The following is a 68,656-nucleotide window of genomic DNA, read 5'->3' on the forward strand; positions in this document are numbered from 1 at the left end:
ATGAAAGCTGCTGTCGCATGTTTATCTCTATTGCCGCACAAATGAGTTAATTAATTCTTTTTATTAAAGCTTTCTTGTGGGCGTTTTCAAACTGATAAGTCGGCTAGATTACAAGACAACAATAAAACATTGACATACGAAGTAATTATCTAATGCTAGAATGTACTTCAGGATCAATAATTGATCTGACTTTTAACATCTTGCTGATGAATCTTATTTATCAGTCTTTGTGGCTTGTTTACTTATCGATGCCTATCACTGTGTCTTTCATTTCTGATAATTTGTAATTTTTCTGACCTATGTTCTTCTATCCGATTTATTCTATATTCATGTGAAAGTTATTAGCTTAATTATCATGAAACATATTTTTGTATTGTTCCATAATGTTTAGAAAATTAATAAAAAGGCAAATTAATGTTGCCTTTATATTGTTATAGTATATATTATACCGTGTATCTGCTGTTGAATCTGAAACAAATGAGATACTTAGATACAGTGCACGTGATGTAAATTGTAATATTTTTTTATCTTTGTCCATGTTCATCTTAAGTAGTGATACAAACAATGGATTTTATTCTTACAAAAAATAAACTAAATTCAACAGCTTGATAGTAATAATAGGTTTTTATTAATTTTAATTAAAATGTATCAAACATGATTGTGTTCTCTGTCTTGAGTACGTATGTGTTAGGGTACTTCAATTTACGTTTAATATTTACCACAAGATCAGTGATTGTGCGTACTTATTACGCTTAAATCATTATTTGTAATTAATCGGCCTTTATGATTATATTACTGCACATCGGAACTCCATATTGTGCCTTATTATAACAAGAAAACTCAAACTTACGATCTATTTCCTTATCTTAAATTTGTATAAATGCGTATATTTTACTTTATTGTACACTGTTATTTGAATATCGAGATAGAAAAAAGATTGTTATTGCTTAATGATACATATTCCACTTAATGTACCTGTAATTAAAAAAAAAGACTACAAAACAATAAAAAGAAAGGGTAAAATCAGAGTGATTGCAAGTTTACATAATACCCCGGTAACTGCCATTGTACCTACATGAATACAGCTCAAATCAGTTAGTTTCCTAGAAACTTCCTAGAAATTAGCATGGTGTACAGACGAACGAATTTCAGACAAATTACCAATTATGGAAAGTGATATTCCTTGTAAAGAAAAAGAAGCCATTGAGTCTACACATAAGATTTATCAGCATGCTATTTAAAAGAAAAAAATACAGATCAATTTGTTTAGATTTATAAACCCAAATAACCCTAACATCAGACAAATGCTTTGAACATCAATGAGATGTTTTTTTTTTCCGGTCATGATAATGAATTCGTCTAGAACTTCCTCTGCAATGTTTTAGGTTTGCTGCACATATACCTACATTGACTTAATTATCAGAGGGTTGGTTATATGTAATGCCAAGAATTGTTTTTGTCGTATTAATTGTAAGAAAAAAATGATTACCACGCGTATACTTTATAATGATTAATAAGATAAGCAAATCCGGTACATAACGTATATAAACGGTTGTTGATCATATGAGTATTTCAGTATGAATTATTTATTGTTTTATTTTATTAACCTGTCAATTCCATACTGATTATACGGTCAATGCACAGAATATATTGATATTCGATAAATGTTCGGTAAATTCCGTGAGATTATGATAAAATTAATCTTGTTTCTATGAATTAGTTACACTGATTAGTTACACTGACCGTTATAGCGAAACAACGGGTATATTATATCTTAATGCCATACGTGTTGTAAGATCGAGACAGCGTATGTGCAGTTTTTTTCTTTTACATAACTATTTTCAACATTTTTGAAGTTACCTTTAATATGTTTTGCAATTTTTTGGTAAATACTATACTTGTTTAAGAATTAATATTCAAAATTCATTCAGATAAAAATCAATAAATGTCATTGCATTGTGCTGTAAAATAAAATACAATACAAAACGTGACAATTCAATGTTTCTTAGTTGTTTTATATCCGTGTAGACAATTTTGCAAACGCTTGACAATTTTCATTAAAATATACTTAAATATAAAGAAAGAATAAGCCTAAAAAAATGTCAAAAAAAGGGTTCGAACCTCGGACCTCTGATACATTAGGTTATCACTTTACCGACTGTGCTATTGCGGATGTTTAGAGAACCTAAATAAAGCTAGTAGGAGTTTTCCAAATGTTAGTTATATACTCCATATTAATTCTCGTAAAATAAACGGACAAACCCGAAGTGGGATCGAATATTTAAATGATTGCATAATGTATTCATAATTGACAGGTCAATAAAATCAGACTATAAATGCTGTGATATTTCATAAAATTTAATGTTTTTGCATAAAAATTCCGTGTGGAAAACAATTGCTTGTAAAAGACCACAAACATACGTTCAGCTTAAACAAAGAATTAATTGTACCTTGACGATAAGTAATTGAGAAAGTCCCTAGAGGTTACTAAATTGCTGTTTTATCTAAACCCAAGTGTTGAGAATTGACTGGTTTCCGACTTAATTACAATTACTGTCTGTCTCTTCTTTCTGTTTTATACAATTACAGCTATATGGTAGTTCGTCTGTAACTAAATATCAAAGAGAAATACCTCTATATATACAACTATTACATACACTGATAGTAGGACGCGCTGTTATATCTAAACAATTCAGGAAATAATTTGAAAGTATCAGACACGTATATTGTGCCCTGATGTAATGCAAAATTGACAGGATAAATGTCCTGATGTTGGTGTTGAATACTAGATATTGTTGCCTGAGATATTGGTGATGAGTGACTTATAAATTAAATAATCTTTAATATTAAACTAAAAACTGTGTGAAAGACAATTCCCTCTCTATTCTCGAATGTTAAATTCATTGCTTTTGACTTCCCTCATTTGAATATTAATACGACAACAAGATATAACTGCTTTTTTGGTCGGTGTAAAAATGTATCATTTTCTTTCATACAGTAGTTTGATATTTAAAATTCTTTACTTGTACTATATAGATACACCGGAAGATGTTGCAACTACTACAGTAGATGTAAGAGATTTTGCAAATTTAAGAATGTATCATTAACAGAATAAAATAAATCAATTATGAGATCTTTCCCTATTATATCTTGTTACTCACGGGATTTTCATTTTTTAAGACTTAGACAATATTATTTTAATACATTGTAATACATTTGTATTTTTTCCAGGTTTATTTTAGACACGCACAACTCAAAATGATTATTAACTGGAATAGTAGATACTAAAGTAAACATCTCATTACCATTTTATAATTAAAGTACAATTCTTAAAGATGTGCTTTGATAATTTATATCATTTTTTGTCACTTACATATAAAAACCAATCATCGATCTTAATGTCATGATAACCTAGACAGTCCATCAATAATAAATGTTGATTATCTTTACGGACGTAGAATAAAATTGACAATTTTTCGAGTTAATCATAATTACCACTGGCCATTGAGCAGGTTTCCTGAAACACTATAAGTTGTTGCACTTTTGATTTGTTATTTCATGTCAATGTCAGCTTTAAGGAAAAGTAAAATATTTTTGAACATGGAAGTAATTTAAAACTTTTACATATTGGAATTGATGATGCTCAATACGTTATCGTTCTTTCATGTCTTGAAAAAGCTACAATGTAAGCAGTTATATGATAAAGAGATTATGATTTACATATTCTTAAACAGCTGTTTATAATGCATAATGCAAAGACAAACGCGTCCAAATTCACATTTTGTAAACGCTTTTGGCTCAAGTTCATCTCTAATACCAAATCAGCATGTTAATAAATTTTGTAATTAAAGACATTTTTTTCACATAATTATGCAAGCTGATGAATCGGCTAAATTACGTAAAACATGAACCAATTGGTATAAGAAGTAAATGCCCAATAATAGAATGTACTCACTTTCATAGGAACTCGAGAACGGGACCGCAGATTGCGACGCATATTTTCGATCGTGTAACGGTTTTTAAAAACCTTACTGTTACATCTAAATATCTTTTAGTATTATCCGAGTATATGGCCTCATAAAATATATTATCAATTGAACCCAATCTGTCTCACAAGGAGTGACATCCGCCATTTGCCGCAACGTTTTCGGCATGAGTTTTTCCCCTTTGGCTACAATTGATTACTATATTTTCAGAATTTTTATTTTTGTCAACTATCAGGTATCGTCCGGTGTTTATTGTTTACACGTGTTGACATGTATAGGCGGCATTATAACGGGCGTATTTGTGTTTTGATTTGTTAACACGGAGAAAACTTTTGCCTAACTGAAAAAAGGAATACTAAAACATGATTCATAGATAAATATTTTAGGCACTCATCTGGTTTTCATTACTAGGAAATGTAAAAGTTTTCCATGTATTGAGTGACATAAAGAGAGTATAAGAAAAATTAAAACAAAAATCAAGCATATCAAGGGGGATAACTTAAGCTGAACGTTGCTGTAAATGGCGGATGTCACTCCTTTTCTTTTTTCAATATACCGTAAATTTAACTGATTTTTAAATTAGAAGATTATATTAAATTGAGATTAGATAATTAAAGACCACCCGCTCGCATAATATGAAAAGATATTCAAAGGTCACACAAACAATATGTAAAGCCTGTACGGATTCGGATTTATGCGCCGCAATATGCGGTCCTTTTCCAGAGTTCCTATGCTCACTTTAGAATGTTATTGATCTGGCTTTTAACAACTTGCTGATCAATCTAATTTTTTTAGTAAATATGGCTTCTTTTTAAGTCCTTGTCTATCGCTGTGTTTATCACTTCTGATAATTGTATTTTGTCTTCTTTGACTTCTTTGTCATTTGACTTATTTTCTTCCATCCGCTTTCTTCTTTATTCACATGAAAGCTATTGTTTTAATTATCATAAAACATCTTTTTGTATGGTCCCATAATGTTTAAAAATCAATAACAAAAACAAATTGTTAACGCTTTTATTTTCTGATAGTATATTTCTATGTTAAATCTGTAAATAATGAGATTCACATAAAGTTAGACCCTTCCCTTTTGTAATAACTGCTGGCTATTATGAAATAAAAATATATGACATACATACATACTTGTAGCCATATCAAATTTTTTTTTCAATTCAAATGTTTGAAATTATACACTTATCATGAAATATTACCTTGTAGTTAATATGCTAATTTTATTGTTATATTGATTATCCAACAAGCGCAAAAGGATACTTAGTACATAGTAAATATTGATAAACATTTCGATGATCAAATAGTAAAACTAAAAGTATTCAGAAATTAAACGGTATTGGGTATTTAGGAAAAAGTTTATTTTGTATAAAATTGAATTGCCTACATTTGAGATTTTCTTATTATACAATATCATTTGGATATTGGCATAACGAAAAGATTAGGTAAAAAATGATTACTATATTTAGATGATGCATCATATATTTTAGGTTCGCGTAATCGATGAAAACACTTAAAAAAGTTCAGAATAAGTCTGAGTCTGTAAACCTTCATGAATAGTTAAGCCCAGGCAAAGAAGCTAGAATCAATTAGTTTCCTAGAAACAAGGTGTACACACGAACGAATTTCAGACAAATTACCAATTACCGAAAGTGATAACCATAGTCGGGAAAAGGAAGTCATTGAGTCTACACATACGATTTATCAGCGTGCTATCTAAAAGCCTGATCACTTGTTTAGATTTATAAACCCAATGATCCTAGCATTAGACAATTGCTTTGATTGAGATATTTGTTCTTTTTCAGTCACGATAATGAATGAATGTATAGCAGAAGTAAGTCTGCAATGTTTTAGGTTTAAATTAAAGAGTCACATAAAAGCAAATTGACTTAATTATTATATTCAGTTTATTTGTATTGCCAAAAACCGTTTTTATGATATTATATATGCCTTTTGTAGTAAAAAAAATGATTGGCACGCGTCTATTTATAAAAGTTTTATCAGAAACACAACTCCTGTACAAAACATATTTAATACTGTCATATGTAAACGGTTAATTGTCAATGTTTCTTATACATAATTTGTAGTATGTCCATTACTTAAACTCTAGGGACATTTGCTATAGAATCCCTTGTGGAAAAAAGTAGTGCTTGTTTAAACCACAAACATATATTCAGTTTAAACAAAACAAAAAGGTGATTGTACTATGACGATAAGTAATTGAGAAAGTTCTAATGTGGTGTTTTATCTAAACCGAAGTGTTGGAAATTGACTGGTTTCCGACTTAATTACAATTACTGTCTGTCCTACTCTGTCTCCTCTATACAATTACAGCTGTATGATAGTTTGTATGTAATTACAAACTAAAGCAGGCTTCTCGAGAAGAAATATCTCAGAATTAAGGACAATTAACTATTTAATGCATTGGCATTTCAGAGGCTATGTTAAATCTTAACCAAGCAAGAATTAATTCGGAAGTGTCAGACATGGTTTCTTTGGTTTGTTGTAATGCTTAATTGACAGGATAAATGTCTTGATGCTAGTGTTTAATATTGGATATTGTTGCAAGAGATAAGAGAGAACACTTTCTTATATGTATCTTTAATTTTTATAATATTAAACTGTCTGTAATTTTTGTCAGCGTCTAAACCCTCCCTTACTTTATACTGTTATTCTCATTGCACTCGACCTCACTTGTTTACGTTTGTGTACCTCTAAGAGTTCTTTGGTCGTTATAAAATGTGGCATTTTGTTTCATTCAGTGGTTAAATATTTTTAAAAATAAACTGTTATAATCGGTGCACATTTTATTATGTATCATTAACAGACTATACTGTGAATGTGGGCATTACCCTTTTATTATTGTTGCTGTTGTCGATTTCTCAGTTTTGACTTGGTTATTATTTGCCAGATATTTTTGTATTTGTTTTCCCATTTCTTTGAGACACAAACAACTTAAAATCCATTTCAATAAATGATTATCATATTGAATGATTGTCTATATAGAAAACAAGTTGTTAAATCTCATTTGTTTGTTCATAATCAAAATACTGCTTTTAAAAGATGTACTTTAATATTTTATTTCGTTAAATGTCAACTTCAATTAAAAAATCGATCACTGATGTTAATGCCATGATAACTTAGTAAGTACCTAATTTGTTATAATCAATTGATGTTTATTTATACGGGCAAAATTAAATGTACAAAGTTCCGGGTAAATTGCAATCACCCTCTTACTATTTAGTAGGTTTCCAGAAACACTATAACTTTAATATCTTTGATTTTTATTTCAGGCCAATGTCCCCTTCAATGAAAAGTGAAATGAGTTTGATATAGAAAACAGAAATAATATACCACTGTAATACTTTTAAATTGATGATGTTCAATTACTTATTGTTTTACTATGTCTGGTAAAAAAAGTTAAAGTATACAGTAGTATAATAAAGAGGTTATGATTGACATACAACATACAGACATTTTGTCTAAACTCGGGGGAGCAATTACACATACAAAGTGCATTAAAGAAAAAAAAGGGAAGAGTAAAAGAAAAAAAAAGAATAGTTTAAAGGCATTGATTAAAGACTAAAATGAAATAATTTCTTCTTCTTCAGTAAAAGTTATTATGCTTTTTTGCATTGTACGTATGTTATGCGTTTAAATGTGCTAGAAAAACATAAACTGATACTGTTGCAAAGCATATTGCTAATAGGTATCAAAAAGGTTATATTTTTGAACGTCACAAATAAAATAACAAAATTTAAAGTCAAATGGCTTGCAACATGTATATTGTAGAGCCACCTAAATGATTTAAAATAATGTGTAAAGTAATCGCAAATATCCATATGAAATAAAAAATATACGTGTTGTATTGTGCAAGTATGTAAAGCAGCCATATTTAGTAATACCCCCTGCACTTTCTTTCGTTCTCTATAATATCAAGCAGGATAGACCATTTGTACAAACGTAACGCGGCTATCATGCATATACAATGGTGAAATAGTATATTGAGACTGTATAAATCGAAGAACCTTATTAATAAAGTAAGTCATTAGGCCATCGTCCATCACTCCATTCACATATATCAATTGCAAAATAACTAATATTTGCATTTTGCAACTTTATCGTACTTGATCTTATAATAAATTGCATTAAAAGAAATAAACTATATGTTCTTAATTTTATTTACAGCTATAGAATAAATGAACAGAAATCCTATCATTTATTGATATGGGACATCGTTTAATATATAAATATTTTTTTATAACCAAATTTGTAGATATAAATTTGTTGTTTACAAAATTATAAGATATCTTTAACATCTCACTTACTCGTTATTGTCTCTCCTTTGTTTAAATAAGTTTGTTGATTCTGTTTAAGGTCGTGCAAGTGTGAAAAATGATATTTGACTTTTGTTTATAGACTAATGTCATTACATTCATACAACATGGTCAATAAATATAGGTATCTTGAGTTAATTCTTATATTTTCAAAATTCAATTGTTTTTTAATGTTAACAACAGTCAACAGATATGTATATATAGATATATAAAGTAATTAAATAATATCAATGCGTATTATCTTTTCTTCTGTTTATTTACCCGAACTAATTTTTCTTCTTTTATTATGTGTTGCTTTGCATTAGAAATCTATCAATGCACATTTTCATTCAAGCCTATGGGAATTTGTCTGCCTTTAATGTGATATACGTCGTGTTAAATAAAACATAGCTTTAGCAAAAGTTGCACGATCATATGTCAAGCTTACGCCTTCATTTCCAATTAATTGTCTGATACTAGGGTTTTCAGCTGATTTCTTCTGAAATTGTTACTTATCGTTTGTAATTTAGTGAGCTTAATGTTTTCTTCATACAATTGTCATTGTATTTTTTTTCTGTAAGAAAAAACTTGTCTAGAACATTCTGATACATCTAATATTCGTTCAGTGTAGTTTGCCATCAAATCGTTTTCAAAGTAAAATATGTGTTTAAGGAAACGATGACAATCAAAACTGTTTTCATGTTCACACAATTGTCAAATCTCTACAACACGGATTTCAATTATTATTATTTATATCTGCTAATATACAGACTCTACAAGAAAACTTTTAGAACAATAGTAAATGTTACATTTAAGAGCTTATTTTCTCTCAAATGTCATAATTTGAATACAATATACCGAGCAAGCAATAAAGAATTGTAATTTTTAACAATGAAAACAATCTGATTTATCTGAAAATAGATATTTCCACCATGTAAATTACTTTTTTTTTTATCTAATTCACCGAGCAATATGCCTTTTTGTCGACCGAATGCCGTCTTTAACCAGTTTGACTGAATATAACAGAATATAAGTAGAATTTTCATTGGTTTTATTAAACCTTTGTTTAACGCTGGTATGCGCCACTTTGTGCATCAATAACTTTGAATGGTATGTTTAATTACAATAATAATTAATTTGTCATATATTGTCTGCTGGCCAGTTACATGTTAAATGGTCATTAAATAGAATGAGGATGATATGTGCTCTATTGGTCACTTAAATTGGTAATAAATTAATGTTATTAATACTAAGCATCTAAAGGTGACTTTAATTTCAATTAAATTAACACTTAACTATGATCAGAACATATATTTTCAGGAACACGCAGACAAATAATAATTGATTTTTTTTTATAAATTACCACCAGGTCATATTTCTGTTTAAAATAAGGACACTAACGTTTTATAGGCTGTACATTTACATAATAAATATCAGACTACTATTGACTGTCACATCATGTACTATAGTAGAAGGAAGTATCATTCTATTGATTTGTATAATTGTTCGGATAATGTGATGTGATGTTTTGATCCGGTTTTTTTGCATACATTAAACTTGATCTTACTGGTAGTCAAGACGATCTAAATCTCATAAATAATTTGTCCGCATTTAAATACCACTAGAGGTATATACGAGGGCTGTTCGATATGTATTGTCTTTGCACGTGATTCTCGCTTTTAGCGCTTCCCACGTGGGTAATTTGTATTCTGACCGATAGAGCGAAGCATAACGAAAAAATCAATACCAAATTGTACATGAGCTACAGCGGATTAACACAAATACATCGATTAAAACGCATCGACTCATTGACCACTGTGTGAAAAATGGTGGGCGCAAGCATTGCAAATTGCACTGAAATCCGGGGGTACATCAAAGGTCGCGCTGTATTAGGAAAGTCTGCGACTAAAATTTTCAAGGACGTTGTGGACATTTATGGTAAAGGTCGGATGTCTTATAGGACTGTTTGTAGATGGGCTAAGAAGTTTGCTTCAGGCAGAGTGTCCATTGAAAATGACACAAAAAGTGGAAGAAAAGTCAGCATCAGCACCAAACTTGCTGAAGCCAGAATTCAAGAACTGTTGCTTGAAGATGCGCGGTATACAATGCGTGAGCTAGCGAAACTAACGGGTGTTTCATCATCAACAGTTCACTTCATTCTTAAAAAGCAGCTTAAAGTTAGGAAGATTACAGCACGCTGGATTCCACATCTCCTGACTGTTGAACAAAAGAGGTCACGTGTCCAATGTGCTCGTAAAATACTGAAAATGGCACAAAAGATGGAGAAAAACAACTTTTCTGACTTGGTTACGGGTGATGAGACCTGGATATACTTCTACGAGCCCCACAGGAAAATGAGTAACAAAGTTTGGGCTACAAAAGCTGCAAAGAGGCCTTGTATTGCCAAACGAACAATGAGTGTGCGTAAGATGTTGTACGCCATTTTCTTTACAGCACGTGGTCCAGCCATACAGGTACCTGTACCAAAGGGAAGAGGTATCACAGGCAAATTCTACCGTGATGTTGTCTTGAAAAAGCTGGACAAATACTTCGGGAAAATTCGGCCGAAAAGTGGCATGAGACACATTAAATTGCTCCATGACAACGCCCCTGCCCACAAGGCTGCTATAGTGACAGACTTTTTGGCGGGAAAACATGTGACTGTACTCCAGCATCCCCCGTACTCGCCAGATTTGTCCCCCTGTGATTTCTTCCTGTTCCCCAGACTCAAGAAAATGCTCGCTGGAAGAAAATATTCCAAGAGACCTTCAGTTGGTTCTGCCATATACCAGTGCCTCATCAGTATACCCACAAAAGACTACATCCGGGCGTTTCAGATGTGGCTGAAGAGACTTGAAATTTGCATACAAGTGCAGGGGGAATACTTTGAAGGGATGCACCAAAAATAAGTAGTTTGTTTTTCGTTTTCATGGAAATATAACCTTAGTGACAATACATATCGAACAGCCCTCGTATGTCGGCGACACGTAGCATAAAAATAATTGGTATTATTACAGACATAAGACGCTGTAATTGTCTGATCTTTAGATTCAGTCAGATATAAAGTACTGGGAGTAATGTCAATTATATTTCTTAATCACCCTGCTGCAGCTTATCATGCGACTGCTATTTAGCATTACGACTAATATTTAAATTTCATTTTACTACTTTATCCTAGAAATAAGTAGACATTTGAGGTGATATGCATTTTTGAGTTGGCATCGTTTACTATTAGTGGAAATAATAACCATAGTGATTCAACGACGTTTTGACTTATGGGACTTCATTACTTTTTGAACATTATAAAAGTGTCATAAAATGATATTATGCAAAATGATGCATTTCTAATCTGAGTATGACATTTCAAATATTGTGTTTGGTCCAACTTGTATTGGTACAAAATGTAGAACAAAAATAGTCGCTGTATCAAAAGTTTCGTTTACTATGACATTAGGTTACATAAATAAATTTAAAAAAGAAGAAAGTGTACTCCCAAATGTAGTCATTTTACTCTCTCACCAATTCGAGCAACATTGCATCAATATGATAAAAAAAAGTGTGTCATTCGTCAAGTTAAAGAGCTCAGTAAGAATTTACGTAAAATTGTACATAAACATATATGAGAAGCGTCATGTTCTCAATAAATTGTGTTACACGTTCTTTTTGTCTGTCCTTAAACTAATTTATAGTGCCACAAATTGACAGCCACATTTCGTTCCAGTCAGAAGGCATTAAGAATGAAAACATGAAGTTAACATGTGGAACACAAAGAAATCTTTCTTTTAAGAAAAACAAATATCGTTTTATTAAATATATGTCTTTTTGTAAACAAATATGCTAGCATTTGATTTAAAATCTAAAAATATTTACATTTGTCATTCAAAAGTTGCATGCCTCCAGATAAGCCAAAAAATTTCCAGAAAATCAAGTTTGTAGAAATATTACGAAGAATAATTAATAAGAATTTGAAAAATGTAAAAAGATTAAAGATTGTAGTAATTATTTACATGCTATATGCAATTATTGACTGATTTATTAATATTATCACCATTTCTACTGCGTTAGTAACGCAGTAAGGCCTATTTTTTGCATACTTTAACATTTTTTTGGTAATTTTTATGCATTGTAAGCACCGTTTGCAATGAGTGAATTTATATCTTTGTCACTTTATTATAATCTACTTTAAAATACATTAATTTGATAAAACTTTCGTGAAAAGTAGCATGGATCTGGATGCATGCTGGTTTAAAGTATTGTGTGCGTGTTCCCTTCAGTAGTTTTAGTTTCGCTGGATATTATTTGTCTGTGAACGTCAATCTCCTCTGTAGATCATTCTAATAATATTTCATTAAATATCATAATATTTATTGTGTATTAAACAATATGTTCCTTCTCCCTCTAGAACATTCAATATCGACATGCCTTTTGTCAAAATTGAAGTCAGTACTTTATACTCAGTGGAATAAATAGTAAGAACTTCAGAAAAATGTTTTTATGCTTTGAAACAATCACTGTACTCTAGCCACATATGACGTTTGACGTGTATATATCATTATCAAAAGATTGAAAATGCGACTTATTAGGATATTTAATCTGTAACATTTTAGATTTCGATAACAATAAGTCAGAATTACAACCCAAATGTGTTTCATATTTGTACCAAATATCTAGTATAGAAAAAATACGTTACTTTATTAATTTTGTTCTTTCCTGTGCATGCCTTGTGGCATTTTATTCCTTTGTACTTTATTCAAAATGACCTTTTTATCAACCCTATTTGTGAATTTAGACGGTTGATTGGTTATTTACAATTTATCATTATTGTTTTTATTTCAGATATGTTCAGAAAATCCACAGCCATCAATTAAATCTGTTTTATGTTAAAAAAATATTTCTCGATATTATATTTGAAGACATAATCATTCGTTGTTTATAATATCTATTGTGAAAGGACACATTCACAGTAAAAACTATGATCATGTAAATAGAATAGAATTATTTGTGTACACGGAATTTTTGAATGATTCTCATTGTAACTTAACAATAATACATCAACCATTGCATGCAATGAAATGATACAATTAAATGTTTTTAAGAAAACTAGGGACAAGTGTTTCAAGATACATTACAAAAGATGAAAACGATATCGTTTTTTATTATATACTTATAAATGAAATATTGAGAAATATTGATGAAATAAAATGCGTATTTTCATTTTCCGTATTTTCACTGTAAAAATTTATTTTTCACTGCAGTGAAACATATTTTCCGTATTTTCACTGGTGTCCTGCCGGACTACTTTCTTTTAAATTCTGCCAGTACACAAAATTTAAGGGAAAGTCTTTCAAATTTTATCGCAAAAAAAGAAAAAGATGTAATTATAATAAACAGAAAATTCAAGTTTTTTCTATAAATACATGATTTATTTTCATCTTGTGGTATGAAAATTACCATATTTCACTCGTGGCTTCGCCACTCATGAAATATTTATTTTCATACCACTCAATGAAAATAAATCATGTATTTATAGAAAAAACTTGAATATCCTCTATATATTTTTGTTTGATTCTATATATACTTATAAATTGTAAAGAGTTTTTGTTAAAATTTGTGGAATGTTTAAGGTATGTAGTATTCAATTTTCAGCCCAATCTTCCGATGATAAATCAAATCACGACACAATCACTGGTCCAATATTTTCTAATAAATAAGATAATAAAAGTTCAGAACAATTCCATTAACAAAGTATTTTAAACTATTTTTATTACTTTAAAACACAAACATTAATGGAATTTTGCTACGCTTGTACACTTTTGGGAAAGGTTAAAACAAATACTTTGTTCAAAACTGATAGCTGAATAACGTTGATAACGTCAAACTCGGTATATTTGACTTAATGTCTTTTAAGTAGGACTTATTTATAGCATATCAGCTACAAATATATGTCCATGATGTAATTAACCGATCTACTTAAATGTTATGAGCATATAATAGATTTAATTCGATATATATCGTGTTATTCCGAGATATCATTTCATAAAGTCTGTTTCCAGACGCTTATCTAATAAACCACTTCCTAATACTCAATCATGATATAAGCATACAGCTGTAGTAAAGTTATATCTACCGTATTTGATCTGCACAATGTTTGAAAACTATATTTTTCTGAATAAAACATAAGAAAGTGGATTCAATTATTGAAATATTTCCATTTAGTAATTAGATGTATTGTCTCAAGGCAACATCAATATTGCAAGATATATATTTTGTTAGATTAATAAAAATAACAGACATTTTTATCTTGATTTTCCATAGAAATTATAACCAATATATGAAGACTGAAAGCTTTATTTATATATTATTTGCTGAATAATATGACAATTGATGTTTAATTTTCGATTGAATCATAATAAACAGACCGTATGTCAAAATCGATGTATGATAATCTAATATATCTAAAACAATATAAAAATTACAAAAAATATATAATCTAGGTCATGTCAAAATGGGGATGAAAACCCAATAAATATTCAGATATATTCAGTCATGATACTTATTCTGACAAACCTGTTAGTTTCATTTAAAAAAAAATGTTTTAAGTTAACTATTAAACATTTGACAAGACATTTGTCTTTTGAAATATTTTTTAAGATTTAAATGATGAAAAGGGTTTTTAATTTATCTTCTAAGAATTTCTCCGGCAAATGTATTCGTAGATCGGGAAAGATAGCATTCGAGAACCATTTTAGTTCTTTAAATTGTAATTTTAGCCTGAAACAAGAAAAGGTTCATTTTAAAACTGACTCGGAGAGGAAATTTCAAGAATAAATTTAGAGTAAAGATCTCTTTTGTTATGCATTTTCTTAGCTTCTTGTGAGGCCTCGTTATCTTGCATGGATCTTTTTGTAAAGGAAAGGTTTAATCTTCTTAATGTTTATGTCTTTAAATCGTTAACAGTACACACTTTTCTGACGGGGTTAATGTAGCATTTTCTTGATTTCTTTCTTGTCATTTTTATTTTATCATTGTGATGTTAGTGTTAAATTCGCTTCTAGACAACTTGCAAAAAGTAACGTTTCTTTGAAACAGAAATAAACAGAACATTGTAGTTAACATTAAGGACCTACGAGAACAATCTAGGTGATGTCAAAATGGGAATTTTTGAAATTAAAGTAAGCAGTTTCATTCGGCTGCAACTTATCGAATGCACCAGTGTATCAGAAAATGTTTTAACGTAGTACTACATGTTAATCTTTATTTATCTGTATCTTTATTAACTTAAGAATAATTAGAACTAAAATGAGAGTGTATATGGTCGTAGCGGTTCTTATACTCTTCTGTACTAACTTGATTATTTATTTTTATATTTACAGTTTTAGTTAAGTTTAAACAATATTTTATTTATAAACATTACATTTACATGATAATTGACAAATGATAAATTGTACTGATTGAGTAAGAAGCTTGAAAAGCTTTTTTTAGAAACTCTCTCCGTAAGCACTATCTCAAAGAGTATGTAAAAAGTGGTAACAATTATATATGCATTTTGTGTTAAATAAACATATTATTTTCACTATAAACTTGCTTCTTTACATGTACAAGAAAGTAAGCAATTTGCAAACTGGTTGTCCTAATCAAACCGATCTTAATAATAAAGTATAGACATAAAAAAGAAAAGGAAAACCAAATAGCTCTGTAGCATGTTTAAACTAATCAAGAAAAATAATATAACTTTTAAAGATGTTTGAAAAATTAAAGAAAAAAATATTGAAATGTAAGTGAATTGTTGAAATTGTTGGGTAATAGACAGTAAGAAGTAGGAGAAAGAAGAAAAACAACAGAAAATGGACACTATAATACTATGGGGTTGATGGAACGAGTATATATATACTTTTAAGAATAAATTATGCTTCTTTATCTCTTTGATATTAGTCTAGAAAATCACTGTTCTATTACAGTTCAAATCGTTTTGATCTGTGTAAAAATGAGTGTATATGGAGAAATATTGCTTCATTAAAATCGTCAGCAATTAAATTATCACCATAGAGTAAAACGTTAAGTATACCAGCTGTTATTTTGCGTAAATTGTCAAGGAGGACAGTTTATCTTGGTACCTTGCGCACGAGAAGAAATAATGAGATGTGTTTTCCATGTTGCCACATTCACATTATCATTCTGTTATGTTTGTTTTGAAAACAAATGTTCTTTGAGAGTACTACAATTTGTTCTTAGTCTTATGTGTATTATCTGGTATTTTCTATCACCTACATAGTAATAAGACGGCACACTTTGGACATCTTCATTAAGTCTTCTTTTGAAAATTAAAATGGTTGGTGAATTTCTGTAATTAACAGGAAGATTGTTCCAGTCATTAATTGCTGATGGCAAAAATGAATGACAATAAAGTTGTGTATGACAATATTTTTCTATTGTTGCCTATTCACCTACTGTATCGGGAACCAATGAAGAGAGGTAATAAGGAGAAAGATTATTGAACAGTTTATAAAGAAGAATTTATTTGTGTTTGTAGCGTCCTACTATAAGGGGTTGGATGCAAGTATCTTCATACAGATGAGCGATGGAAACTAGTTTTGTTGTACCGGTTATTATTCTGCAGGCTTGAAGTTGGATTTTTTAAAGTTCAAATTCATCTTGTTGAGTTATGTTGTCCCAAACAACATCTGCATATTCCAGAAGGGCCCGAATGAAAAGAGATATAATATAGATTCAAGTGAACTACGATCAAGAATGAATTTCAGAATTCTCATAATATAAATTCTTTGCCAGGCTTTTTTTGTAATATTCTGTATGTGGCGATGCCAGTTTCCATCATTGGAAAATGTAACTCCAAGATGTTTCTGAGAGGTCACTTCATTTATTTGCACTCCGTTTACAGTCAGTGAGAGATGAACGGGTTTGTTTACTTTACGAGATCACGACTGATTCTGTTTTACTTGGATGGAAATCTACAAGCCAACCATTTGCCCATTCTGTATTTTTTTCAGATCAGAATTAAGAGTCTCCGCAGCATGAAGTGGATTATCAACAATGATATATAAATTTGTATCGTCTGCAAAGAGTCTGAAATATGAGTTTATGTCAAGAACAATGTCATTTATATAGATTAGAAAGAGAAGATGGCCTAGAATGGACCCTTTGGGAACTCCGGCTGTAATAAAAACGATTTGAGAAGAACCGCCTGGAAGAACCACCTTTTCTTTTCTATCACTGAGGTAGTCGCTAAACCAATGTAAAAACGCACCATTTCTTCCAGCAGAGTGACGCTTGAAAATGAGACTTTTGTGCCAGACATCGCAAATATCGAAAAAAAAACAGCTCTCATTTCTTTTCCATCATCAAGGGCTTTGCAAAATGTATTATATATAGAAACAAGTTGATTGATTGTTGAATCATTTGGAACAAACCCAGATTGTAATGAAGTTATTTAATATATCCTTATATATATTTTACCTAAAGATTTACTGATCGTGCTAAGAAGTGATAAAGGTCTTTAAGTAGAAACAATTGAAGTGTCGCCTTTCTGGTAGACTGCACACACATTGGCAAGCTTCCATTGTGAAGGGACTTTAAAAGTTCTTAATAATTTTCCGAAAAGATGGCAGAGAGGAACAGAGAGTTCATCTGACAATTCCTTCAGTACCCTGTTGTTGATAGTTTTAATTTGAAAATGAGGTTCCAAATTTGTCAAACCTATGTTAAGAACATGATATTTGAATCATTGTCTTTTCCAAGAACTTTTACGGTCATCTCTGTGTACACTCGTTGTTAACTTTCCAATCGTTTGCTTCAAGTTTGATACTAAATATAGACATTTGGAAAATAGAATAACAGTTAAAAGGTGATCTGTTTAAACATTGAAATAGGATTATATTTTTTATCTTGTCCCCAGACATTGATCTACTTTCTGAGTTTTTTCTGCTTGTTAAGAGTATCTGTAAAACAGCTGTTTACAATAAAATGACTAACGTTGGTTATGTGACTTATATGTCGTGAATTTTTTATGTCATATTTATATGATCTAAAAGTGATATACCTTTCATACAGCTGTTAAAAATAAAAAAAGGCAAACGAGTCCGAAATCGTGTTTTATGAAAGCTGCCTCTTATGCCGCACAAATGAGTTAATTAATTCTTTTTATAAAAGCTTCCTTGTGGGCGTTTTTAAAGATACAAGTCGGCTATATTACAAGACAACAATAAAACATTGACAAACGAAGTAATCATCTAATGCTACAATGTACTTCAGGATCAGTAATTGATTTGGCTTGTAACATCTTGCTGATAAATCTTATTTATAAGTATTTGTAGCTTGTTTCCCTTGCTATGTCTATCACTGTGTTTTTCACTTGTGATAATTTGGAATTTGTCTGACCTTTGTTATTCCGTCCGATTTATTCTTTATTCCTGTGAAAGCTATTATTTCAGTATGAAATATTTTGAATGTTGTGGTATTTTATAAATGTCTTTGCGTGGAAAGCAATTTCTTATAAACTACCACAAATATACGCTCAGTTTAAACAAAGTGTGTATTGTACTATGACGATAAGTAATTGAGAAAGTCCCTAGAGAGTACTAAAGTGCTGTTTTATCTAAGTGTTGGGATTTGACTGGTTTCCGACTAAATTACAATAACTGTCTGTCTCTTTTTTCTGTTCAATTACAGTTGTATGATAGTTCGTATGTAATTACAAAGCAAAGCAGGCTCCTTGACAAGAAATATGAACAGGCTCAACAAACCTAGCCGGCAACATTTTCAATTTAGTCATGTTGGGCTTTCTTTAGGAATTCTTTATCTCACTCTATTTTAACGTATATTACAAAACTAGTGCATACACTGACCTTTAAGACGCGCTGTTATATCTTTACAATATAGGAAATAAATTGAAAGTATCAGACCTACTTTTTGTGGTTTGATGTCATGTTAAATTGACAGAGTAAATGTCCTGATGCTATTGTTGAAGATTGAATATTGTCGCCAGAGAAATTAAACATGACTGAATTATACAATTATTTTAACATCTGAAATACATCTGATATATTATTTTTTAATGTTTGTCAACCTCTTATAATATGTAAGGGCTATTTTGTCGTTATAAGATTTGAAATTTTATTTAATTTAGTGCTGTAAGATCCAAACGCTTGAAAGATTAATTATTAAATACTTCGGAAATAGGAGAGATGTTGCACATTTTATTATGTATCCTTAACAGACTTTGCAAAACCAATTATGTGATATTTTCCTATTCATTCGTGTTGCTCTCGAGGATTTCTCATTTTAAGACTTTGATTGTATTAATAATATATAATTAATTATAATATATCTTTGTATATACCTCTTTTCAAGCCATTTAGATACCTTCTTAAAATCCATTGCAATAACTGATATTTTTTTAATAGTAAAACATAAAGAAAATAAAACTTGTTTGTCTGTTCATAGTCAAATATTTGTTAAAAGATTTACTTTTATATTTCATTGCGTTTAATGTAACTTACATTTAGAACCTATTGCAAATGTCATTATCATGTAATTTAATGAGACAACCCTCGTTATCTATACGGACTTTTAAGGAAATTGACTAAATTACGACTTAATTATAATTGCCATCTTGCCCTTCAGAATGTTTTTGAATCATTAATAATAGGTCTTTCTTTTCAGGTCCGCTTCTAAAAATGATAAGGCATAGAAAACGGAAATATATAAAATTTTCATGCATTCCAATTATAATGATGTATCATACATTTTCGCTGTTCAATGTCTTGAAATAGCTTTGTAAAAAACAAAATATGATTAACATACATGACATACGATAAAATATTGTTTTATCTTCAGGGGAGTAATTTAACACAGAAATAATGTCATCTAGAACTCGGAAAATTTGCGTTCTTAATATACAAACATGAAAATCTAGAATGAAAGCTTCACATTACACAACCACTTTTTAAAAATAATCAATGTTTTGCGCTTGTAAAGATATATTTACCAAATTTTAATTGTAAAAGTTTGTTTGTTCCCGGGGAAATCAATACTTGTAAGCATTCAACGAGATTTTAATGAAATATATACGGAGAAAATTTAAAAAAGAAATGCAATTATTAAAATTACTTTTTTAAGGGCATATTATAAATATTTTTGCATTGATTATTTTTTGCGTTTTAACATGTTTGAGAAAGAAAGTTTGATACTTTACGAAGTAAAACTGCAGACTGGTGTAATAAGTTTATTGTGTGAAGAGACTTCTATTAATGACTTAAGATGAATATGAAAGAATAAAACGGTGTGGAAATGTAATATTCCATCTATGTTCTGTAGTTTGCTTGTTTGCAAAGAAGGAATATTTTGGTAATACCTATAGATATTGTCATTTCTTCAAATATGAAGGAAAATGGAACAGTTTTAAATGTTATAGAGATAAGATGATTACCATGCCAATTCAACAATATAATGGTACATTTGGACGGAATATGTTGAAAAATTTTCTTAATAATATAAAAATTTAGACGAGTGTCAATCAAGCCTTTCACATTAATCACTTATAAGATGATAAAAAGATGTTAACAGTGTGGCGACATTTTTGCTTTTGATCTTGAAGTAAGTTCTATCTATTATGAATGATATAATAATGCAATGGAATAATTCTATAAAACAACGCTTAATATGGATTTGCTATACTCGTATGTCATTGCACTAAATAAATAATTCAATTCAAACAAAGAAATAAACATAGCTTGAAGCAGATGTTAATGGTATTTTAGTAAATATATAACGCTATCTGTCTATAAGTCTTGTTATGAATAAATTACTTTATGTAATCAATTACTGGTATCATTAACTAATGGGCTTTCATTTCGTTTACTTGACAGAATACGGTATATAGACTAAAACATTTATAATTACATTTTTTGCAGTAGATTATTATATGAAATAAGCCGTATTGTTTATACGTCTGCTTCCGATTTCGTTCGATATTATCTTAAATTAATTTTGTTTGTCTTTTATGCATTAATAGTCAATTATAAACAATGTCCAAAGTTGTAAAAGAATTTTAAACAGTATTATGGAAGTTGATGATTAAATTAAATGTAAAGAAACATTTTTGGGTGAGAAAACATTAATAAGAACATTACTTTAAAGGAAATAACTATAATTTTAAAGCTTTGCTATTTTAATTAGAGCAAAGGAAGTAAAGGGTATAAAATATATAACGCAGTTGAATAATAAAACATTTTCTTATAAAATTTGTCAACAGTAAAACTAATACATGTTGTTTACATTATTTTTATGGTCGCCTATGTTTTTATATTTACTTTTTGTGTTATTTCAAACACATGAAAATTGTATGTGAACAGAATAAAATACACTGGACCAGGATATCTTACGCTGTTATTGTAAGTAGGATTTTTGCCGTTTAGCAAGCAGTGATTTCATGCATACACATTTCCCTCTTAAGGACATTCATTTTACAAGTATTTTGAAATATTTCGGTTTCAAAATTTAAACAATAATTTTATGAACTACATACTAGGATATAACGGCTTTATACACTTAAACTTAATTTAAAGCGCACTTCTTGTTCTGCACAGTTGATACCTTGGATATCTTACTTTCCTTCTTTGATTATGTTATGTTTTGCATTAAAAAATGAGCCGCGTCACGACAAAACCAACATAATGGGTTTGCGACCAGCATGGATCCAGACCAGCCATGCTGTTCGCTTACAAACGCTATAGCAAGTAGAGAAACTGATAGCGAACAGCATGGATCCTGATCAGACTGCGCGGATTCGCAGGCTGATTTGGATCCATGCTTGTCGCAAACGCACTATGTTGGTTTTGTCATGACGCGGCTCAAATGATTAATGCACCTCTTCTGCAAACGTATGGTAATGTGTCTGCTTTTGATGTAATATGTGTTAAATAAAACATACCTCTGGCTAAAGTTGCAAGATCATTTGTCAAGTTTACTTCTTTATTTTCAATTAATTGTCTGATACTAAGATTTGCAGCTGCATGCTTTCTATGGGAATTGTTTTCTTATTATCTGTAATGTGGTCAGCTCAATATTTTAGTCATTTAATTGTCAGTGTGTATTTTTTTATACGAAAAAACAACAACAAAACAACAAAAACGTTAGAATAGAGCGTTATTTAAATGTCATGTTAGGTTAAAACCGATGCATTAGAGAGAAAAAACATACATGTAATGAAACCAAGTACCATCAAATAAATTTACTCTCTCTTATGTCGAGAGTAAATCAATTATTCTCTAATCTACTATAGCAAGAAACAACAAAAAACATGGGAATACATGTAACCCTTAATATTTGGTAGTACATGTTACAAATCAATAAAGTTAATCGGTATTTATCTGTATCTGTTATGTTCTTGTATAAGGGACTCTTCAGATCTATAGCATTGTTGCTGTATCCGAAACTCTGAAACGAAACTAAAACAGATCTGAATACGTGGTTACAAAATATTACAAACAGAATAACAGAATAATATTGTGTAATCTGTAAAATATTTGATAACAAGTTATGCTCATTAAAACGAAGAAAAATCATTAAGTTATGCAACTTTAAAAAGATTCTTGTGTTATGTGAAGGATAATGTAAAACGCCTAAATATTCAGCAAGAATGTGTATTAAAATATTTAATTACAAATACGTTTGTTGTAAGAAGGGATGGGGTCTGGTGGGGCGTATTTAAACAAGTTCTTGAAGCACTACCAAATGCAAGCGTCGAGTGAAGAAAACCCGCGAAATCACTATATATATACACCCCACTTAACCACGAAATACACTTGCACCGTTAAGGTGTCACTGCATATCTAACTTAAGGTACAGAAACCATACATAAACGCACATTCAAGCTATATCCGATACGAGAATAATTTCATTTAGATTAATCTAGACAATACTATGACACATTTATGCATTAAATTATTTAAGTCAAACAAACATTACAAATTGCAATGTCTAATGTGCATTTTAGTTCAGACAATATGTCATATTACTAAATTAAATATTATTTAAGACGTTTAATTTGTTTTTAAAAGATTTTAATCCGGCACTTACAATGTATTTTAAAGTGTAAACAATTGAGTGTTTTGAACATATTTTATCTGGTAAGGATGTAATTATAAATCTGCCAGTTGGATATGGGATCCTTGGCGTTCTGAAAGTGGCCGCCATGTTTTTGTCACATGACACAACTATCGTCACGTGATTTCAGTGGTTGCAGTGGTTAAATTGCAAAGCGTGACGTAACCGCTGTGAGGAGTTTGCTACAGTTTATTTTCTTTTGTCACTTATAATTAACTAATTTATATTGCCACAAAATGACAGACAGACTTCTTTCCAGTCAGAAGACATTAAGAATGCGCACAAATATTTAATATGGAAACAGTAAGAAACCGTTTCAAGAGGAAAATCAAATATCGTTGTTATTAAAAAATATGACAAAATTTATTAAACAGATAGTTTTAAATGTAATATGACTTTATGAATAATCTTTTGTCATGTTAAAGTCCTTTGTGTAAAGTCTTTGTTTTGCTACGTTGCTCTCTCCTACAGATTTTTTCAACTGTGTTTGAACTGTTACAGATATTTTATCACAATAGTTATTGTCTATTGGACAATAAAGGTATTAATTTTACAATAAAGATATTATTGTACATAGATGTGTTGTAGCGCCGATATATGTCCAAACGTCGAAAAATGTCCAAACGACGATAAATGTCCAAAAATTGACGATAAATGTCTCAATCGCCGATAAATGTCCAAAACTCCTTTAACGATAAATGTCCAAAAATTAACGAAAAATGTCGCAACAAATTAGGTGCTCATAAATGTCCAAATCGGTTAACGATAAATGTCTCAACTTTTCATATGTTAATTTGTAATTTATTGTATTGGATACTGTAACAGTCTATCCAACTAACCCGTGATTTTACCCTCTGGTTTATCCCCGACGTAAAATGTATCATACATTATTGTGCATGGCCAGTTGCAGAACCGGATGGGGATCGGGGGGCATGTGCCTTCTTAACTCACCGAAGCAATATGTTTTAGCATTGTTTGTGTAGTGCCCCATATAGCGTTGCCATTGTCCGTCCGAGTGTCAAAGTGTCCGTCCCGAAAATTTGTGAACGGTATAGGGGCGTGGACAGAGTTGCATATTCCTTTACTGTTAAGTGGTCAAAAGTTAAGAAAAATATACAACTCTATCTGGCAAACAAAGCAGTTAACCTGTATAAACCATGTGAGCTAATCAAGGGGTTAACTGCTTTAACCTACTGATCAACAGCGAACAGTGCAGACCTTGACAGGATGACGCATTTGCTTGTCGGGGGATATGGTTCGACAATGGTCGTTATAAGCATATACGCAACACGTGTTAAGTAGGTTTTGTGACTTTTCTCTTAAGTGCTGCGAAGACGATCCTTCTCATGCTACATTGATTTAAGACATTTGTATTTGATTATTACTCATTCGCGCGTGGTGGACTGAACGCCACTGCGGGGCCAACGCCTTATAAATACAGAGTTTTGAAAGGCTACGTAATAGATATACCATTGCTGCGTTGACGATTTCTGGGTTTGCGTAAATTATACCATAATCACGTGACCTTTCTTATGCCTTAACCTCACGAGACGAAGTCGAGTGAGGTTGCATAAGAAAGGTCACGTGATTATGGTATAATTTACGCAAACCCAGAAATCGTCAACGCACCAATGGTGTATCTGTTTTAACCTATAGCTCCGCCCAGAAACACTTACTCCTTCGATCTTCAAAACTGAAAATTATACCATAGTCTGGGTATGGTATAATTTACGGTTATTGGAAATTATACTTGGAAGAATTTTACATAAGAAGCACTGAAGAGCTATAGGTTAATTACATGTATCCCAGATCAGTTTGCACGCAAATGCGTCACCAGATGAGGGTATGCGCTATTAAACACCAGTAATTGGTAGTTAAGGTTTTGTATGTCCCTACAGTGTGGCACTTTCAAGATCAACCTACATGGTTATACATGAATATAATGTATATATAATCAAGTAAATGTTCAACTAAATAAGGGAAAGTAACTGCGATATTACCATTTTACAGCTTCTGATTGGCTATAATTATGTCGTGGGAACAAGATAATTATTTCGTGGGAACAAGGTATTATCTCGTGGGAACAAGATAATTATTTCGTAGGAACAAGATAATATCTCGTGGGAACAAGATAATATCTTGTGGGAACAAGATAATATCTCGTGTGAACAAGATAAATAAAGACACCCATGTGTCACATCTGTGCCACCGTAATAGACACTTGACGTAATAGTATGTTTTCTTGCTGTGCTGGTTGGATACAAACATGTACATTTAAAAATTACTTATATGTCACATATTAACTTAACAATATTATATAAATAACACATGGCTGTCATTTTGCATTATGCTAACTGGTTACTAAAGCATTATCGTTTTTATCAATACAGAGTTATGTAAGAGTTATGTACCCCAGGGTGATATAAGAAATATTCCCCGGGAAATATATTCTATGAGGGTGATATTCGATCAGAACACATTGTAGGCATATGGGAGTTTTACATTGAAGGATATATTGAGGTATAATAATATATAAATAACATATTGCTGTCGGAGTGATAGAGGATATTGTCAACCCGAGAAGTTGTATATTACCCCGAGGCGCAGCCGAGGGTAATATGCCAGTTCAAGGGTTGGCAATATCCTCTATCACCCCGACAGCCATATGTTATTTATTTTAATATACCGAAAAAAACCTTAGGTTCCAAAACATTCATAAGAGAAAATACAGATCAACACTTCAAAATTACAGCGATTTTGATCTGTAAACACAAAAATGTATTGATAACAAGAGCTGTCCGTAAGACAGCGCGCTCGACTTTTTTATTGCTTGCCAATAAAAAAAGTTTTTGCAGTGAAAGGCAATACAAGAATCTCTGTATTTTTAAAGTGAACAATGGCCATGAGCATTAAGATATTTAGTGAAGAATTATTTTACTGAATTGTGTGATACCCTTGAACACTGCAGCAAAGTTTGAAATGTTTAAGTCAAAAGAGGGCTGGTAAGAAAGAAAAAAAAACTGAGTTGAGCCTTAAATAAATTTAATAGTATTAAACCCACTTTGAGAGAATAAGGTATTTTTACGTCACTCAGAACACCTTGGTAAATGACATAATAACATAATTTTTCAAGAAATCTATGCCAAGGAAGCAGTATATTTTTGTACAATCAGCATAATATATAGATTTGACTTTGTATGTGAAAGTATTATAGTTACCTTATAATACAAGTAATAGATAAATTTTTATCAAGCTTTTTAGATGTTGTCAGTTGGTCACAAGTGGATCTCTTTCACACAGGCTGTGGGTGACTGGTTACTTTTCGTGGGTCCACTATGTAGATAATGCGTTGTAAACTGATATTTGAATTACATGAAGGAAGTTCAATTCATTATTTAATGTCATGCTAAATGTTCATGAAATCGTGACATTGAGTATATTTTTACCAATTGGGGCATCTCGTTGAACACATTCATTCTCACTATCTTCAAATGCTCCTAATTTCTGTATGTAAGCACAGTGTAGAAAAATAACTAGTTGTTTGATACCCTTGAATATTACAGCAATGTTTATATGACATAATTTATGGTAAAGTGAACAAGTGGATAGGAATGAATTTTTTTAGATTTTTTAAGTTTTTTAGTGCTTGCCTATAATACAAAACATTGACAGTTAAGGGCCATAATTCAAATAAAATCTTTGACAGAATTACCTTCTCCTGGACATGTTTGGGAATCATGATTGTAAACAAGTATTCCAACTTTCAAATTAATATCTCAAACAGTTCAGTCAAAAAGTGGACTGGTACTAAAAACTTAACCAAGATTCTAAGTCGATAAAAGGCCTTAATTTTTAAAACAAATCCTTGACAGAGTTACCTTCTCTTGCGTACAGATGGGGGTAATGATGTGAAATAGCATTAAAAGTTTCAAAGCAATATCTCAAAGGGTTAAGGCAATAAGTGGATTTTACCCATATTCAATGTATTTTCTAAGTCAAAAAGGGGCATAATTCTGTCAAAAACCTTGACAGAGTTATGTCCTCTTGTCTGTTGATGAAGGTCGTGATGGTAAACAAGTATGGTCAGTTTCAAAGCAATACCTCCAATGGTTTTGAAATAAAGTGAGGTGGTACAAAAAACTTAACCAAGCTCAATACACTTTCTAAGTCAAAAAAGGGCCATAATTCTGTCAAAAACCTTGACAGAGTTATGTACTCTTGTCTGTAGATGGAGGTTATGATGGTGAACAAGTATGGTAAGTTTCAAAGCCATACTTGTAATACTTCTGAAATAAAGTGGGGTGGTACGAAAAACTTAACCAAGGTGTGACGCCAACGCCGACGCCGACGCCGACGCCGGGGCGAGTAGGATAGCTCCCCTTTTCATAGAAAAGTCGAGCTAAAAACAAGACAAACAGACAGACAGACATATCGTTATTTCTTCATTAGAAAATAAATAACAACAACAAATTCAAATTATTATAATTATTATTAATGGATGCAAAATTACAATTATTTTTAATCATCTATCTATAAAATGTTCATATGTAGTAATTTTTATACACGTGAACATGTACAAGCTTGTAACGGTTTCGCACGAACTTTTCGCTTTCCACGTGGGATTCTTTGCTAAATAATGATTTTTTTATAAACTATTTAAATTGTATTAGTATGTATATTTGTGCCCCCACTTTAGTGGCGGGCATTTAGATTTACCCTTGTCCGTCCGTCCATCCATCCATCCGTCCGTCCGTCCTTCCGCCCGTCCGTTCTCTTTTGTGTCGCACGTAACTCAAAAAGTATTTGACCTAGAGTCATGAAACTTTACAGGAATATTGATCAGCATGTGTAGTTGTGCACCTGGGTATTTTCGTCTGGATATTTTTAGTATTTTTAGAGTTATTGCCATTGGCTTAGTAAAATTTTGCAATTTTCAACTTGAGTCGCATGTAACTCAAAAAGTATTTGACCTAGAGTCATGAAATTTTACAGGAATATTGATCAGCATATGTAGTTGTGCACCTGGGGATATTCTTCTGGATTTATTTAGTATATTTAGAGTTATTGCCCTTGACATAGTAAAATTTTGCAATTTTTAACATGTGTCGCATGTAACTCAAAAACGATTTAACATAGAGTCATTAAACCTTATGGGAAGGTTGCTCAGCATATTAAGTTTTGCACCTGGGGTTTCGCTTGTGGATTTATCCAGTATTTGTAGAGTTATTTCCCTTGACTTAGTAAAAACCGTTTCATTATATTGTTATTTGTTCCTTGAGTGCTTTAGTTAGAATCATCCAACTTTACAGGAATAATGATCAACATCACTAAATTACAGGGAAAATGATTCACATCACTGTGAAGCTATGGACCTGGGACTTTGTATGTGGATTTTTTTTAGTTTTGCTAGAGTTATTGCCCTTGACTTACAGTAGTATAAATTTACAATTTTCAACTTGTTCATGCATAGCTCAAAAAGTATTTCACTTGTAGGCCTGAAAGTTTACAAGAATGTTGGTCAGCATGTGTACTTATGCACCTTGGGGTTTGCTTGTGAATTTATTCAGTATTTGTAGAGTTCTTGCCCGTTACTTAGTAAAAGATTTTTAGTTTTCAAAAAATATTTGACCTAGAGTCATAAGATTGACAGAACAGTGGCGCGGTGGGGGCACCCATGTCCTATGGACACATTTCTAGTTTTGCATTATGTTAACTGGTTACTAAGGCATTATCGCTATAATGAATACAGAGTTATGTAAGAGTTATGTGCCCCAGGGTGATATAAGAAATTTTCCCCGGGGAATATATTCTAGGAGGGTGATATTCGATCAGAACACATTGTAGGCCTATGGGAGTTTTACATTGAAGGATATATTGAGGTATAATAATATAAAATTAACACATGACTGTCGGGGTGATAGAGGATATTGTCAACACGAGAACTGGTATATTACACCGAGGCGCAGCCGAGGGTAATATGCCAGTTCAAGGGTTGGCAATATCCTCTATCACCCCGACAGCCATGTGTTATTTATTTTATTATACCGAAAAAAAAACCCTTAGGTCAGCAGTCTTTGCCTGAAAGAAAATACAGATCATCACTTCACAATTATAGCGATTTTGATCTGTAAATGTTCGATATACACAAAAATAGTATAATGTATATAGATAAAAACAAGAGACAGACAGACAGACAGACTAGGAAATAAATAATATTATGCTAACTGGGTACTAAGGCATTATCGCTTTATGAATGAGTTATGTAAGAGTTTTGTGCTCCAAGGTGATATAAGAAATATTCCCCGGGGAATATATTCTATGAGGGTGATATTCGATCAGAACACATTGTTCCTTTCCATTCGACAAACGTTATTTTGAAATTATCACAATTTGTCAATGAATATTTTCATCTTTAAACTGTTTTTACACATATATTAACTGGTCTACACTTGGTTATGTCTTGGTTGCAACTTCGGTAATGTATTGATGCCATTTCTTACGGTCTTATGTACACTTGAGTTCACCTTGACCAAGGCGTCCTCAATTCGTCCTTAAGGAAGCCTTTCCCGAGTTTGAGTGGAGGTTGAGTTCGAGTGATGACACTGAATATAGCTATAAGTGTAGAGTAGCACAATGCAGATGTTAACAAGATATGTTTGTAAAACATGTATGCCCCCCTAAACACAGCCAATTTAATATTATAACATTAAATTTTTAAATGTGTATAAAAATGCATAGTAAATTTGTTATGGAATACATGTATATCATTGCCATGGCAGAACCAATATGACCCATGGGTCCATGAATTGAGTAAACCCTGTAGTTGTCAATGAGACAATGTTACACACGAATTATCTCCTAAAAACAAGCTTTTCATGGTGAGGTCACTGTGACATTTACCTTTGATCTACTGACCCCAAAATCAATAGGGGTCATCTACTAGTCATGACCAACCTCCACACCAAATATGAGGACCATCAGCCAAAGCATTGTCTAGTTATTGAGCGGAAATGGCATGGTCTACGGACGGACGGACCGACCGACCGACATGGGCAAAGCAATATACCCCCACTTCTTCGAAGGGGGGCATAATAACTTATTTTATTTGACTTTTTTATCGTTGGTACCGGTTGCCCATATGACCAACGTCCCCTGACGATTGTTAGTATATTATTTTTCGGGGGATAGTGCATGATACAGAAGACGCCCCGTTCCAGAGGCGACCCTGGTTCTTTTAAGTGCCCGGTGTAAAGCACCAGTACAATGCACCTCGGTTTAACTTATTTTTTTCCCCTTTTAATAGTAAGGGAGATAGACTGTATCCAACAATCAACTTATTTTCAAATACATTTTTGAACTTTTTTTCACAATCTCACAAGCATCCCGCTAGCGTCCCGGTGGTCGGTCGGGTGATCCAGGAACGACCGGGGTACGTCCGTAACTCTGTCGGCAACGTCCGGGATGATCAAGGGCTCTGCCGGGGCTCTACCGATGATTGTCGGCACTCTATCTGACCGTACCGGGGCTCTGCCGGGATCATCCGGGACTCTGCCGACATCATCCGGGGCTGTGCTAGCATGGATCTCAGCTTTTATGATCTCTTTGATCGAAGACTTAACAGCGTTTGAATATCGTGTTAGGTCATCCGTTGTCCACTTACTATCTGCATTATCCGTAGTTTCAACTGGACTCTGCATGGATGGCCCGGAGTTCATCCTGGTTGTTATAAGTATGGAAATTGGGTATCGCCGTAGTGCTACCGGGGTTATTGAGACTGCAACAATATTTTCATCCCGGATCGTCTGGGGTGGTCCTGGGCTTTGCCGGGATGTTGGTGAGAACGCTACTTAAATCGGTACTTTTAATTCCTATGGACACCTTTATAACTGGCTGATGCATTACTGTTGATCATAGAAATAAGTCCAATTAACATATGAAAAGTTGAGACATTTATCGTTAACCGATTTGGACATTGATGAGCACCTAATTTGTTGCGACATTTTTCGTTAATTTTTGGACATTTATCGTTAAAGGAGTTTTGGACATTTATCGGCGATTGAGACATTTATCGTCAATTTTTGGACATTTATCGTCGTTTGGACATTTTTCGACGTTTGGACATATATCGGCGCTACATGTGTTATGTTGTCTTGTATGGCATGTTAAGCGTTGCAATATTCGATAAATTATTTTTTTGTTCTATATCCAATATTTATATTATATAACTCTAATTTTATATTCTATACCATAATATTTATTCAATCCTGCTGAATATTTGTTCATCATAAAGAATATTTGTGTGCGATAATTTTCTATATATATATGTTCTATATTTGAAAATATATGTTATATAATTAAAATATTTATTGAATAGTATCGATCTACTGAAACATATTTATTCAATAATTTGAACCATGGGATAGAACACTTGGCATACTGAGCCCCGCCTATAAAGTAAGCACGAATGTCTGATAAAGCGTTATCATCTTGATTACACTAGACTATAGTGTAGTGGAAATGATCAGCGTCCCTGTGAATGTCACTTGTAAATAGTGCATATGCTTAATCCTCCTAATAAAATGTATATGTAATATTAGAAGTAGATCTAGATTTTGAAGTCTTCAGGGCATGCAATCGTATAAATAGAAGATATTGAATGAGTGTAGGTTTAATACTAAATTTATTGAACTCGTTGAATAAAACATTATCACATAAAACGAGGCGCAGGAGTGTAATAAAGCCATTTAATAAAAACGATCTTACACTAGTGTAATAACACTTGACGTCATTTGCGCTTTATAGAAACATAGCGTTAAAGCGCGCTAATGTTAGCGTTACAATATAGGCGCGTCATTGAAAAATTACTCATTTTAACAGTTTACTATTCTTATTTTATACATGTGATAAAAAGAATATTATATTCGTGCAGATTCAATATTAAATTTATTGAACGAGTTGAATAAAACAAAATTATGCTCTCATTCAATATACTCTATATATTATGCGAGCCTTGACGCGCTAACATTAGCGCGCTTTAGCGCTATGTTTATACATAACGCGTTAAAGTGTTATTACACTATAGTCTGTCCCATCAAATTTTAACTTTCCATTTTTATTAAATATAATAGTAAAATAATTTAAATTAATGTCATGTTAACCCTGACGTCAATATCTCTAGGCATGTTTTTCATTTTTTTCATAAAGTCAGTAATATGTTCAAAATGTTTATATTTCTTTCCCGTTGTTAATTGTTGTCAATAATTTGTCGTGACGTTTATAAAGATCTATTTCGAAATTCATAGAGATTCTATTCAGCTTAAACGTAAGTGCAATTTCTAGATCTATTCCATGTGACTCGGTGTTCTTGTTGCTTATTTTTCATTTTTTAAAGTTTTTAAACAACAGCGATTTACCATAGAGAAATCAAAATTTGCTTTCACAAGAAAAGTAGACACTTTAGAGTAAAATCCTGAAAAATCTCGAGGGTGACTATTTTTAGTTTACAAAAATAGTTAAATTTTTATTCAACCTCGTTTTGTTAATTCACACCAGGCAAAGGTTCATTTCCATTTTTAATGGGACAGACTAGTGTTATATCGTTTTTATTAAATAGAGGATATTGAACGAGTGTATGTTTTATAAAGAGTTGAATAAAATCATATTATGCGAGCCCGGGCTTTGGCTTGCCCGGCTATAGACTTCAAGTGAAAATCAAATAAAAACAATTAGAAAATATATAGGCCTAGAATTCTATACCTATCGATGAAATTTTCAGTGACAGTTCTAGCTAGGAGCCACCATTTACAATGTAACTCAATAGCTCTGACTTTCCGCGTATGAATATTTTTTATTTTCTACTTTTGCAATCTGTTTTCATTTTCAATTTTGTTATTTTAGTCTGATGCTGATTTTTTTAAAAAATAAGTCAGTGTTCATGTAATTTACTTTTTTGTTCACATTTGTTACAATGTCACGAGTGTGTTTCCTATTCTAATTAAAATCTGGGACCAAAAATATTATTGTTCCAGTTAAAATATACAAACCAGGGTATGAATCTTTTACAACTAACGCAGAGATTTTGATAAATCTACATCACTGATAAACGTTATTGCTATGACGAAACTGGCAATATCTTTTTCGAGATTTATATACTATTTGATGCACTCTGGACCATAGGCCTAACTTGTGTGCAAGATTTCAGATTATTCGCTCACTCCATTTTTCCAGTATAAGTGCAAAATGACCCAAAAATGAAAAGTGGTTAAATGCTTTTAACCCAAATCGGACAAGAATTACACAAAATCGCGGATTTATATATTACATTGTTATTAAAATCCGTCACAAAATAGAATTTATATCTAAATCAAATCTGAGTATATATATTCATTATATAACTATAAATGAAATGTTGAGAAATATTAATGAAATAAAATGCTTATTTTCATTTTCGTATTTTCACTGTAAAAAATATTTTAGTGAAACATGTTTTCCGTGTTTTCACTTGTGTCTTGCCGGACTACTTTCTTTTAAATTCTGCCAGTACACACAATTTAAGGAATAGTCTTAGAAATAGAGACAAATGTACATAATAAACAGAAAATTCAAGTTAAGTTTTTTTCTATAAATACATGATTTATTTTCATCTTGTGACATGAAAATTATCACATTTCACTCGTGACTACCGCCACTCATGAAATATTTATTTCATACCACTTGATGAAAATAGATCCTGTATTTACAGAAAAAAACTTGAATATCCTCTATATATTTTTAACATCTTTTTCATATTTGTCCGTGCAGTTTATCTATGTAAGAATGTATTTTTTATGTGTTTAGGTTTTAGGACCTCAGTGGAGCTCCTTTAATTAAATACCTTAACAAACTTATATATTATAAACCGTTTTTAACTTTTAGGTCCCAGCTTCTTTCAATATTTCATTTTGATACCACTTCCAATTGTTCCTGCGCCTTAATGCTCGAATGACGAATAAAAACTGTTTCGCGCATGTCACGTGATGGTGTGCCAACCATGTTAACCTTTTGGTCTTTCCGAATAATCCGGGCGAGGACCGATAGTTTTATAGCAAATTGAATCGTGTGACTAAAAAGAGATCGGACAATGTTTTGCTGGGGTCTTTAACGGATTAGTGTAGTAAAGTTTTTTTGGTGAGAATCAATCAGTGGTTAAACACACAAGATTGTCCCCGAGCGCTCAAGATTCATGGTCGAGTGATTTTACATACACTTTACTGTTAGAAGTTTGTGAGAGGGAAGTGACGGAAACGAAAGTATGGAAGGTTTGGAATTGTTTCTTTTATTTTAAGGACGTAGAAGAACTAAGTATCAATCAAAGATGTAAGTTATTATATTTTTTATTATAACTATATAGCCGAAACGTAATATTATTACACATGAAAATCGAGAAAGCGTTACTGTTTTTTTTAAGGAAAAAATGTAAATATTTCATAGAAAATCCGGGAAATGTTATTGTGTCACATAAAATTTGTAAATTATCAAATGTTTTTCGTAGGTACAATTTGTTTGACACAAAGTTAAATTTTCCATGAATAAGGACTTTAATTACAAATTAGCGTGTATCATAAGAAGTATACATGTTAAACTTTTAATTTTTCATGTGACGTTTCGATCATAGTTAACGGTATTTTTGACCATTATGATAATTATTCATATTTACTTACCATTGTAGCCATCTATACGAAGTTAAAGTGGTAGCTAATGGCAGATTACTGGTTTCAGCAATGTAGGAGTTATATATAAATCGTAATGCATAATTACAACAGTGTTACAATATGTTGTGTATGTTTTTTTTAACTGTGATACTATATTATTTATTACTGTCAATAATTAGTTTTTAAAGGAATGGTTATAACAATAATTTTATTTATTTCCTTCTATACTCAAAAGTCAAATGTTGAAAAACCAGATAATACAATAGCTAACATATGATTTTTTAAACATAAATTGTCATAGATAATTGGCTTATGATAAAAACCAAAATACAGAATGATATGAATAATTGATAGTTGGCATATGAGGTCTAACAAAGTATTGACACGGATGATTGACGTGTGATATGTAAAAAGGATGGCCATGTTGATGACAATGTTGTTGTTTATGGTAATGTTGATGAGGACGTCCATGGGTGTAACAGTGATGATGATATGACGTTGTTTAAGGAAGTGAGCAATCATCAGGTAAATCTAGTTATTTATAGAAGCTAGCTTTTTTAGAAACTAGTTATTTTTAGACAAGTGAGTTTTAATTTTTCTTCGTAAGTTTTATCAGTTTCAGAAAATGAAATTTCAAAAGGAACCAATGAACTTGCAAGTAATCATACTATATCGAGCCATGCTTGTGGAACAAGGACAGCACACATTATTTAACGTAAAAACAGCATACTTATTTAATTCAATTTACATTTGGAAAATTTGACATTATAAGAAATTTGATATACATATATACATGTAAATGGTATTATGTCAGTAACTGAAATTGCGTAGAATTACAAAATTTTATTTCAGAAATGAAGATTTTTTTTGGTCAAAATTGAAAGCTATGTTTTATGTTTATGTATATTGACGATATTTTGTGCGCATTGTTTATATCGATTTTGGTTGTTTTGGTTTCTTTCTCAAATTTTTGGAGTTGATGTGTGATTGGGGTTATTCGATTTGGGTTCTGTGTTTTAGTTTGTCTCTTTGTGGGAGTTGTTTGTGTGTTATGGTAGTTTTTCTTTGTCTTTGTTGGAGTTGTTAATGTCATATGTGTGTTATGGTTGTTTTTCTTTGTCTTTGTTGGAGTTGTTGTTATGGTAGTTTTTCTTTGTCGAAAATTCAGGCCTTATTTCTGAAGTGGCCGATAAGACAGTTGATTCTTTGCTGATACATTGTGATTGATTCGAACATTTTGGATTTTGTTATACTAGTCGAATTATTATTATTATTCATTTCAAATAGTTATATCAATTTTATTAGAAATGGGAGACACATTTATAGTTATATTGAATTTTCAGCTGAACAATTCCCAATTTTGTATAATTATATTGATGTTTAATATGAGTAATGTGATATTTTTGATTGTATTAATATATAGGCGGAGAATGCGACAATATATTAAAAAAAGATTGATTATTTTAGATTTAGAATGTGCATGACATTTCTTATAATGATATTTGTGTGTTGAATGCGACATTTTTAACAATTATATATACTGATTATTTTAGATGCAGAATGTGACATTTTAGACTAGTACTAGTACTCGTATATTATTGTTCTTTGGTTTTTCGTTTGTTTTCAGATGGCGTAAGAAAACATCACTGGATTACTTTTGAAAGACAACCAGATAAAATTGTATATTTCTAAATATTACCACTATATATTTCAGACTATTGTTCGATTGATGGTAAAACTAATGTTTATTGATCATTGAGCAGACGTAAAGCAGGAAATGGCGGGAAGAATCCTAGCAGACGACAGCTGTCGCGCAGATGCAATCATGCACCATATCTGACTGCCCTAATCTAAATTACAGGCTGGCCTAGCTCTATACTGGACTCGCTTTTAGCAGGTTAGGGTTTTGAAAAAGGAAATCATAACTTTGTAATGTATGTCTTGTTTACTTTTTGAAAATGAACTTTCGTGTCAATGTAATAATTATGTTGACATCATTATTGTTTAATGTTTCATAATGAACCATTTTAGCCCAACTGTTTGAAAAACGAGTAGGGGCTATTTTAGTCACTTGGTCGTCTGTTCTTGTAAAACACTTCGTTTTGAATAATTATGTTTTGTGTGTAACTTCCTACCTCAGAATTCATTATGATTGTGTAACGGGGAACATAATCTAAAAACCTTTAACTTTAAACTAGATTTTGATTTATATGTATGCCACTTGGTTAACTTGATTTAAAGCAGTCATGTTTAAAATAATAATTTAAGTTTACAATATATTCTTATCAAATGAGCATAATAATGCTGAGTTATTGGTCATTAAAAACATTTCAGTCATTTAAACAAATAACTTATAATATTAGTTACAATTATGTTTGAAATGCTAAAACATGTATCATTTGTTCGACTATGTTACCAATAGTGTATCCACAGGTAGCTGACGACAATAAATTTTCAAGCAGACACACGGAAGTCGCAAATTTCCGCTACTCGATGTTGTGATCTCAGTTACTTCCCCTGATGTTCAGTAGATGAAATGATGGTCGAGATATTTGGAAGAAATACAAATTTTAGCTAAACACAGAACAATACATTTTACAGGTAAGGGTTTGTGAGTCGCTGATTACACCTTTAACTCTGCAAAATATTTTTAATGGACTTGCCCATCTTCAAATCTGGACAAAACCATTACTCATTTTAAGGGAAAATTTCAATATATGTACTGACTTAATATCGAGAAGTGCAGATTATGAGCAGATGTCAAGGATATGCCGACTGATTTTTGTCTGCACTGGTCACACGGATACATGTATATTATGTTGGCACTAGAAGGCAGATACATAAATTATACCACACAAAATAATCAGAAAGTACTGATTACAGTTCATTAATAATGACAACTTTTAATTTGGTACAATGTTTGTATTTTGAAAGCATGTTAATTAGTCCCCTACCGGTTTAACCGGAGGGGACTTAAGGTTTACCCTCCGTCCGTCTGTCTGTTCGTCTGTCTGTCTGTCTGTCTGTCCGTCTGTCAGTCAGTCCGTCCGTCCACAAAACTTGATCCCGCGATAACGCAAAAAGTACTGAAAATATTTTAATGAAACTTGATATATGGATAGATGGCAGTATGGAAATTATGCACGTCTTTTTCTTTTCTTCCTATGTTGCTATGACAACTAATATTCTGAAAATATGGCAAATTTAACACATAAACTTGATCCAGTGATAACTCAAAAAGTACTGAAAATATTTTTATGAAACTTTAAATATGGGTAGATGGCAGTATGGACATTATGCACATCTTTTTCTTTTCTTTTTATGTTGAAAATTCTGGTTGCTAAGGCAACAAATAGACTGAATTTCAAGATTTCTGATTTAAATTTTTAAGCTTTTTCACTATAAGTTCTTTATTTCTTAAGGTGTTTACTTCAAACTTTAAATATAAGTTTCTGGTCATCAACCACATCATATGTGACAAGGTTTACAACTCTAGCACAAAAATTATCAGAATTACCTCCCTTGAACTTAGAATTTTTATGAAAAAAATGTTGTCTTTTTTTAAATAACTTCTTTATTTCTTAATGTATCTACTTTAAACTTCATATATATGTTTCTTATCATCACTCAACAATTTTGAGAAGGTTAAATACTCTAGCAAGATTTTTTTTCGAGAAATTGGTATTTTTCACTCCAGTTTCTTCATTCCTTTAAACTTAAAGTAAAACTCACATCATATATGACAATGTTCATAAATCTAGCATCTTTATTTCAAGAGTTATCTTCTCTTTAAGAATTTTGCATTAAAATATGTTATATTTTGGTAACAGGGATGTTTGAAAAAATAACTTTAGAGTCTCCTTCAGTCTGTCTGTATGTATGTCTGTCTGTCTGTTCATAAAAACTGTTTCCTGAGATCACTTTTAAAGATTTTTTCCAACAAATTTACTTAAAAAAGAGAAAAGTTGAACCATGAGTTATTCTTATTCATCCTTAGAAAATTGGACCTTTTGATTATCTGTTGTATAAACATAATTTCCTTACTAGGCAGGGAAACTTAACACATTACTGAGATATAGACAAACTTAGAACTCAAAAGATTTAAGTTCATCTATGTCATTCATTCACTGGTAAAATTGAATGGCCAATTGCCCATCAGAATGTTGCTGGGGTTCTAACCGGTAGGGGACTTTTGGATTGCTTGCAATACTATGATAATTGCTTGTTTCAGATGGAACATGACTTTTTGTAGTTATTGTTGCTATTCTTGAAAAAAAAATGAACTGAACATAATATAAAGAACAATCCTTCCGAGATCACTCGCTTCCTTAAAGTATTACAATCTAAATATAAAAATATACATTCAATAACTTAATCAAGAATAGGTAAAAAATATAGGCACTACATTAGTGATTGTGCCGAAAGAAGGGAGATAATTATGAATGTATTACAAATAAGGGAGATAAAAATATATATCTTATTATAATTATACTATAAAATATCATAATTATTTCTAATGCATAATGTGTATTTTGTAATGAACTGGTGACTTTGTTTGTGGCACTCCGATAACATCTTAATTTTCAATCTATAAATAGATAATTTTTTTAACCTATATTTCAGTTTCAGGATATGAAATTAGGAAAGAACGAAAGATATGAAATGAGCACCGGCAAACTGATCTTGGCATGTTACATCCTTATCACAGAACTGGAACCTACTGATTAAGATGAGGTAATAGTAGGTTTTATGAATATATGTATAGATTTGTTTCTTAGCCTGCTGAAAGCGAAAGTCATTAGTCTTTGCCTCCAGAATAGAGCCAGGCCAGCCTGCACTTTTGTGCAGTTTGACCAGCCTCTTTACCGTTTGCTAACTTCCAATTTTTAGCTCGACTATTCGAAGAATATGAGAGCTATTGTAGTCGCCCCGGCGTCGGCGTCGGCGTCGGCGTCAGCGTCCGCGTCGGCGTCTGCGTTGGTTAAAGTTTTTTGTAAAGTCAAATATCTCAATTATTACTTGAGATATTCAATTGAAACTTACAATACTTATTTATAGTAACAAGGTACATCAGATTGACAAGTTGGATAACTCTGCCTACAATATTGACAGAATTATGCCCCTTTTTAACTTAGAAATTTTGGTTAAAGTTTTTTGTAAAGTCAAATATCTCAATTATTGCTTGAGATATTCAATTGAATCTTACAATACTTATTTATAGTAACAAGGTACATCAGATTGACAAGTTGGATAACTCTGCCTACAATATTGACAGAATAATGCCCCTTTTTAAACTCAGAAATTTTGGTTAAAGTTTTTTGTAAAGTCAAATATCTCAATTATTGCTTGAGATATTCAATTGAAACTTACAATACTTATTTAAAGTAACAATGTACATCAGATTGACAAGTTGGATAACTCTGCCTACCATATTGACAGAATTATGCCCCCTTTGGAACTTAGAAATTTTGGTTAAAGATTTTTTGTAAAGTCAAATATCTCAATTACTGCTTGAGATATTCAATTGAAATTTAAAATACTTATTTATAGTAACAATGTACATCAGTTTGCAAAATTGCATAACTCTGTCTGCAATATTTGCAGAATTATTTGCCCCTTTGAAACTTAGAAATTTTGGTTAAAGGTTAACGGTCTTGAAAGATATTTACTTGAAACTTTACACATGCACTTAGGGTCATAATTGGAGGGTCATAATTGTATGTCACTGACCAAGTTCCATAACTCTATCTTGCATTAAGGCTGATTCATATCCCCTTTTCTACTTAGTCTCTTGGATAATGTTTACATGCAAGTTTTACATATCTCAATAACTATTAAAGATATTTATCTAAAACTTCACATATGCATTTAGGGTCATAATTGTAGGTCACTGACAAAGATCCATAATTCAATCTTGCATTTAGGCTGATTTTTCTCCCCTTTTTCAACTTAGAAATTCATGGTAAAGTTTTGCTTGTAAGCTGTTATCTCAATAACTACTGAAGGGTTTGCGCCTTTTTTGGGACAATTATATGCATTCATAATAATAAAGCAGTGATTTACTTGATAAAACATCTTAATAACAAGCCTTTGTACCTTTTCTGTCAAATTTATGTATTCATAGGTAATTAGTATTATTATACTCAATAAAAAAAACCTTGTGACATTACCTTCCGAATAGTCAAGCCAATTCTGTATAATTAGACTCTCTGTAAGGCCTATAACATGAATTTATAAAAAAAATTAGCCCTTTTGTGAACTTAAAAAATTTAACAATATCAAGGCTCTTTTACTATCAAGCACTTAGAATAGTCGAGCATGCTGTCCTACAGACAGCTCTTGTTATTTTCATGTGATAATTAGTTATAATGATTTATAATGGACTGTTCCTTAAATAAAATGTGGAAAAGTCCATTTAATAATTTCTGCAGGTTAATTGGCCAAAATATACAATAATAGCCATTACTGCGTTAGTCACGCAGTAGAAATATGGTAATAAGTACTGCGACTTCGGTCGTAAAAGACATTTAGCACATGTACATAATTACTTGAATCTTAAATCTTTTTACTTCTCTTAAAATTTGAGTACATTTTTCTTAAGTTTGTTTTTCTTGAAATATTTTTGGTTCATCTGGAGGCGTGCAGCTTTAAGGCTTGTTTATAGCTCTTGAATGAGACGTGTATTCATTTGGTCCTGAAACAGTACGGCATTGTGAAAATTGTTTCATGTTCGGGTTTGATAAAATATTTTTTCTTTGCTTAACACAGAAGCAGTTACCTTTGTTGTTGTTATTCAGTCATGAATTGCTTTGGCTAAGTAAATACATGTACACCTACACTGGTATCGAACATTTTTCTTCATTATTCAAATTTGATAAAACTTTTGTAAGTTTTAGTTATAATAAAGGGCGTCCGTTACCGAGTGGTTGAATGAATTCATTGACTTCAAATCATTTTCACCCCCCCTTTCTTTCACTATTATGGGCAGCGACTTTGAATTCATGAATAGTTTGTGCAGAGATGATCCACAGAGGTGATCCACAGCTAGCTTAATTGGCAGAGAAAATTGGTGGTTCTACTCGAGTGCCCCACCGTGTCTAAAATAATATATAGAGGGCTATTTTGGACCTTCTTCCACCAGTAAAGCTGAAATATTATATGACCTTCCAAATTAAGTGAAATGGATCTGCCCTGCATTGAATTTGGAACAGTCCATTTGAAGTTTATTGAATTGCACGGACCAATAGGTAAAGGGTTAAACCCAACCAGAATAATTGAACCATTGCAGTTAAGAATATACTAGAAATAAAAAGAGAATCGTTTAATGACATCAAGTCAATAAAAGCTTTATGACCACTATTTGAGTAAGACGTAATTATTTGTTTATTGTATTCCTGAATTCTATTATGTGCATTTTTGAATGAGAGTAAGGATAACATTGTTGTTTTTTTTTTAATTTGGTGGTTCAACCCGTGTGTCTGCTATGTCTTTTGCAAGTGAAACGCAAAGGTTACAAGTGATGTGAATATTTTATACATTATACAAGTTAAATGTTGATGCTGCACATCAAAGACGCCGCCAAATGATGTGAACAGTCAATCAGCATTGAAAATGTTCTCGATTACAGTTGAATATCCGAAGCACAAATCAATTTTTAGCTCGACTATAGGGAGTTTATGGAGAGCTGTCCTACTCGCCCCGTTGTCGGGGTCCAGTTTTCAGATTAATGTTTTGGTGCAGTAAAATTTTTTTTCACTATAACTTTTTCATTTCTTCAGGTATCAACTTCAAACTTCAAATATATTTTGCTTATCATCAACAACATCTTATGTGACAAGGTTCATAACCCTAGCAACAATATTTTCAGATTTACCTGCCCTTGAACTTCGAATTTTCCTTAAAAATACTATTTTTTACTGTTTCTTCTTTACTTCTTCAGGAATCAACTTCATACTTCAAACTTATGTTACTTATCATCAACCACATCTTATGTGACAAGGTTAATAACACTAGCACCAATATTTTCAGATTTATCTCCCCTTGAACTTAGAATTTTCCTTAAAAATACAATTTTTACTGTTACTTCTTTATTTCTTAAGGAATCAACTTCATACTTCAAATATATGTTCCTTATCATCAACCACCTCTTATGCGACAAGGTTCATAACTCTGGCACCAATATTTTTACATTAATCTCCCCTTGAACTTAGACATTTTACTTAAAAATGTTATTTTTAGCTCGACTATTCGCAGAATAATCGAGCTAATGCAGTCACCCATTTGTCGGCGTCGGCGTCTCTTTGGTTAAGTTTTTGCGTGCAAGCTGGTATCTCCATAACTACTGAAGGGAATGGCTTGAAACTTCACACACTTGTTCTCTGTGATTATCTAACATGATTGGCACAAGTCCAATAACTCTGATTTGCCTTTTTACATAATTATGCCCCTTTTTTCGACTTAGAAATTCTTGGTTAAGTTTTTGCGTGCAAGCTGGTGTCTCCATAACTACTGAAGGGAATGGCTTGAAACTTCACACACTTGTTCTCTGTGATTATCTAAAATGATTGGCACAAGTCCAATAACTCTGATTGCTTTTTTGCAAAATTATGCCTCTTTTCTACTTAGAAATTCTTTGTTAAGCAAATATCTCCATAACTACTGAAGGGTTTGTGCCTTTTTTGAACAATTTTATTCATTCTATAATAATAAAGCAGTGATTAAGTCGATAAAACATCTAAATAACAAGCCATTGTACCTTTTCGGACAATTTTATGTATTCATATAGGTAAGCATTATTATACTCAATGAAACACACTTGTGACAACTTTTCTAATAGTCGAGCGTTACTGCCCTCCGACAGTTCTTGTTACTATAACTTCTTTAGTTTTAAAGCTATATACCTCAAACTTCAAATACTTATTCCTTATCATCAATTACATCTTATGTGACAAGGTTAATAACTCTTGAAGCATTTTTTTCAGATTCATTTCTCTTTGAACTTAGGATTTTCTTTTCTTTGAACTAAGGATTTTCTTTAAGAAATATTATAACTTCTTTACTTTTTATGGTATCTACTTCAAACTTCAAATATATATTTCTTACCATTACACACATGTTTGACAGGGTTCATAACTCTAGTGTGACTATTTCCAGAATTATTCCCCCTTGAACTTGGAACTTATGTTTACAAATTTTCTTTTTTACTATAACTTACTACATAATTATATATAATTTATTTTTCTTTCATAGTTTGGCTTCCTTACTGCGTCCAGTTTTTTATTAGTCGAGCTTCGCTGTCTCCTGTGACAGCTCTTGTTCTCCATGTTCTTGGTATGTGCTCGTTGTTTAATAATTAAGTTGCATATTTTTGTAAAACAATAGAACCTAATGCATAAATTCACAAGGTAATGCCATGTCTGAAATTCTGAAATGTTTGTCTTTATGCGACAAAGATTGAAACAAAGATTGAAACGTCTGGTTAAAGCAAAATAAATTGGATAACAAGTAAAATTGAGTGATTGGTATACATGTACTTAAAATAGATTCAAAACAATATGTGCCGAGAATATGTCTATTTAAATATTGATGCGAATTGCATAATGCTTGAATGATTTTGAGGACGAACAGTTCTGCAGTGATCTCCCCTTACTGACCTGACCGTAGCATAACCGGTGCGCAGAGTTTGACGTACTTTCTTAACGGTTGAGGAAGAACAGCCTTTCTGATAGTGGGCGTGGTTTAGGCTTTGTTACTTGTTATTTAATGATTCGACAAGTAATATTGCTCAAAGTTGTCCTGGTTCCCTTCCGCCCCGTCAACGAAGACTAAATGCTAGCATACGGAGCATCATATTAAATCAAGTCTAAAATTTCCTCATTGCTGAAAAGACGAATGCATATCTATTAGACGCCGCGCTGCGCTCGGCGTCTAATTAACTCTTTGTTCATTTTTTCTGAAGAGTTATTTCTTGAAGAGTTATTTCTTAAACGGTTTGTTTGCTGGTATTAAGGTGTGCAACTTTAAAGGCCCATTATGCCCCTAAAACAGTTTTTATTTTTATATCTGAAAAGCTTTTTATTTTTGGTGTCCTATTATAGTTTCAAAACAGATATTTATTGGTCATTTATCTGAATAATCTTTTGCTTTTTGAAAACAGTTTTAGTGATTTAGTATTTTGTGTGGAAGTTAAAAAACTGCAGTGTTTACATTTTGTGACCTTTAAAACAAATATTTTCACATTCAGCCATAATTTATTTGCTATTAAGCATCAAACATGCTTTAAAGCATTATTTGAACTGACATTTTGAACGTTATAATACTCATGTTTGTACTGCCTAATGACGGAAAAAATATTAATGTCTGAGGCATAATGTGCCTTTAAGGAAAAGAAGTTGATTCTAAGCTGAATATAATTTTTACAATGCAGGTGTATCAGTGATTTTTACATTTCAGAAATACGGAACATGGTAATTTGAGCAGGTGAAGGAAAGAAGAAAACACCACCCTCTTTACAGTCAGCAAAATAACTATGCTAGGAACTACTGCACGCCGTTACAACATATGTGACAAAGAGATTTTAATCCACCTGATACGATTTGGTAACTTTCTGAAAATGTCATGTTCAACTTCTGAATGGTGTTTTTTCTGCCAAGTTTAAAAAATATATTACCATGTAACTGTCTAATATTTATGGCAATTATGAAGTAATGACTTTTTGGCGTAGTAATAAAAACCATAAAAGGTGTTAGCTCGATTGGATTTTCTACATGAGCTTGAATAAATAAGACCTTCATAAATGCCGTGATGTGAACAGATTAGAAGGGACATTTTATTTGCTTTTTACATTGTACATCTTCTATTTACCAACATACTGTACCGTCAATGTATTGTAATGACAATAATGAGTATAATTGTAATAATGAATAATGCACTTTTTTGCAATGTATATTTCAAGTGGTGTAATAAGTAAAATTTGATCAGAATGTACATTTATTAAGACTTAATATAACGTACTGTACCGTTAACATAATGGCAATAGTAAAATTGCAGAAATGAATGATGCGCATATTTTACAATGTATATTTCAAGAAGTGTAATAAGTAACATTTAATACATGTAGTTAATAAAGACATACTAGGCCGTACAATAAGAAATAATGATAATTTAACAACGTCATGATAGAAACATTCATTTAATTTTTTTTAAGATTTAGATAATAATAACACCACCAAGAATATCACCACTACCACCAAAACAACATTAATTAATGAAACATAATGAAAACTCCAACGATGAAATATTTCATCATTCAAAAACATGCAATGATGAAAAATGAAATAAAATATTAAAATAATTGTAATAACGACCAGAAGAACAATAATGAAATAAAAGAATGAAATAACAATATGAATGAAATAAAATAAAAACAACAAAATGAAATGAAATAAACAATAATGAAATAAAATGAAATCAAAAATAATGAATGAAATAAGATAAAATGAAAACAATAAAATAAAAAAAAAAATGAAAATAAAAACAAATTGAAATAAGGTAACAAGAAATGGAATGAAAGAATAATATTGTCATAAGTGACCATTTAGTTGTTCACCTATAACATGCTTGACCTTAAAGTGACCAGCCTTTGACACCAGTATGCAGCCAGTCCAACCTGCACGTCCGTTCAAATTGACCAGACTCAAACCGTTGGCTGACCAATTTCAAATTTGATTTTATTCAAGTTATATTCCCTAAATTGAGAATGAACGTATTCAGAAACGGAAGCTGGACAAGTCCGCTTCCGATAATATTATCAACCATATACGAGTACATGATACAATGTGTTCCTTTATATTTTGAAGTATCATTTGTTTCATTTTTTTTCTTTTAAATGCTTTAAATAAGGAGTCACAAAGGGTTACTATCATTTTCATTTCCAAGCATATCTTCTTGCGTTTCATCGCCGGATAGCCACTGATACTCACTGCCTAAACCTTAACATTTATCTTGATTACATGTTAATCAACCGAGGGTATCCGACGATGCATGCGTGTATGCTTGTTTTTTTTTGTTGTTGATTTTTTATTGTTGTTGTTATTTTCAATTTTCATATGATCTGACAAAATGCTAAAAAAGGGGGTGGGGGCTAGCATCATTTAGCTTTTTTTGTTCGCTTTTGATACGTTATTCCATCATTTTTTAACTTTACTTGCCGGTTTAAATTTTTCATAGTTTTTTTTAAATTATTTTTATTTATTTATTTATTTATTTATTTATTGTTTTGCAAATTACATCAAGCGAAAAGGGTGGCTACTTGTTTTAAAATACAGATTGATCACCCCTGAAAATTCAAATGATAAAAACGGACCAAAGGAGACTTCTCTTCATCAAAACAAGTATAAAATGATAAAAGTCATTTCCCGTCAGTTTACACTCCATTACCACTTGTTATTTTTTTCTAACTGAAATAACTCTCACAAATCTTCGGTACTAACATTAACTTTTTGGGAAAATGACTTTCATAATGCTACTGTAAAACTTCCAACAAATATCAATCAAAAGTAATAACATTTGGTTGCGCAAAAGGCATAATGTTTCATTATCAATAGGGAGAGTAGTTGCCCTTTGGTCTTTGACGTCATTTCAATTTTCAGGGGAGGTTACACCGTTACTTTAGTAAAGGCAAGAGTGGTCTCCCTTTGGTCATGCTTGCTTTTACAAATTATTCTGCAATATTAAATTTACCATCAAAAACAATTTAAAGGAACACACTATAGTCAAAATTGGATACTTCCCTTTTTTACAAGTATACAGAACTTGAAATATTTCAACCAATTTTAGGGTAGATTTAATGATTAATGCTTTGATTAGAATCTTTTCACTTAGTACATATAAAAATATGAAAAAACTATAGACCTAGTATCTTTACTTATAGAATCACGATTTTAAGTATGGCTATAATTTGTGTCACGGGTAAACAGATGGTAAACCATTAAAATTTTGTATACTAGTTTATATATATCCGGAATATTTTAAAGAACAAGATTTGACATTTTAAATATATCTTGTATCTTGGAAACTTCTTTGCGTTTGTAAATATTTCTTTTAACAGATTTTAAAAATCGATTTCAGTTCTGGACAATATTTAAAATATCTCAACATCCTTAAAATTCTAAATAATTCTAACGATGTCCTTTCATAGTTTGAAACATTAATATATTAGTTAATATTTGGGGAAAAAATTGAAATTAATTTGTGTCGTGGGAACTGCTTTACTATCTAAACGTACATAAATGAAAAAAGCTTACTAATAGTTTTAATGAAGACCACTACTTGAAATAATTTAACTTGTGTCTGGAAAATCACTTGAAATATCTTAACTTTGTTTGAGCCTGGAACAATACTTGAAATATCTTTACTTAGTTTGAGCCTGGAACAATACATGAAATATCTTAACTTAGTTTGAGTCTTGAACAATACTTGAAATATCTTAACTTAGTTTGAGTCTGGAACAATACTTGAAATATCTTTACTTAATTTGAGTCCTGTGAACAATACCAATGGAAATATCTTAACTTGGTTAGTTTTAGTCCTTGAACAATACTTTAAATATCTTAACTTTAGTTTGATGTCTGGAATCGAATATTTGAAATATCTTGACTTCAGTTTGAGTCTGGAATCAATATTTGATACTATCTTAACTTAGTTTGATCTTAAAGAAACATGAAATATCATAACTTAACTTAGTTTGAGTCTGGAACAACACTTGAAATATCTAAACTTAGTTAGAGTCTTGAACAATACACGAAATATCTTTACTTATTTTATGTCTGGAACAACACTTGAAATATCTTTACTTAGTTTGAGTCTGGAACAATACATGAAATATCTTAACTTAGTTTGAGTCTGAACAATACTTGAAATATCTTAACTTAGTTTGAGTCTGAACAATACTTGAAATATCATAACTAAGCTTGAGTCTGGAACAATACTTTAAATATCTTGACTTAGTTTGAGTCTGAATCAATATTTGAAATATTTTAACTTAGATTGTGTCTGAAACAACACTAGAACTATCTTAACTTAGTTTGAATCTTAAAGAAACATGAAATATCATAACTTAACTTAGTTTGAGTCTGGAACAACACTTGAAATATCTTAACTTAGTTAGAGTCTTGAACAATACACGAAATATCTTTACTTAGTTTATGTCTGGAACAACACTTGAAATATCTTTACTTAGTTTGAGTCTGGAACAATACATGAAATATCTTAACTTAGTTTGAGTCTGAACAAAACTTGAAATATTCTTGACGAATACTTGAATCATCTTAACTGAGTTTGGGTCTGGGACAACACTTGAAATTTCTTAACTTAGCTTGTGTCTGGAACAATACTTGAAATATCTTAACTGAGTTTGGGTCTGGGACAACACTTGAAATTTCTTAACTTAGCTTGTGTCTGGGACAAAACTTGAAATATCTCAACTAAGCTTGTGTCTGGAACAATACTTGAAATATTTTAACTGAGTTTGAGTCTGGAACAATACTTGAAATTTCTTAACATAGCTTGTGTCTTGAACAACACTTAAAATATCTTAACTTAATTTGAGTCTTAACTTAGTTTAAGTCTTGAATAAATTTGAAATATTTAAACTTAGTTTAAGTCTGGAACAACACTTGAAATTTCTAAACTAACCTTGTGTCTGGAACAACACTTGAAATATCTTAACTTTGTTTGAGTCTTAAATAATACATGAAGTATCATAACTTTACTTAGTTTGAGTCTGGAACAACACTTGAAATATCTTAACTTTATTTGAGTCTTGAATAATACTTGAAATATTTTTACTTATTTTGAGTCTGGAACAATACATGAAATATCTTAACTTAGTTTTAGTCTTTAAGAATACTTGAAACATCTTAACCGAGTTTCAGACTGGGACAACACTTGAAATTTCTTAACTTAGCTTGTTTCAGAAACAATACTTGAATATCTTAACTAAGCTTGAGTCTGGAACAATACTTGAAATATTTTAACTGAGTTTGAATCTGGGACAACACCTGAAATATCTTAAATTAGCTTGAGTCTGGAACAATACTTGAAATATTTTAAATGAGTTTTAGTCTGGAACAACACTTGAAATTTCTAAACTAACCTTGTGTCTGGAACAACACTTGAAATATCTTAACTTTGTTTGAGTCTTAAATAATACATGAAGTATCATAACTTTACTTAGTTTGAGTCTGGAACAACACTTGAAATATCTTAACTTTATTTGAGTCTTGAATAATACTTGAAATATTTTTACTTATTTTGAGTCTGGAACAATACATGAAATATCTTAACTTAGTTTTAGTCTTTAAGAATACTTGAAACATCTTAACCGAGTTTCAGACTGGGACAACACTTGAAATTTCTTAACTTAGCTTGTGTCAGAAACAATACTTGAATATCTTAACTAAGCTTGAGTCTGGAACAATACTTGAAATATTTTAACTGAGTTTGAGTCTGAAACAACATTTGAAATTTCTTAACTTAGGTTGTGTCTGGAGCAACACTTGAAATATCTTTACTTAATTTGATTCTTAACTTAGTTTGAGTCTGGAATAATAATTGAAATACCTTAACTTAGTTTGAGTCTGGAACAACACTTGAAATATCTTAACTAAGTTTAAGTTTTAAAGAATACTTTAAACACCATAACTGAGTTTGAGTCAGGGATAACACTTGAAATACCTTAACTTAGCTTAAGTTTGGAACAATACTTGAAATATTTTAACTGAGTTTGAGTCTGGAACAACACTTGAAATTTCTTAACTTAGCTTGTGTCTGGAACAACATTTGAAATATCTTTACTTAATTTGAGTCTTAACTTAGTTTGAGTCTGGAATAATGATTGAAATATCTAAGCTTAATTTGAGTCTGGAACCACTCTAGACATATCTTTACTAAGTCTGAGTCTTGAAGAATACTTGAAATATCTTAAATTAGTTTGAGTCTTGAAGAATACTTGAAATATCATACCTTTACTAAGTTTGAGTTTGGAACAATAATATAGATATGTTAGTTTGAGTCTGGAACCGTACTTGAAATATCTTAACTAAGTTTGGGTCTTGAAGAATACTTGAAACATCTTAACTTAGTTTCAGTCTAGAAGAATACCTAACTTCATATTAAATATTGCATCATGCAACAGTTTTGTCTTTTATGCAGTTGATTGGTATCATTGATTTTGTAAACAAAAACAATTACTAGTATTTTTGTATGCAAATTATTTTGAAAAACGATGACATATAGTACTGGAATTAAAAAAGATTTTTCTGAACGTGTTAAGTTATCTTTCCCCATTTTTTATTAATAAGATACTTATCTAATATTTGTAAGAGTAACCTCCCCCGGAAAACACAAAATGGTTAACACACTTATCCTTCATTATTAAGTCCATTGAAAATTGCAAATGGAGTGAGAAAGAAATGGGAAATCACTCTTATCGTTCATTATTAACAAGATAGAGTAATCTCCCCTGAATAAAAAACAAAGGGAAATCACTCTTACCTTTCAATATTAGGTCCGATAGAGTAACCTCCCCTGAACAAAACAAAGGGAAACCACTCTTACCTTTCTTTATTAAGCCAGAAAGAGTAACCTCCCTTGAAGAAAACAAAGGGAAATAACTCTTACCTTTCTTTATTAAGCCAGAAAGAGTAACCTCCCCAGAACAAAAAGGGAAATCACTCTTACCTTTCCTTATTAAGCCAGAAAGAGTAGCCTCCCCTGAACAAAACAAAGGGAAATCACTCTTACCTTTCTTTATTAAGCCAGAAAGAGTAACCTCCCCTAAACAAAACAAAGGGAATTCACTCTTACCTTTCTTTATTAAGCCAGAAAGAGTAACTTCCCCTGAACAAAACAAAGGGAAATCACTCTTACCTTTCTTAATTAAGCCAGAAAGAGTAACCTCCCCTGATCAAAACAAAGGGAAATCACTCTTACCTCTCTTTATTAAGCCAGAAAGAGTTACCTCCCCTGAAGAAAACAAAGGGAAATCACTCTTACCTTTCTATATTAAGTCAGAAAGAGTAACCTCCCCTGAACAAAAAGGGAAATCACTCTTACCTTTCTTTTTTAAGCCAGAAAGAGTAACCTCCCCTGAACAAAACAAAGGGAAATCACTCTTACCTTTCTATTTTAAGCCAGAAAGAGTAGCCTCCCCTGAACAAAAAGGGAAATCACTCTTACCTTTCTTTTTTAACCCAGAAAGAGTAACCTCCCCTGAACAAAACAAAGGGAAATCACTCTTACCTTTTCTTTATTAAGCCAGATAGAGTAACCTCCCCTGAACAAAACAAAGGGAAATCACTCTTACCTTTCTTTATTAAGCCAGAAAGAGTAACCTCCCCTGAACAAAACAAAGGGAAATCACTCTTACTTTTCTTAATTAAGTCAGACAGAGTAACCTCCCCTGAACAAAACAAAGGGAAATCACTCTTACCTTTCTTTATTAAGCCAGAAAGAGTAACCTCCCCTGAACAAAACAAAGGGAAATCACTCTTACCTTTCTTTTTTAAGCCAGAAAGAGTAACCTCCCCTGAACAAAAAAAGGGAAATCACTCTTACCTTTCCTTATTAAGCCAGAAAGAGTAGCCTCCCCTGAACAAAACAAAGGGAAATCACTCTTACCTTTCTTTATTAAGCCAGAAAGAGTAACCTCCCCTGAACAAAACAAAGGGAATTCACTCTTACCTTTCTTTATTAAGCCAGAAAGAGTAACTTCCCCTGAACAAAACAAAGGGAAATCACTCTTACCTTTCTTAATTAAGCCAGAAAGAGTAACCTCCCCTGATCAAAACAAAGGGAAATCACTCTTACCTTTCTTTATTAAGCCAGAAAGAGTTACCTCCCCTGAACAAAAAGGGAAATCACTCTTACCTTTCTTTTTTTAAACCAGAAAGAGTAACCTCCCCTGAACAAAACAAAGGGAAATCACTCTTACTTTTCTTTATTAAGCCAGAAAGAGTTACCTCCCCTGAAGAAAACAAAGGGAAATCACTCTTACCTTTCATTATTAAGTCAGAAAGAGTAACCTCCCCTGAATAAAACAAAGGGAAATCACTCTAATCTTTCTTTATTAAGCCAGAAAGAGTAACCTCCCCTGAACAAAAAAAAGGGAAATCACTCTTACTTTTCTTTATTAAGCCAGAAAGAGTTGCCTCCCCTGAAGAAAACAAAGGGAAATCACTCTTACCTTTCTTTATTAAGCCAGAAAGAGTAACCTCCCCTGAACAAAAAGGGAAATCACTCTTACCTTTCTTTTTTAAGCCAGAAAGAGTAACCTCCCCTGAACAAAACAAAGGGAAATCACTCTTACCTTTCTTTATTAAGCCAGAAAGAGTAACCTCCCCTGAACAAAACAAAGGGAAATCACTCTTACCTTTCTTTATTAAGCCAGAAAGAGTAACCTCCCCTGAACAAAACAAAGGGAAATCACTCTTACCTTTCTTTATTAAGTCAGAAAGAGTAACCTCCCCTGAACAAAACAAAGGGAAATCACTCTTACCTTTCTTTATTAAGCCAGAAAGAGTAACCTCCCCTGAACAAAAAGGGAAATCACTCTAACCTTTCTTTTTTAAGCCAGAAAGAGTAACCTCCCCTGAAGAAAACAAAGGGAAATCACTCAAACCTTTCTTTATTAAGCCAGAAAGAGTAACCTCCCTTGAATAAAAAGGTAAATCACTCTTACCTTTCTTTTTTAAGCCAGAAAGAGTAACCTCCCCTGAACAAAACAAAGGGAAATCACTCTTACCTTTCATTAAGTCAGAAAGAGTAACCTTCCCTGAACAAAACAAAGGGAAATCACTCTTACCTTTCTTTATTAAGCCAGAAAGAGTAACCTCCCCTGAACAAAAAGGGAAATCACTCTAACCTTTCTTTTTTAAGCCAGAAAAAGTAACCTCCCCTGAACAAAACAAAGGGAAATCACTCTTACCTTCATTTATTAAGCCAGAAAGAGTAACATCCCCTGAACAAAACAAAGGGAAATCACTCTAACCTTTCAGTAATAAGTCTGATAGGGTATCCTCCCCTGAACAAAACAAAGGGAAATCACTCTTAACCTTTCTTTATTAAGCCTGATAGAGTAACCTCCCTTGAAAATAACCCCAAAGGGAAATCACTCTTACCTTAAATTATAAAGCCAGATAGAGTGACCTCCCCTGAACAAAACAAAGAGAAATTACTCTACCCTTAAATTAATAATCCAGATAGAGTAACCTCCTTGAAGAAAACAGAGGGAAATCACTCTAACCTTTCATTTATAAGCGAGATAGAGTAATATCCCTGTAAATTGCAAATGGCGTGAGAAACCAAAGGGAAATCACTCTTTCTTTTCATTATTAAGCCAGATAGAGTAACCTCCCCTGAAAATTGCAAATGGCTCAAGAAACCAAAGGGAAATCACCCTTATCTTTCATGTTTAATCCAAATAGAGTAACCTCCCCTGAAAATTACAAATGGCATTGGGATCCAAAGAAAAACCACTCTTACCTCTTACCTTTTATTATTTATTTAGGTAGAGTAACCTCCCCAGAAGAAACCAACGGGAAATCACTCTATCCTTTCATTATTAAGTCAGATAGAGTAACCACCCCTGAAAATTGCAACTGGCGTAAGATAACAAACCATATGTGCTGAAGAGATCCATCAGTGATGTAGAAACCACTTACAAAACTATGTACCACTTCCATATAATCATTAAATAGCCAAATTGAATGTAAAGGAACAAATAAGGTTTCGTAGCTTGGGCTGAAAGTTCAATAGTAACATAAGTGTGTTTGATCACCACAATGACAGGGCTTACTAGGTTATGCGAGCATTAGAAATATTAAAAGGTCCGAGTACATGAATAGCGGATAGTACTCGTATGATTCATTAATAAAGGATATGGAACTTGGACAAGCCAAACTGAAAGTATTGAACTTTGTAAAGCTTTCGTGTCATATAATACCGGTATATTTCTATAATAATGTTTACATTCATAAACATATCTATCACTTTAAGATTCCACAAGGTATAGTTATAGCGACGAGACTGTGTAAATATCATGGCCTTGTGCGACATCGAAGGTTTTTCTTTACAGAATATGGGCCGAGAACATTGTCTGAAGGGAAAACCCGAGATGCCGCCCCAGGGAATGATCTTTCTACATAATAGTCGAGTTCGATTGATTATAATTGTTTTTTCGCATGATAAACAGAAATGAGAATTTAATAAACATATAATTTCAATTTATATTTGGCTTCTCTTCATAAATTAAATTCCCCACTCGGAACCTCGGTTACTTTTTATGTAACGTGTCAAAGACCGTTCTTGTAAACCCAACACCATATGAGCCAATTAGAAGTATGTTGGGTGTTCTTGATTAGTTTGGATGACCAAAGACACAGAAAAAAATGCTGTAAATACTTTGGTCGCGCCAATATTACGCTAACCGCCGTTTCATCAGCATTTTTAATGACATGCCAAAAGATGGATTTTCGAATTTTTATCAATAAGTCGATAATTGACGGTTATTGTTATTTTCTCGGGGACTTGAAATGGATAATATTGCAAGTAATGCTACTCATGAAAAGATAATAGAGGCAGTGCCTCCTAGCGCAAAATAACATTTAGGAAAAAGGATGCATGTCCGCTCAATGCGGTTAAAATTTGTTAATTTTAAACCATTCAAAGAGTCAAAATAAGCAAGGCCTTCCCACCATATCTACGTATTTTCAATGCCTTTCATAAGCAGTATGTCTTTTATCTCTTTCTATATGGATACTTTGTTATTCAAGCTCGTCCGTGAAAATGTGTCTATTTTGGATAATAGTTTTTATTACAGAATGATACACAAACGAATAAATTATAAACTGCTTTATGAAAGTGATCCGTAATTATGTTGCTATTTTTTATATATGCATATGGATCTCCTCACCACACATGGAGCTCAAATGCAGTTTTGAGCAGCGATTCCTTCGTTTGTAGCCAAATCTCAATAAATGTTTCAATCAGGATTTGTCTGAATGTTAAGCATCGCTCTGTATTGAGATTTCGTTTTTTAGTCCGTTTAGTGACCATGTTTTGGACACACAAGAACTCACGACGGAAAGAATATCTTGATGAAGACTACATAGAAATCAAAACTAAAATGAGTAATATAGAGGAAAGTCAGGAGGGTAGAATCACATTTCGATTTTTTTTTAAAAATGATTGAATTTTATATAAGCTTCACATATTGAGCAGCGGAAATTCACTCATATTTTTTACCGATGCTCATTTTTGAGATACATATAGGGTTCTATCCCGTGTTTTTTTCTTGTGAAACAAAATGCATATGTTTTTCTAGGCCCAGGGGCATGTGTCTTATGTTGTCGTAAATGAAAGAAATGAAAGCATATAGTCCAATGATAGGCCAACGATCAGTAAAGTCGGACTTAAGGACACTAGAAGTTACCCTCGGACTTCGAAACCATAAAAATATTCGATATTCACCAATTCATTCGGGTCCTTAAAATGTATAAAGCTATATATCTAATGCAAAAAATATTGTTTGGATCTAAAAAAAAAAAAAGAATACTTCCAAAATGCTTGTATGAAATAAAACTGAAAACAAATTAACATATAGCGAGTGGCGCATGCACAAAAACATTGCTAAAATGATAAAACCCTACTTAAAATAGCAAACTAATATTTTGTTCTGGAACATTTTATTCTGTTTACGTTTCATATAGTTTGCTATGATGCTTTGATTATATGTTGTGTGTTAATTTTTCTTTAACCCTATATTTTATGCTAGTTGAATCTGTGTTGTATGATTTGTATGCTTTGTTCATATTAAAACTCCTTATTCCCCATTCCATTAGGCTGTGCATGCAACTTAATTTTAGTTAACTTTGTTTGTTACCCTGTATGTGCTTTATCTTGTTTCTTTTTTATGCTGTATTAGTTCTATCATAAATTTTTATGCACTTTTATAAGTAAGTTTTATTTATCTATTTATGTATTTATATATTTTTTAGGAAACCTTCAATTACGTATTTATAAATTGTAGATGTTAACTTATAACTATTACTATTTTGTTAATTTTTTATATTTTATTATTATTTTTATTTATTTCACATTGCTATATGTATCATACTTAAATTTCTAGACTACATTCATTTATTACTTTTAGAAACTGTTATTACCTTTAATACAATATGTACTGTGCATGTCATCAAGCTATGCCTTAAAATTTACCATCTTATTGTAAAGTTCTTCTTAACCTTGATACTCTTATTTCATGCTTAAAGCTGCTAATAGTTTTATATGTTTTTATTTTCAGAACTGTTATATGTTAGTAAATATGTTTTATGCCTTTAATATTGTCGGTAAATAGCTTATTAGCTAATGTTTCTTGTAATATGTAAACCGACTTAAAATAAAGTTTCTTGTATCTTGGGATATATTCCGATTTATGTTCCGTGTATTTTTATGTAAATGCATCTTACATGATATCCTCACATAGGTTCAAATCGTAGTTAAATTATTAGGCATATGAAAAACCATTATAATACGAAGGCTTTAAAATATATTTTCATTTTTACATATACATTTATAAGGAGGATTAAGCATATGCACTATTTACAAAGGACGCTGATCATTTCCACTACACTATAGTCTAGTTTAATCAGGATGATAACGCTTTATCAGACATTCGTGCTTACTTTATAGGCGGGGCTTAGTATGCTAAGTGTTCTATCCCATGATTCAAATTATCGAATAAATATTTTTCATTAGATCTATACAATAAATATTTTAATTATACAATATATATTTTCAAATATAGAACATACATATAGAAAATTATTGCACACAAATATTTTTTATGATGAACAAATATTCAGCAGGATTGAATAAATATTATGGTATAGAATATAAAAATTAGAGTTATACAATATAAATATTGGATATAAAACAAAAATTTAATTTATTGAATATTGCAACGTTTAACATGCCATAGTCTCTTGGCCATATTCTATAAATATTTCTTGTAAATAGCCAAAGGCATATTTATGACTATTGCTGAATAAAGATTGTTTGATGATTGATTGGTAACACGTGTATTTCCCTTATCCCTCCCTCTCGTTTAGGTAGTTTTATCCCGATCTGTATTTTGTCAAAATTGAAGTCAGTACTTTATGCACAATTAGACTAATAGTCAGAACTACTATGAAATACTGTTTTGCTTTGAACTAATCATTGTACTCTTGCCACTTAATTATGTTTGAAGTGTGTTTATATAATAAAATGTAATCTAAAATTGAAACAACCTTTATCATTTGTATATGTAAGTTATATTACATTTTGATTTTAAGTCAAAATTGCTCACTAATGTGCAACATATTTTTACCAAATATCCAGTACAGAAAAAATACATTTCTTGCAAATACATTGTGGCATTTTACTCCTTTAAATTTCATTCAAAAATACTTTTTTTATCAACTTTATTTATGAGTTTAGATGGCCTATCAATTTATTAACATTTTATTTTTAAAGTTTTCAAAATTTAAAGGTGTGGTATTCATTTGTTCCATAAATAAATACTCATCAATAACATCTAATTTGTGTAAACAAAAAATGTTACTCATTGATTCATTGAACGTAAGATCTGTGTTCATGTAAATAAAATTGACAATTCATTATGAGATTGCTTTTTGGCTCATCTATTTATAAAGAAACTCTGTATGAAATTTTTCAGAATGGTCCTCATTGTAACTTATCAATTAAAATGCAACCATCGCATGTACTGTGAAAGAAACTCTTAAGCAAATTATGGACGTAAAGATATATTATCAAAAGTATCGAGAAGTTGGCACTGACATCGAAAATCGAAGATCGAAATACAGTTTCTATTATCAAAAGGTAAAAACGACATCGTCTTGTACTAGTATCCACGATTGATGTTATCTAATCAAACGTGTTCCCCTTTTGTTAAATATTTATGGTACGTGTGTGCAGTTCTTAATTTTCAGAAGAATTCCCTAAACTAAATATTTTGTTTTATTTTTGTTACTTCAGTACAAGCAGTAAACAGATTACACCAACAAATATTTAATAAAATTTTGTTAAGCTTAATGAAAATGTTGAAAAAATGCATTGGTCTCAATGATGATGAACAGCTGAATTTTGTTTTATAATGTCAAACGCAGTATTTTTGACATCATGTCTGGTAAGAAACATCAGCGGGTCAATAACAATTTTTTTGAGGATCTACATATCGTATTATCGTATTATTCCGAGATATATTTTCATATTATCTGTTTTCTGATGCTCGTCTTATCGTTTCCTTCTTAATAATCAATCATCATGTTAGAATACAGCTGCAGTAAGGTTATATTTATTGTATTTGATCTACACAGTGTCTGGAAATTGTAAGTATCTAAATAAAACATCAAAAAGGGGATTCAATTATTAAAGTATTTCCGTCTTATTAGATGTATTGTCTGAAGACAACATCAATATTGCAAGATATATATCATGTACGATTAATAAAAATAATAGTTTCTGTCGTTCTACAGACACTTTTATCTTGCTTATCTGTAGAAATTATAACTAATATATGCTGACTGAAAGCTATCATGTTTATATCTCGATTGCTGAATAATATGCCAATTGTGTAATTTTTGAATGACTTAAATATGTATTAAGCAAACTGTATTTTACAAATACGCGAATATGCGGCAAAATTCGCTTTATACGGTAGGTGGTATTGGACTTGAGGGTTGTTATGAAATCCGAAGCAACGAAAGATATGTTGCAGAAATTATATACACAAACAATTATGAATAATACTAAAAAGTTATTATTATTATCATAGTTTGAGTTTATAAACATTTGTCAGAATTATCTATTTAATACGTATTACCCTATGAATCAAAGATATAAATAATGAAACTAATGTTTTTATTCAGGTTTATTTCGAAAGACTGTAACATGCTTTTCGTTTGCTTTGCAAGATATCTTTGTCCAATTCTCATTGTGGGCGAAAGAACGTCATACGAAAGATATGTAGCCCATTAGTCTAACTATGATAACAAACATATTTTAAAGGCTTAAAATCTAGTATGGTTGTAGTAATTTAATGCTACTTCCAAGTAACATGTTACAAATTTTAAACTAAACAAAAGCAAAATCATACAGCATGATTTATTGGTGCTTTACTATTTTTTCTACTTCGCTAAACGATATTAATCTTTTTTTACAATAGAGGTACAGCCAGTACGTTTACGAAGATGTGTATCTCGCTATGCTGAATCGAATTAAGACTGTTACAGCAAATCATATGATATCATGTGAACGATTATTAATTTATTTTCAATTGTTTAATTGATGGAATAACGGATAATTTATCCTGCTTCAAGCATACATTAAACTTGTCCTGACGACACATACAAGTATCAAAACCTCAAACATGATTTGTCTTCATTTAAGTACATTTTACCACTATTATTTATGTCATGTCAATGACACGCAGGGTTTACAAAGGATTGTAAATGTATGGAATTAATGTTTAGTCAAACGAAAAGTCTAGGATTCAATTGCTATCGCAATGTTCCCTAATCGTCTTATAAAACATCATAATTCTCTCTTTCTTTAGAATAGTATTGCTCGTTGAAAAAGGAAATGAAATATTGTATGCATATTGCTTAAAATTTAATTCAATTCCTTCCAAGAGGAAATATTTAATGGGTAATCTCTTTTCACACGCACAACTGCCAACACAAGTTTTTAAACATTTTAACACAATGTTTTTGTCATATCTTGTCAATTTTGTTCTCCTTTTTATATGCTCCGTAAAGTACACTACTTAATTAAAACAAAACATCAAACTGCATAAAAATTCGGTTCCATTTTATAACACTCGATTTTCCTTTTTTAAGAAGCAAAAGTTCATAAAAGTTTTATTACAGAGAAAAAATAAACACATGTATTTGGAAAACGAGCCTTTGACAATAAGAACTAAATTTGTGTTAATAATGTAATCATAATTACAATGATTTTCTTCATAAAAGGTTCTATCTACTGCAAATTAAGGCTCGCACGATGTCTATTATAATGATAGTCGTTTTTACTCTTGAGAGATTCTTAACATTTTGAAGACACACAAGGAATAAATATTTCTCAGCAAACAATACAGAATGTTTACTGTGTACACATTCTTAATAATAGTGCTGACAAGTGTTTAACAAAAGCTAAAAACCATATCATATTGCCCTATATATGTTACTGATTTATTCTTATCTAATATTGCGTGCTCTTGTGTCGTTAATTAGTTTTTGAAGTTTGATTGAGAGAGATATTAGCCCAAAATCGATTTTACATTAATTCAAACATGTCATTATTGACTGATAATTATACTCTATTGTAAGAAAACATCGATGTATTTTTGTTCGCATTAAGGCTTTACAGAAAAGTTTGCAGAAAATGCTTAACATTTGTATTACTGACATATATGGCCAGAACTTATTGTAATAATAATATACTTTTAAAATACATGTAAAATGATTTTCATGCAGCCGCTTTTTTCATTTTACATAAACCATTTATGGTTTAATAATAATGCTATAGTAGAAATGTTTTAAAATCTGTACTCGATATAATAGATATTGTCTGAAAATAATTGAGTTCTAACAGAATATATGCAAGAGGGTTCAATAGACTTATTAATAGTACTGTCTCTAGTCAACATCAATATTGTAACAAATATAAAATATAAGATAACAAGATGATACAATTCTACAGACAATTTTATTGTACTGTCAAAAGAAATGGTGGGAAATAAAAGCTGACTTAAGTCTATAATATTTTTTACTTACTAATATGTCAATTGTGAAAGCATTTTATTGTACAGATTGTATAACACATAAGCTGTATTTTTTGGTGTGTCGGGAAGAGGTCAGAATTAACATGGATGTCAATTACAGTAACTATATGTTTTTTTTTAAAGTTTATTTAGCAACGAAATATGGAACATTTGAATACTCCCTGGTAGCCTTCTTCAAATTCTGAATGTTATAGCTCCAGGTTAGAATAACTATTAAGCCATTTCCATCTTTCAACTTTATACTAAGACTAATGTTTTTGTTTTGAATAAAAACTCGTTTGATGAAGAAAACATATGAACTGTTGTTGTTGTTTATTTTTTATTTTGCAATCTGTCTTCACCAAGACCATTACTTTTCACACATGTACAATGTGTTCTAAACAAATAAAAAAGACATTTAACGGAATATTTACAATATACAGTAATCCGTATGAATATGACAAGATGGAAAACGGATGGTAAACATTTAAGATGACGTGGTATTTTATGCTTTCGTTTTTGTTTTGTTACTATAACTTCTTTATTGGAAGAGAATAAACAACGTTTTCGGTGGTAGAAGGCTTTCCGACATGTTCTATAGTGGCAGACGACTATCTGCCAAGTGAAGATATAACTGATATAACTTACATAAATGAAGCCAAAATATCAGCAGGAATCGAAACCATAGCGGATGAATGCAAATAGTCTGAAGACAAAAAACCTTAATCACTTGGTCGCGGACGTCCCGTGGATTAAAGAGATAAATTGATGTTGAAATTAAGTTAAATGTTTGTGAGAATTTGCTGTTTCATGTAGTGTATGGATCCAAAAGTCTAAACATGACTGGTAAGCTTTACACAGTCATATAATTTCCAAGATGCATTGTTAATCTAATCATATTTTTTTTAAACAAATTAAACACTTGTACATGTTATGTGATGCCCAGTGCAATGTAATGAACCAAATACGACAAGCAAGAGAAATGAGCAAAACTACATTAAAATACGTTCACAAAGGTGTAATGTTTGGATGGTCTTTTTTTATGTTGAATCATTTTCACATAGTTTCTGTCACAGCATTTATGATAGCAGAAGGAAAATATTTCAAGATCTTATTACATGTATATAATAATACTATGTGATAATATAAAGATCATGTTTAATGCATAATAAAACTTCTGCTGGCCGTTTTGCTGGGCGATGATGATTGCTTATAAATAATGTATCGGCATTTAAATAAAGCCATTATGCATATTAGTGACGCATGGAGTGAAAACTAATTTGTATCATTTCAGACATAAGATGTGGTAATTGTCTAGCATAGAGGATCAGTCAACTAAACATTCGCGGATTTAATGTCTATTATGTCCCTTTATATCATATTAAACTTATATCTTTATTTTCTGCCAAAATGTATCAAAGAAAATGTCCCTATATCAGATTAAGCTTAAAGGTACGACTTCCCTAATAGGCACTTCCAGGAACATGCCTTACAGGACACCTGTATTTAATTATAAACGAAAGTTGGTGAACAGTTAACGAGAAATGAATATTTTTTATCTGATCTAAAACGTGGGCATTAGAAGGGCTGTTTCTTTATTCCTTTATTCCGAAATGAGGGATTTCTAAATTATCTATTACATCATCCTTATGAGAGAAATGTGTTCTTACTGATTATTGCTAGGAAACAATCTATATCATTCCTCTAAGAAGTCACGAAAGTACAATGTTTATTTTTACACGAAATCTTTAAACGTCTTGTGAGACCAATTTACTACGTCCAAAGCGTAATTCAAATTTTTTTGTTATGTAGTTCTGATTTTTTACAAAGGATATTCGTTTTGCGTTCTTTGTAAAAAACAATTCTTTCGAATATGTTAAAACTGTCCTGCATATGCAGAGGCGGACGTACATAGTTACTTACCCTTTAGTAAAAACACGCCATTTGTACAAGTGAAATGAAGTCAAAAAGGTCATTTAATTTTTCATCGGAAATATAAAATTTTAACAGCTGGTGATGTATTATCTTTTTGTTGTTTTCATAAAATTTAAGAATATATCCGTCCATACGCTGAAATATTTTATTATAGAAATCTGTCGAATTGGTGTAATTTGTATTAGAAATGTTCTGTAGCAAATATGCTACACTGGACTTTAATGTTTGCCTGCAATTGTACCACAGATTTTATTTCCATTCGTTAACCTTATAAGTATCCTTACATATACTAAGGACTAAGATACTATATTTAATTTATTATATTTTGTAATGTCTTTCTCAGTAGTTTTGTAATAGAATGTCCCGTAATTACACAAAAAAACACATGTTTAATACATTAATTTTCAAAATCATCAAATAGTTGCAGAAAGACCGAAAAGAAGCAAACAAATTCAAGATTTCACCAAACACTTTGATGGCAATAATGCAATCCTAAGATATAAAAGAATAAAATAAAAATCGTTTGCTATTGTTACATGATCCAGATATTACTAAAATTAATTTTATGAATAATTTTTTTATGACCCCCAATATGCGGTCGTTTGTCTGATTTTTAAAATGTTTAACATGTTTGGGGTCTAAAATTGACTTCAAAGTGCGTAACGCCCTTTGGATTCGGACCGTATGTATGTGTGTACGTGTGCGTGCGTGTGTGTGTTGGGTGGGTGTTTGGGGGTCTATTAAGCACATCGATTTTGTACATCAGAGTGATGTGCGTTTTGAACCTCTCAAGAGAAATAATAAAGAAATTTAGTTGTGTTTCTCTTAACATTATGAAGAATTGAAACATACAGTAACTCTGCTTCCCTTATTATCATTCGACAGAAGGCCATACTGAAAATAAGTAAACTTCTTACTGTGAACTTTGTATGTTACCTTCTATAAATAAAGATTTTATTATTATTATTATTATTATTATCATAATATTATTATCATGGCAATGATTTCGCAAAAAGTTTATTTCTTATTTGATATTATTACAAACTACTTAAATATTCATGTTTTTATATTGTTTAAGTCACGTAATGATGTAATTAGCCCACAAATAATAATCACTCGATCTTTGGAACATATTAAATTGGCCTTGACGTGTAAAATCTGTGCCAACTTTTGAAACTTTTTGCTCTTACTGTCAACTTTCTGAAATATATGAGCCGCGTCACAACAAAACCAACGTTATGCGTTTGCGACCAGCACGGATCCAGACCAGCCTGCGCATCCGTGCAGTCTGATCAGGAGCCATGCTGTTCGCTATCAGTTTCTCTACTTGTAATAGAGTTGGTAAGCGAACAGCATGGATACTGATCAGACTGCGCAAATGCGCAGGCTGGTCTGGATCCATGCTGGTCGCAAACCCATTATGATGGGTTTGTCGTGACGCGGCTCATATGTTATTGGTAATTGACATATTTTTCAAATGCCTCGCTTTAAGTAACAACTCAGCAACTTAGTATAAAGACTAATAATGCCGCCCAAGGTATTCCAAATGTTTGAAATAATCCCGTTGTTAACGAGTATTCGGTGATGTTTGAATTTAACGGTAGGCATAAACATGCAACGTTGTGACGTCACAGTAGAAGTTGACGCTCCTCATTAGCAACGTCATATTGCGTCCGGAAGGTAAAACCAGCTGTTAATAAATCATTAAAACATGGAACATTAATGGCTAGTGAAAATCGAGGCTGTTTCGTTTGGCTCATAAGTTTAAAGAAATCTTGCAATGAAAGGGTGAGTAGAATATCAAGAAATTGAACATTACAGTATATTAAGATATAGTCAATTCAATGAAAACAAACGCTTTTCTTTAGCTTTCGACGTTTAGTCTTTTTTCAGAAAAATTAACGTTTATAAATAGCATTTTTTTTAACATTATTTAAGATAATAAATTGTAATTTCTGTGCATAATTAATGGACTCATGTGCATAATTAATGGAATCATTAATTATAATAATAATAAATATATTATTATTAATATTATTAATTAATAAATATTATTATTTATATTAAAAATGAGTTTTTTAAAATTTGGAAGTAGACAGGTATTTAACTGCAGCCGTCTACAGAATATACGCAGACGATCAGTGCAGACCAAGATTAGTCCGTAAATATGAGTCGTCTGATCATGATCTGTACTGTTTGCTTTTCATTAAGTACATTTTTGAAAATATCCCTTAAAATGATCAATGGTTTTGTCCAAAGTGAACGATAGACCTGTCTATTTACGATATTAAAGATGGCAGGGGTAAATGTTTTACCAGAAAAGAACATTGCCTCTTTTGCAGTTTGCCAAGATTTTCGAAACCGCATGCGCCAAAAGAACTATGCAAGAAAAGGCATGACCCTTGACCCAGACACCCTGTTAAATGAAACAGGTACTGCCGACATGGTCGTCTGTAAGATTGCCAGCAAGTCAACCAAAGTCGTTCCTCAAAACATGTCATCAAAGAATGGTAAAGTCATAATTTATTTACTTTTGTTACATTGTGTTTTTCTTTCTGCAGTTATGCACAAATATTTAGCTACCTGTATTTGTTTTTTAAAACTATAAAAAACAACAGAAATTTGAAGCACTTTAATGAGTGATTATACAAAAAATACTAGAAAACCCCCTATGCAAAAAATACACAAATGGCAAATTAAGAAGGCCCTGGTAAACACACATTTCCTCAGCCCATTACTGTTACATGTTCTTCAAAAAACTATCGCTGATAAAAATGCACAAAATTAACTTTTACGATCATTTTCGCCCTCCTGTTTTTGATTATTTTAATTCTTTAATACAAAAAAAAAATAGGTTGTAATCTTGCATAAAATTTCTACCAAAAAACACGTTCCTTTTTTCCAGACGAGGCTGTTGATTCTAAAATTTACAACACTGACAGGGACCGCAGCAGACGATGAGAGCATGGCGGACGACAGTCTTGGTAAATATATTTGAGCCGCGTCACGACAAAACCAACATAATGGGTTTGCGACCAGCATGGATCCAGACCAGCCTGCGCATCCGCGCAGTCCTGATCAGGACCATGCTGTTCGCTATCAGATTCTCTACTTGTAATAGGGTTGGTAAGCGAACAGCATAGATCCTGATCAGGCTGCGCGGAAGCGCAGGCTTGTCTGATCCATGCTGGTCGCAAATCCATTATGTTGGTTTTGTCGTCACGCGGCTCATTTGTGAACAGTTTCATTACTTATAGTAAATATTTTTTGTAAAATATATTTTAAGAATTCGCTCTTCTAAGCTGAAAAAATTTGACATTCACTCATATAAGTGTATTTAAATGTTGCGTTCCTTGTCGAAATTGAATGTACATGTACTTTAAATCCGGAAGTATAATTCACAGACATACTGATACTGTGCAAGACAACAACATCAATTACTCTTATTAAAGGTCGATTTAGTCCGAAAATGCTTTATTTATTTTTAATAATGTTTTTTACAGTTTTTTTTTAAAAGATAGCTTCTTTAGATTTTTTTGCAATTATTATAGTTACAGTGAGTCAGTATCATCTTATTGAAGTCAAAACACCAGACTGACTTCCCTTTGCTTACATTATTGCAAAATATTTTTTTACTTCAAGCAATTCTTTCCAGTTTGTAAGATCTTACCTGCTTTGATCAATTATTCCATTTATTACTACATTTTTTAAAATTTAAAGTTTTTCATTTTTAAAGAAAAATTTAATTTTTGTATTAAAATTTTGGGACATACTGTGCCCTTTGGTAAAGTGTAATATGTGGGCGCTATGCATAAAATTTATTAAAATAAAATGTAAAAATTTTTCTTTCAGTTGAGAATTCGTGACAGTTTTATTAACAAGGGACCGGGAAATTGAAAAAGGGAGTTGCCCAGCAATACAAGGGCCCAAAACCGGGAACGAGCAGACCCAACATTTCATTTCCTCCAAAATTTTACAGCCCCTAAGTTATATATTTTTTAACAACGTCTGTTTGCAAGCAAGGGCAGGAAAATGGCCTAGTTTTAAAATTTTTCCCCCGTCAACTCCCTGCCAGTCCAAAGTTAAAAGGTTTTTGTTTTTTCGACAAAAAAAGACCGGAAATTTAAAAAACATAACACAGTACAGGCGGCTTTTACCTTTTGGAAAAAATCTTTTATATAAAATTTTAACATCTGCACAGTCAATCAAATGAAGGACTCTACCAAGTCTTAATCTGTTGACATACAACGTTTATTTATTGACCCGCCAATATTGATGTCGTAATGTTTCCAGCTTTACTTCTTGACTTTCCGGTAACTTTACGTCTAATTTTTGCCATCCTATTCCCGGTAACTTGTCGGACAGAACCCGGTAAAGTTTACGGCCTGATTGCTATCCCTACCTTTCGACAGGTACTCGAGGAAGTAGGTTGAATAACCACGTTTGAACACGGACAAAATTATTTTTTTTTGTAAAGATTATTTAATTGTTTAATCGTCAATATTTATACTTTGATGTCTACCATGGGAAATTTTTTTGACAGAAATTGCTGTTATGGCTGTTACGGAGAGCTTGACAAATATTTATGAAAGATCTGACATCAACCAAATCTGTATAAGAGCTCTAGAACTGTCCAAAGATTCAAGGGTAAAGATACATTTTTTCCTCGATGTGACGCAAAACCATTTTTCGCAACGTGGTGTTAAAATGAAACAAAATATT

The 68,656-nt window shown here is 31.5% G+C and overlaps 1 long non-coding RNA gene across 1 annotated transcript; it reads left to right on the forward strand.

The window, feature by feature from the left end:
- Positions 1–37,600: 37,600 nt before the first annotated feature.
- On the forward strand, positions 37,601–45,607 carry LOC132715780 (uncharacterized). Its single transcript, XR_009623731.1, has 3 exons — positions 37,601–37,719; positions 39,742–39,852; positions 45,571–45,607. It is a non-coding gene; the product is annotated as an uncharacterized LOC132715780 (long non-coding RNA).
- Positions 45,608–68,656: the final 23,049 nt, after the last annotated feature.

Source organism: Ruditapes philippinarum, unplaced genomic scaffold, assembly GCF_026571515.1.
Source record: "Ruditapes philippinarum isolate M1 unplaced genomic scaffold, ASM2657151v2 ctg5629_1_1_1_1, whole genome shotgun sequence".
NCBI lineage: Eukaryota > Metazoa > Mollusca > Bivalvia > Venerida > Veneridae > Ruditapes > Ruditapes philippinarum.